We start from the raw sequence: 69,771 nt of genomic DNA, 5'->3' as shown, positions 1-69,771 counted from the left end.
ATTAATATTTTAAAGGTTGATTAAGAAAAATGACTTAGAGTAATTTTAATATTTTTAATAAGATTAAACTTAGGTTCTAATCAAATCAAACTTAGTTCTCAAATAAGGTTAGATTTAAAGAATTAGTTATTTACTTATTAATTACTTGATTAAGTTTAAAGTCAAAATTTTAGTTTTAAGTCTTATCTTAGGTATGAATTTAAAGTTTTAATTCTAAGTTATATTAAGTCTTAAATTTAAGTTTTAATATTCAGTTAGGTTAAATTAAGTTTAAATATAAATTTAAGAAAAATAATGTTAAAAAAAAAATTTAAAATCTAAATAATACTTTTTCAAGTTTAGGAAATTTTTTTTTAAAAAAAAAAATTACACTGGTTTAAAAGAAGTTTTAAATAGTTTTTAAACGAGTTTTTTAAAAGGATTTTTTTTAAAAAAAAAAGAGTTTTTTTTTTAAAAAAAAAGATTCTTAAAATAATTTTTAAAATAGTTTTTATTTTTAAAAGTATTTTTTTTTAAAAAAAATAATTTTTAAAAGAAAAAAAAATTAAAATAATTTTTAAATAGTTTTAGAAAGATTTTTAAAGTTAAAATGCTTTTTAAAAGAGTTTTTAAAATAATTTTTAAAAGAATTTTTTAAGTTTTTAAAATTATTTTTAAAAGAGTTTTTAAAAATAATTTTTAAATTGTTTTTAAAATGTTTTTTTTAAAATAATTTTTAAAAGAATTTTTAAAGTTTTTTTAAAATGATTTTTAAAAGAGTTTTTAAAATAATTTTTAAAATGTTTTTAAAAGAATTTTTAAAGTTTTTTAAAATGATTTTTAAAAGAGTTTTTTAAAATAATTTTTAAATTATTTTTAAAATGTTTTAAAATAATTTTTAAAAGAATTTTTAAAGTTTTTAAAATGATTTTTAAAAGAGTTTTTTAAAATAATTTTTAAATTGTTTTTAAAAGAATTTTGAAAGTTTTTAAAATGATTTTTAAAAGAGTTTTTAAAATGTTTTTAAAAGAATTTTTAAAGTTTTTTTAAAATGATTTTTAAAAGAGTTTTTAAAATAATTTTTAAAATGTTTTAAAATAATTTTTAAAAGAATTTTTAAAGTTTTTAAAATGATTTTTAAAAGAGTTTTTAAAATGTTTTTAAAAGAATTTTTAAAGTTTTTTAAAATAATTTTTAAAATGTTTTAAAATAATTTTTAAAGTTAATTTAATTTTCAAAAAATAATTTAGTTTTAATTCGAAATTTAATTTTTAATTAATTCGAAATTTAATTTTAATTTGAAATTCAAAATTTAATTTTAATTAATTTTAATTTTGAAATTTGAAATTTAATTTTAATTAATTTTAATTTTGAAATTTGAAATTTAATTTTAATTTGAAATTCAATTTGAAATTCGGAATTTAATTTTAATTAATTTTAATTTGATTTGAAAATTAATTAATTTAATCCTTATTCATCTCACCCGATCTAGATTATCAATCAGGGAATCCTATAATTTTATTAGATGAAGTAGATTTAATTACAGAGTTTGGTTTAACTTGTGTTAGATTCAGGTTTAGCTTTGGTCTCAACAAATAGGCATTTTTCGGATAAACTTCTAAGCTTGGTGAGTCACCTGGACATCATTAGAAGTAACCAACCCTTCGAGGTTTTCCGAATAGTCCTATCCACGGAGCTTAGTAGTAAACCTTGGTCTAACCGGTTAGGATTCATTAAGGGTAGCTTCGGTCAGTTCCACTTAGCCAGATGCACCAGGTCGAAGCCATATCTTCCTAGACATGCATAGACTAAGCTTCCCTAACGTACTATCATCCAAAACTTCACCAGTACCATTTTTCAAGTTAAACTTGAACCCTCTTTAACTAGTCCTAATTACCCTGTCAGGTAGGTTGGTTTGGGTTACCCTTTCGGGTAGATTAGTTTTGGAGGTGCCAGCTATTCTGGAGCCTCCCCCTGAATTATTAGCCATTAATTTAGTTTTTAGTTCTGGATTTATTATAGTTAAGTTTTGGTTAAAATTTAAATTTAAGTTTTTAATTTTGAATTAATTAAATTATTCAAATTATATTTCTTTAAGAGAGTGTATTTAATATTTGAATTTTCTTTCAATTTCAATTTTATTGGGTTAATTGAATTATCTTTCTTTAATAGCTTATTTTTAAATTTGAATTAACTAAACTGCTTGAATTATATTTTCTTAACGGTTTATCTTTTAGCTTTTTATTAATTGTTAATTTTGAAATTTCTAGATTATTTTTGTTTAATATGTTATCTTTAACATTTAATTTTAAGTTTGTTAAATTCCATTTTGATTTTATCAAAGTGTTTGATTTTATCCTTATATTTTCTTTGCCTTTTAAATTGATATGGTTAATTGAATTTATTAGATTAGTTTTATCTTTAAAGTTTAATTTTTTATTAATTAACTTATCTTGGTTTTGGATAGCATTTTCTAGACTGATTTAATCTTGATTATTAAATATTTTATCAAGGTATTTATTAATTTTATCCATTTTCTCATTTTTAGCATTTAAATTCAAATTTATTTTAATGTTTGACTTATTTATGTCTAAATGCTCACCTAATTTTAAGTTTTCTGAATTAATTAAATTATTTGAATTGATTTGGTCATTGTTCTGTTTGACCAAGTCAAGGTTGATGCCAAATTGATCAGAGTCTTGATTGACTTGATCAGAGTCTAGATTATTTTGTGATTTTGAATTTAAATCATTTAAATCTAGATTATCATGCACCATACTTGGACTAATTTCATACTTATCATCATGCTGATTATTTAAACTACTATTAGTAGGGGTATTTTGGTAAATATTACTCACCTTGAGTGCAACCCCTAATTCAGTAGGCTTCTCCGTTGGATTTGACTCGAGCCCATATTTGACTTTAACTTGATCTTCTAGCTCCATCGGCGTCTCGTGAAGCTTGATCAACTGGGTCCACAGCTCATATGCATTCTTGTACTTTTCTAATCTGCATAAAATATTGTTAGGTAAGACATTACAAATAATGTTACTTACCTTTTTGTTCAGTTCCGAGTTTTGAGAAGGTTCCCTCAAAATTAACATATAATCGATGTCTACGCTTCCTAAGAAGCATTCCATTAATTGCTTCCAGTAGTTGAAGTCTTCATGATCGTATTGTGGTGGTTCGCAGGGGTTTCGGCCTTCTTGAAAAGTCATTATTCTTGCACACAGAGAAACAGAAAAAAAATCCCAAGACTTGGTCTTGGATTAGCAGTGCTGGAAAAAAATAATATTTCACTATTTTCGAAAAAAAATAATAAAATATTAATAAAATATTTGAAAAAATATTATTACAAAATTTTGAAAATGTAATAATTTTTAAATACTAAATAATGGTGAAAAGATGGCGATGTATTTTTCAAAAACCGTTTTGGAGGGAAAAAACGAAAGGCGTAAGGTTTTATTTAAAAGACAAACAATATCTAAATTTTTTCCTTTAAAACGACCCCCCTTTGCTTGATTGGTGGTTGCACCAAATCAGAGTGATACCTGCTCTGATACCACTTGTAGGACCGTGATCGTTCGATAGAGGGGGGGTGAATATCGATTCGAAAATATCGAGTATAAGCGCAGCGGAAAAGTAAAGTAGACACAGTGTTTTTTACTTCGTTCGGAGCCTGTGACGACTCCTACTCGAAGGCCCGTACTCCTTGAGTACTTTCGTTGGGCAATTCACTAGCAATTCGAAATAATGATTACAAAAGAACCGTACAGTGAATGCTAATGAAAAATGAAAACAAATACTGACAAGAAAGGAGCGTAGTGTCGGAGCGTTGTTGGCGTCGCAGAAGCGCAGAGCAGTGGAAGACTTTTCTTTTTCCGTTGTTGTTCTGAAGCTCCCCTCTGACCCTTCTTTTATATGAAGCTCGGGGCGCCCTAGATGCCTTCCGGGCGCCCTGGTGAGACGTGGCAAGTCCAACCAGCGAGCTCCACGTGGCGACGCGCGATCAGGATGAAATTTCCCTCCCGGGTACCCGGACCCCTTCCGGGCGCCCGGACCTCCGGGCGCCCAGACCCTGTTTTCCCGCAGAATCCATCCTGCAAGACAAACGTTAGTCCGGAAGCAAATTTACCCTGCAACACAGATTGTTAGCAAAAGCAAAGTGAGTATGAATTAGCAAAAAAGAGTATGACTTAGATTCCGTCTTTCCGAGACCAGAATCTAGTCACGATCTCGACTTAGATATTCGAAATGGATCTAAGCCGGATCGACGCCTAATGTTCCCTTTCCGGGAACACGTCCTCGCAGTCACTCCCCTCCAGTGACTTACCTTACTTACCTGTCAGACGTCCGGTCAGCCCTTCGACCCGTCTGGACTTCTCGCCAGCTATCCGGTCAGCCCGTTGACCTAGCTGGACTTCTCGCCAAGCGTCCGGTCAGCCCGTCGACCCGCTTGGACTTCTCGCCAGCTATCCGGTCAGCCCGTCGACCTAGCTGGACTTCGTGCCAGACATCCGGTCAGCCCGTCGACCTGTCTGGACTTTTCCTGCACACTCGATCAGAGTGTTAGACAACAACAGACTAACTTAACCTGATTTGTCATTCATCAAAACCTGGGTTAAATCGTTGATGCTAACCGCACCAACACATACATACTCTTAAACTATGATGAGGTCAAACCACACATAAAGTAAGTTGACTTCTCTAATCAAATATTTATCTCATTATATTTGTTTGCTTGATATCCCAATTATCTTAAAATTACCTTCTTTCATAGTTTGTATGAACAACAATTATATCTACAAAATCCATTAATGGGTACAAGTGAGGTAGCTGAAAAGTTAGAGACTAAATTTGTATTATGGTTTCAAATATATATAAGTTAGAAAATTTTCATAATTCTTTATTAAATTAAGTTTGGTCCTAATTTATATCATAACTATTTGATAGGTGAAAGATCACAGAATATCAAATGTGCAAGATGATAAAATAATGAATCTTGCATCACGAACTCTCCGTCAAATAATGGTTTACTCTGGTTGCTATGTTAATGGTCTTAAATTCCATGTGCCACAACAAGATTCATGGAGATTAACTTGTAATTATGGTGTTTATGTTAAAGGATCTATCGACTATAATAACTCAGAGTTTGATTACTATGGTAGACTTGAGGAAATTATAGAGATTGAATATCCTACATTACCTATACAAGGATGTGTATTGTTCAAATGCTCATGGTATGATCTGACTCTAAGAACAGGTATCAGAATACATCCAAACTATAATTTAGTTGAGGTTACTATAAACAGAAGTTTCAACAAGTTTGAACCTTTAATTTTTGGGTATAAGCAGGTCAAGTTTTTTTTTTTTTATCTTGAATACCCTACGAACAGAAGAATATCTAGTGAATTGTTGTCTATTTGTCGAATGAAATCTCGTTAGACCATAGAAATGTCGAACACCATCACTACTCAAAACTATGATACATTTCAGAATGACAAAGTAGAGAGACATTCAGTTAATTTACAACTCCAATTTACATCGCAATTACTTATAAATGTTAATGTCACATACGAGGAGATAGATGATGGAGAGATATCCAGTAGTGAGGATCTTGTTAAATTAACACAGTCTAGCGATGACGACTTAAAAACTATCAATGTTGAGTAGAAATACTTCTAGAGTCTAGCATTGATTAAATATTAGCATTATTATCAATGTTGAGTAGAAATGCTTCTTGTTGAACTGTCAATGTCAAGTAAGTTATGCTTCCATCATGTTTTGTTGCTTAATTATCATGTTAGTAAACTTTATTATGATGTGTTGTAATATTATTTTGTAGATAATATATATCATGGCAAATCATTCCGCATCACTTCGTGATTCTACAATGCTTAAGGTTGTTGGAGAGTTGTAACTATTTTTTTATTATTAATAATTCAAGTTCTTTATTTATAATATATATATGTTGTCTTAATATTTTTTTTATGCAGGTTTACTCCAGATGGTTATCTAGTAGTGACATATATTAGCAGGAAATTTAAAGAAAAAGTTTGTATTTCTGGTACTACATGGAGGCATATAGACTAGGAGATGAAAGATCTTTATTATAATGAATTTGTGATAAGTAAATTGAATATGTACAATATATTTATCCTTTAATATACTAAACTTTCAATTTTTAACTGTAAAAAAATATACGTGGGGGATGGACACGAGGTAGAATTTGTAGAAACTTGGAATATTTATTGTGCCAAATTGTACAAAGACCTCTTATATTAGATTAGAATGAATGACACAAGACCAGCTTATGTATCCGACGAGAACTGGGGTGCATGGACAACCACTTGGTCTACAGAAAGATGGTAGGCAAAAGCTCTAAAAGCTTGAGAAAATAGGAATACAGAGTCAGGTGACCTAAGCACTGATCCGCTCGGTATACATCAGAATCTCAATCCATTATTGAGCACGCTATGGATCTGGTGAGTTTAATTTGAAGTTATATAAATAAAAGTTTATTTATTAATAAACTTGTATAATTTTGTCTCAACTTATTTGTGTATGCAAGAACATTCCTTAGAAAGATAACCCACTTGTTTGGAGATCTTTCTCAAGGCAAACCAGAGAAAGGATGACATATATGTTGATTTTTGATCCAAGAACATTGGGGTTTAAATTATTAACTTTATTATATTTATTCATTAATAATGATTAATTAACTTTAGAAATTGTGTACATGATATAAATCGTATATTTTTTCCCGCACGGGAGGAAATGACAAGTAGGGTGACTCAGACATCTCAACCACTAGTAGAGAGGGGGGGAGTCACGGGATCTATCCACCCAACAAATAAATGATATTTGTTTTGATATTGTGGGTGGAAGGACAAAGACACTTCCCTCTACGACCTTAGCTCCCAGACCAAGGTGGTATTTGATTGGTTGAGGACTCCTAGGGGTCATGCTAGTTCCTCTTCTTCTTCTTCTGAGGTAGAGTCATTAAGAAAACAAAATCAAGAATTGAAGACTCAATTGACTATGATGGATCAGAGGTGGGATGCTCAATCGGTGAGCAATGAGCAGGCATTGGCCTAGATTGGAACAGTCATTGCTGCATGGACCTAGTTACACCAACCCTAGTCACAACATGGTATTGAGTCACAGGAGACTTAAGACCCATTAGGCCCTACTAATGATTAGATTATTATAAGGTATGTTCAACTACAACTTGATTTTTTTATTTATCATACATAAATTAAGCAAAATATATTTAGTCTATTTCGATATTATTAGATATTTATCTTCAATTGTATTACATTTTTTTAGGAGTCCGTATTGATACATTCACCATCATCACCATCATTGAATATCCAAAATATAATTCAGATACTTTTTTTACATGTAAAATTAGTTATATATTACAATTTTTGAGTTATATATTACATTTACATCGATTTATTTTGATCATAATCTCTTATATTTGACTTCTACAGGATTGTATTTAGATATATATGTAGGAGATATATCATAGTAAGTATTTTGGATATTTTATTTTGGACATTAGATAATTATCCTTCACTTTTGGATAGTTATGATTCTGTGAGTATTTTGTCTTTGGATAGTTATGACTGTGTTTTGTACTAAATTTTGGATATTTGGATAGTTATGATTGTATTTTATATTGAATTTTGGATAGTTTGATTGTTTGTATGTTGTATTTGTGATTATATTTGTGAGTATGTTGTATGGATTGTGATTTATATGTGGATTGTATTTGTATTGTCATCGTTTGTGATGATTTTTATTAATATGAAAATTATATACATGATACGTTGTAAATATAAGTGGGGTTTTTTTTAAAAAAAATTATTTAATTTTACCGATGGAATAAGTATTTCGTCGGTGATTTCTGACGAAAACCACCATTCAGTCGAAAAATATTAAATTTGTATAATAAAATTTCGATACAATACTAATTAAATTATCGATTCAGTCTATATTTACTGACTGAATTCTTGGTTTAGCCGGTATTTATCAACTGAATTACCGATTCAATCAGTAGTTTACCGACTGAATTATGAATTCAGTTGATAAATTTCGTTACCCCATCATCTAGATATGCCGACAGGATAGTGATTCAGTCGTTATTCCATGGAAGAATACTGACTGAATATCATTTCCGTCGGTAAGTTACATTTTCAACCAATGGTTTCCGATATCACATATTTCGTCGATAAGGCAAAATACTGACGGAAAATTTAGTCATTATTTGTTGTTATTTTTGTAGTGATACCATTGACCTCACATATTATGGAATTCTAAATTATATCAAGTGAGGGCATCACATATTTCTTTCTTAAATGTTGCGACTGTGGTGTCATAAACATACACAATTTGAAAGAAAAAGCTCCCGCAAAAAAACATGGACATCAATAAACCTCAAAATTATAGCCATTTATTTTTTGTTAGATACATCTTTCGTTTCATCCATCAAAATACAAAACTTAGAATCTCCAATTTCATCACAGATTTTATTTTTGATTCTGTTACCGATAATGTGCAAGATTTCTTTTTGAATTTATAGTAAGGTATACTTTGCATTTCCCGGAGCTTTCTCTAAGATAACATTGCCAATATTAGCATTCCATTTACTCAAAAGTTTTAGTATCTCAATGAAGTTACCATAATTTTAGGAACCTGAAGATTAATCATGACCTCATAATCCACATACTTGCAAACTAAGTCAACGAAGGCTTTCAATTGTTGCTGCAAACGTTAATTGATTCTTTTAAATTTATTCAGAAAATTCTTGATTCATAACTTTTTCTATTTATCGAGTCACATTCATCACATCAATAATAGATTTTGTAGATTTATTATGCATTGAGTTAGAACTTCCCATGTGAGATAAAAAGACACACTTGACTTCATCATTAATGTGTTTCCAACTTTTAAACCCTTCAACTATAAATGTAGATTATTGTGTTTCACTTAATTAAAAAAGATAACATGGAAAACAAAATATTAAATCCTTTGAAGGAGAGTACTCTAACCATGAAAATTTTTTAAACCATGTATATTAAAATCGATGATATTGATTTCCTCATTCAGACCGTACTATGTGTACTCCTACAATTTAGATTGATATGATCCCATTTTAATCTAAACTTATCTAATTTCATCACGATAATTAACAAAATGTTATTACATTGAAATGCACAATCTATGATCTTGTTCAAGTGAAGTTTCATTAAACTCAACTTTTTGAGATTTAGAAGAAGGTTCAAACTCCTCATTAGGATTAGATACATTAGTCTCGATTCTCTTGGATGATGAAGGATTATCAATTCTTAACTTAACGAAAGATAGAATACTCTTTCCCTTTTTTCTCTCTTGATTTGACATTAAAATAACCCAACAAAAATAAATTTCAAAATGACCATCTTAGAATCTCATAAATATTAAAGAATAATTTCTACTACAATTTCTAGTATAAATGGCCTACATAGATTTAACAACAATAGTACTAGCTAAAAATTCAACATTATTTATTGAATAACAAGTACTAAAAATATTTATGATTGTGTTCTTCAATATTCCATATTAGAACTATTTATATTAGTAAAAGTTTAGAGGAGTAGAAATCATCTAGTTTAAATTCTACATAAGAACATTATTAGTAAAAAAATTATTAGAAATCTAAGATAGAAAATCTCCCCTCTCTTAGTATCAAAAAAAAAAAAAAAAATCCAAACCTAGATAGTTTGGTGCAGACAAAGAAACAATCTTAATGATCAAGGAAGTAATTGGTTGGTTCTCCCTTGTCAAGCTTGAATCCTCAGGTTGCGTTTGATAGGGGTGATAGGATAAGATTATGTTTTCAAAAAGTTGTCAATATGCTGTTTGGTAGGATTGATTAGGGATAGGATTAGGGTTGACTAAGAGTGGGATTCACAGTCCCTAGGCATGAAAAGTGATTAATAATCCTACCCCCAATCCTATCCTAATAACCCAATTTTAATCCTATCACTCCTAACAAACGCAGCCTCAGGGTATAGCTTCACAAAGAGTTGCTTGTTCTTTTCAACTACAAGGTATCTGTTTAATAAATTTAAAGAGATGCCTCGATGATTATGTTCGGTCTGGACTACAAAATCAAATCTGGTATCAATTTATGGAGAAAAAAAAAAGAAATTCTAAACTAGAATAAGAAAGAAAATATGCACTAAGTACAAAGCAACAACATAGAAAATACCTTAAAATGATAACAAAATTTGAATTTTTCCTCTAGAAAATTTCTACTTAGTCAATCAAGAGAGGAGTAGAAGCATAATGTTGTAGATAGAAAAGAAAAACAAGGATGGATCATCATGCGCCCGATGTTAGTTGCTCCAAGTATAAATAGTAGAAGTTGCTAGTGAAGAGATTGAAGAAATTGGGCGGCGAGCGGGTGAAGAGGAAGAAGAAATTGGCGAAATCAGCGGATGAGAAAAGAGGTGGGGTTAGGGATTTTACATTTTCTAAATTCCCTTCCCTTTCTGTGTCTGATTTGAATGCCTTGGGTTGAATATTAAAAAAAAACATTCGACCCACAGGCTATATTAAAAAGGGAATACAAATTTAATTCAAAATTAAAGAAAAGGATTTGTACGAATAAGGAATAACAATCTTCTTACAAAGGGATAACAATTTGAGTACAACGAATAAGGAAAAAAAAAAGTGGAATACAAGACATGGAAATGATAGTAGAGATGCTGGAATGAATTTCCTCAAAGCCTTTCTTCTCCTTAACCAATCTCCAAGGTCTTGTATTTGTACGCTCTTTAATTTTTGCAACTATTTTGTTTGTTCATGTAGTGATTTGTCAACTACTCTATCCATTAGAAAAAAATTAAAAAAATAATAATTTCAATTAGCCTCATTAATTATCTTTGGGATGATCGATCCGATCCCACGAAAATTTTACACCGACCATCAGAATAAATCGGGAGGCGCACACGGCGGCCAGTCCAGAAACCCAGCATCCTTTGGTTACGCCTCCCATTTGGAGAAAAAATTCCTACAAATATATCATAGTTAGGATTCAAACCGCGGGTGTCTGGGTGACAACCTAGATGTCCTACCACGACACCATGACCTCGGGGACAACTACTCTATCCATTAGAAAAATGATAATCCCAGTTAGTCTCATTGACTATTTCTGGGGGTGACTGGCCCAGTTCTATGGAATTTTTCCACCGGTCACCAGGATAAATCGGGAAGCGCATGCGACGGCCAGCCCAGAAGCCCAGCATCCTTTGGTTCTACTCTGTCCATTAGACAAAAAAATTGATTAAGCAGGTTGGGTAACGTCGAGCCTGAGGTGACCAGCCCGGCCCCACGAAAATTTTCCACCGGCCACCAGGGTAAATCGGGAAGCGCTCGCAGCGGGCAACCAAGGAGCCCAACATCCTTTAGTTGCATGCCCCATTTGGAAGAAAAATTCTTGCAAATTCACCATAGCTGGGGCTCGAACCGTGGGTGCCTAGGTGACAACCTAGATGTCCTGTCGCTGCACCATAGCCTTAGGGGCCTACTCTATCCATTAGGAAAAAAAATTTAACTAACCAAGTTGGGTAACGTCGAGCCTGGGGTGACCGGTCCAGTTCCACGGAAGTTTTCCACAGGCCACTAGGGTAAATCGGGAAGCGCTCGCAGTGGGCAGCCCAGAATTCCAGCATCCTTTAGTTGCATGCCTCATTTGGAGGAAAAATTCTTGCAAATTCGCCATAGCTGGGGATCGAACCGTGGGTGCTTGGGTGACAACCTGAATGTCCTGCCGCTGCACTATAACCCTGGGGCCATACTCTCCTCCTCTATCCATTAGATGATGGCAAAAGGCGAATACGCTCGCCCCTAGCGCCCTCCCAACCCGTCCCAGGTCAACATGGAGGAGGTAAATCACGGACGGCTACTAGCTTTTGGAATAGTGACTAGCACATAAGGGAGACATTTACCTCGGCTTTGCCGAGATTCGAACCCCATACCTCATGATGACAACACCTCATGCGCTAGCCACTAGACCCATCCGAGGGGACTCCTCCTCTATCCATTAGAGCATCTACAATAGAATGTTAAATGGATATTATAATATCCATTTAACACTCCTTCATTGTGAGTGGGTATTATAATGTCCACTCACATGAGAGAGAGAGGAGGCGTTCCAAGGGATGAATGGCTTTGAACGCCCCTCTCTCATTTTTTTTTTCTTTTTATTTTTTTAATAGTAAAAAATTTAATATTATTTTTTAAAAATAATAAATGTTGTTTTAAAGTAAGATTATTATTAAAAATAATAATAATAATTTAAATATTTTAAAATATATTTATTTAATATGAAATAATTTTAAGAGAATTAAATAGACGGCGGGACTTATAAATAATGAGTGTTAATGTTAAAAGGAATGTGAGTGAAAGAAATATATTATTATAATGAATATATGACAATGGACTCTATATTTTTGATGAGATAGTGAATATTATAATGATGATATATTATGAATAGTCTTAGTCGAATAGTGACTACTATTCATTGTAAATCTAAACATTGTAGCTCAAACTTATCTTCTCAATGATTCATTATAGGTTTCTTGTTCATTATAGTGAACACTATTCATTATAGCTAACTACCTTTCGAACATAGCACCGTATTGGATTATTTTTAATCTTTAGTTGACTCAGGCATCAATTGACTAATCAATGTATCAGTGCTCTTTTATACTGACTTTTGACATGGCATTAAACAAAAGCATTTTGTTCATTTGTATTTAATGCCATGTCAACTAGTCATAGTCATAGTCATAGTTATAGTCATAGTCAACCAATGAATGTATTGGTTGACTACTGGTCGACTAAACCCAAATAAAACATAAACAAAGCCATTTAATTTGTTGTCTCCCTAGTGTGAATTGATTGCCTAGTTGATTTAGCCATCGGTCAACATGATTCCATAGTGGTCAACTGAAGAAAAATATAACCCCAAATAGGCTTCAGTGTTTTGGGTTTATCAGTGGATTAATATTTCATTAGTTGACTCATCTCCTAATCAACTTGATCTAGTTCCAGTCAACTGGATTTCAACTATACGATGCATATGGGTCACTTAATTTTTTTCATAGCTAGAGCTTACCATCATGCCATCAAAATTTCATTATACTAACAAGCTTTCTTACTTCCTGGTCTTCCATGCCTAAGGACTACTTGACTCCAAGACTTCCTCACCTAGCATTTGGTCTCTATAGATTTTTAGGACTTCATGTTGCCAAAAAAAATCTAATTTTTAACTTTTTTACCTAGATCTTGTCTCCTAACTTATTAGGACTTCATCTTGCCAATAATTTGATCTCTCCACTAAACTTTCTTATTTAACATTTGGTCTCCCGACTTATTACAATTTTATTTTAGCAAATAGATTCTCGACCTATTTGGATTTTCATAATTTCACCTACAATTTATATCAAGTTCCCGCACCTATATAATTGACATACATATGAGATCACAATTACCTTCTAACATAAAATTAGTTCAAACATCAAAACCACATGCAAATGCTATATGTTATGAGGAATGATTGCGTCAATAATTTGTTCTTGTCATCATTGATTTTTTTTTTTCAGTTAAAATTGCTAAGAACATAATACAATTGAGGGCGGCATTGACATAGGCATTGACATTATGTCGGATAGATGAGCATACTTGCATTGGAGTAATTAATATTTAAGTCATATAACATAACAATCATTCTTGCAATATTTATATCTTATTTCTATTACAATTTTTTTCATAAAATATACTAAGTCATATGATATTTATAAATGTATTTTCTTATTGGCAGGCGATGATAAAAAAAGGGGCGCCCTATTTTTTGCGGGAACAATTAATTAAATAATGATATTCCTCCACCTTCCCTAACATAAAATGCTTCAAAAAAAAAAAAAAATCATTTTGCAGAGCTGATGACGTACATTGGAGACATGAGCAGAGCTGATGACGTACATTGGAGACATGCGATAGGAAGCATATGGGAGAGAGGGCCACCAACCTGTTAGGAGTCACGATCTTGCCATGTCAGCATGTATCTGCTGAGCAAGTCCGGCCCTGAGGTGAGAGGCCCAAGAGACACACGTTTCAGGCCCACTTTTTAGAAGGGCTCAACCATTTAAAATTTATTATACCATTTTATATTAAAATTTTAATATGAACAAAATAGAGTTAGCAAAGTACCGATCCTCATCATCCTAATTTCGTCATGAGCTCCTCCTCTTCAAAGGTGTTTCCGTGCTTATCTCCTACACGGCTGGCGATAGCAACCTCTCTGATTCATCTTATATTTTGATAAGTTCATTTGATCTGTCCAATTTTTATATTGGTATCGCTTCCTTTCAATTTTACCTAGAAATTAGAACTTTCTTTTTTCCCTCTTTGATGGATTGAATGATTGCCCATGAATGTTTCCTTGCTTCTAATTAGATATGCTTCTGATAGACCAGATCCCTCGCAAAGTTGCCTCTACCTCACACTATGATTTGAGCTTTTTCGATTTGGATGAATTCTTTTGTAAACGTTTATTGCCCTTATATTCTCTGAAACCTACAATGGAAGTGAAATGGACCAATTCAGTATAGTTGAGTATAGTTGAGGACGTAGAGTTCTTCCCAAATTATACATGACAATGAAAGTCCTCAAGTATTTCCCTTCTTTTTCTACCTTGAATGTGTTTTTTTTAATTTCTTATCTTTCTTTAGGTTTCTTTTGTTTTTTGCTTTTTATCCTTTAAATTGTTTCTCTTTTCTCTTTTTATTATTTATTTATTTCTTATAATATATTCTTATTTCTTAGTTCTAACACATTATTTTTAAAATATTTTTTGGGTATTATATATAATCATGCCTCTAAAATATTTATAAGAAAATAAAGAAATAGACACTTATTCAAAGTTAGACAAGAGATATTAATAAATATTTTAATATCAAAATAGAAGATTAAAAGCATGATGAATGTTAACTAAAAAAATTACAAATGACTTGAATGAAGAAGATAATAATAATATTTTTGACGTTGAACCTAAAACTATAGACCATTTGAATATTAATGATGTTGCAAAATGGAAAAAAAAAATCAAAATTTAAGAAATTATTTAGTGGAAAAGGGGTCCAACTAGAATTGATGGCATTTTGTTTTCTAAAAATAAAGGTACGAGACATTTTGATGTATTGCATTATGAACGAATACTACAAAATAGAGGGGAAAAGGATAGAAAATCATTATGAACAGATATTACAAAAAAAAATAGAGGGGAAAAGGAAAGAAAATCATTATGAACGGATATTACAAAATAGAGGGGAAAAGGATAGAAAATGACTAGTTTATTCATTTTCATTGGATAGAATATTTTGCTTTCGTTATAAGTTGGTCATAAATAGGGGTGTAAATGAACCAAGCCGCTCGCGAGCTATTCGAAGCTCGATTCGATAAAAGCTCGTTTGAGCTCGTTTAATGAGGCTCGTTAAGATAAATAAACCAAGCTCAAGCTTTGTAATATTCGGCTCGTTAGCTCGTGAACACGTTCGTTAAGCTTATTAAACAACTTTTAAATAAAAAAAATAATAGTTTTGATATTGAATTTATAAATTTTATACTCTACTTATGAAAAATATAGATAAATATATTAAATTTATTTATTAGAATAAAATGATAAATTTTAATAATAATATTATAATTTTCTCTCTATATATAATTTAATTTTTAATGAATATTTAAATTTATGATTTATATTTATTAAGCTCGTTTAGGCTTAGGGGTGTCAATTCGGGTGGGTTGGGTGGGTTCGGGTTGGGTTGAAAATCAATTTTTTAAAAAATTATCCAACCCGAACCCGACTCTAACCCGAAACCTATAAACCCGAACCCATTCCAACCCGGACAACCCGGCAACCCGATTTTATTTTTAATTATTCTTTTATTTTTTTTATCAGTCTCAAAAAAATAAAAGCATGAATCTCATTTGATGGTATCCAGGTAATGTTTAGTTCCACTAACTCTAATAAACTAAATAAGCTGTTGTTGTACCCTTCTCACACCCAATGCCATTGTTATTGCAGAAGAAGATATTTGATGTTCTCTACAGGATAGCGGACATTCCTTTCTTGAAACCATACCAGATAAAAATCATTGTATGTTCTATTATCTATAAGATTTTCCTATTTATATTCCTATCTTAAATCCATATTAGTCCTTTCACATTTGATGACTGGTTTTGGAGCAGAATGTTATTGAGAAGGCAGAGAAACAACCTACCGTCACCATTGGAGTTCTAGTGTCCACGGTAGTGGTATTTGCCACTGTCATAGTCAAGATTCTCTTTGGTAGCAAAAAGAAACCTCAGGTGAGTCATTGAGAGGCTTTCAATCTGGCTTGAATCTAACTAGTTGATGTTCTATCTTTAGATATATCTGGGTGTTGACTTCCTAAACCTTGCATTTTACAGAGACAAGTCTCGGCACCGTCTGCTTCCAAAATCAAGTCAGCCGAAACTGTTGGGAATGATTCTCCAGGCACTAATGAAGAGAAAGAAGAGAATGTAAAAGTTGATGATGCATCTGCTCCTCGAGCTCGGAAATCCAGAAGGGAGACCTGAGGTAGCAAGCTCTTCAAATTTTGTGAGATGTTCACAGTTCAGATATGCGTTGCGTTGTTAGGCTTTCTAGTGGCGGCTGAAGCGCACATTTGCCTCCTTCCAATTAAAAGTTAGCTTTACAATTTGTCCTTGAATTTGTGGACTATTAATCTGTGTCTTATATAATTTATTGTAATTTGTTTCTTTGAACAATTATTTTTAGAGTTAACATAGCTTCCTGTAATTTTATAGTTAGTATAACATAAATGATAGTTGAAGATAATAATTTGCAAGAGACCAGAACCATACTTTATCAGCATGAATCTCATTTGCATAATCAAAACCATCAAAGCCAACTAATTTCCTAAACAGCTAAACAACCTAAACTTGTACTCTCGATGCTTTGACTAGGAGCAAATGGAACACAAAATGACAAAATCTGAAAATCACCCATAAGCCATAACAACTCCATTGCAAAACCAAAACATTGAACCCATTTTCTAAGCTCGTCCTAAATACCAATGCTCGACTACTTGCAAATGGAAAAGAAACCACCGATTACAACATCATGAATCATAAGGCAAATCTAAATGCCATTGGTTTGCCATTGGCTAGGTTTGGAAATACCTCAATGTCTCACAAATTCTAAAGGTCCAGGAGGTCACCATCCTAACATCCTTCAAAACACACTCTTTCAAAAAAGGGCAAAACAAATACAATCTTACCACTCTGAACACCTGAAAGCATCAAATCAACAACAATTTTGGTAAACAAAATTTACAGGAAAGAAAGAAAGCTCCCAAGGGATCTTATAAGCTTGTACCTTCATTTTTGGAGCCAGACCAGCCATAAGAGCTGCAGCACAGCAGCAGCATTGCCAGCATTGTTTTCTTCAATGAAACTGATGGTGGAGTTTATCACGAGCAGCACTACAATACCGACAAAGTCTTACCAGTCTGGGGGGTTTCCACTGCCGTTGGCCAAGGCAATGGCCATGATGGCAACCATTTCCATCACCCATGAAAGGGGGTTCCACATGAAACCCAAAAATTAACTTTTAAGGCAATCCAAAAGGATTAAAGGTTAATACAACTATATTGTCTATACAAGTAAAAGATCCTATAGAGTCCAGAGTCTATACAAGAAAATTTATGATATCAATACAAAATAAAAAAGTTTTCAAGCTTCACAAAATAACTTTCAGTTTCAAGCTCCACTTCTCCATTGCTTTACTCCTCCTTTGTACCGAGTCAAACCTTGAAACAAGCCAACAAGGTATGAAATAAACAAATTAAAATCTAAAAGATTTTTAAAAACCTATACTTAATGAACTTAAATGGTTTAATCAACTTACTTTTCATTAGAATCATCAATCATGTGTTGCAGTAGGTTTTGATCCAGTATCCTCATTTGTGAATAAATTCATAATATTTTCAGTCAAATCATTCAACCCCACCTCAGTAGTTTCTACAAAAACAAATATTAGTAAAATAAATAACTTTAAAATGAAAATAAAAAAAAAAACTACTTACCTTTCCCTCCAGCTAACCAATCTCTACAACAAACTAATGCCTCAACAACATCAGGCTTCATTGCACTGCGATATTGGTCAAGTATCCTACCACCGGTGCTAAAAGCCGATTCAGAAGCAACTGTAGAAATTGGAACACTCAAGATATCTCTAGCTATTTGTGCAAGGTCAGGATACCTAAATTTGTGAGCTTTCCAAAACCCGAGAACATCTAATTTTGTTATTCTATCAATTGTTGGTTCTTCCAAATATAGCTCTAATTGACTCTTTTGAGCTCTGCCAATGAATTCTAAACTTTGAAAAGTGTCAAATTCCTATATCATAAATGAAATGTATTAGTAACAAGTAGTAAAAAATAGTGAGGAAATGCAAAAAAAAATTATCAACAGTACCTTCAAAACATCCATGCATCCGCTGCCTAAATTTAGAGCATGAGAAGCATTATCATCAATGACACTATGAGAGCTCGAAGATGCACTGCTAGTACTTACCTTGGAAGCAATACCCATGTGCATATATTCCTCAAACAAAGAAACCAATTTGGATCTTACAAGACTTAATTCATTACTACCATGTCCATATAACTTGTTGTAACAAAACTCAACAAATTGCATCTTGAACCTCGGATCAACTATCACGGCAATGGCAAACAAAATGTTATAATCTTTCCAGTACTTATCAAATTTATGAAAAATCCGATTGGCCATTGATCTCATGAAATCATCAGAGCTTTGCAAGGCTTGACTTATTGTCAACTGAACCGTAAAGATGCGAGGAAAGTAAAGGTTGTCAGTAGGATATTTCACTCCAGAAAACAAAGTTGTTGTCTCATAGAAAGCCTCATGGAATTTGAATATTTTTTCAACTTGTCCCGGACAATGTGTGAAATTAGTATAAGCCAATCTCAAATGATTAAAAGCACGCCGATAATACATGGCACTAGAAAGCATCAAATATGTAGAATTCCATCTAGTAGGAACATCTTACCTTAGTGATTTCTTAGAATCAAGTGAAGTTTGGGTAACCGATTCTATAAACTTTTGCTTTCTCACTTGACTGCCTTTCACATACTTTACACATTCAGGAATTTTATCAACAGAACTATCAATTCTTTTCAAACCTTCTTGCACAATTAAATTGAGAATGTGTGCACAACAACGAACATGCAAAAGCTCGCCGCCACTCACTAATGAACAATTTAAACCAAGTTGATCCCTTAAAAGGCCAACAAACACATCATTTGCAGCCGCATTGTCTAATGTAATTGTGAAAACCTTTCTCTGAATTCCCCGAACATTGAATAAACTATTAATTTTGTCACACAATGCAATACCAGAGTGAGGTGGAGGCATGTAAGAGAAGTTAATTATCCTTTTTTGTAAAACCCAATTAGAATCAATGAAATGTGCTGTCAAGCATATATAACCATCAGTGGCAATAGAAGTCCACAAATTAGAATTGAAACAAATTTTTCCAGGGCATGAATGCATTTCTTGAGCTATTCTATTGCATTCATTTTTATGCATCTTGAGAATATCAGTCCTTGCGGTGTTTCTAGTGAAATAATTTACTTGAGCTTCCAAATACGTAAAAATAGATCTAATTGCCTCATATTCCACAAACTGAAAAGGTAAATCATGCTTCACAATTGCTAAGATTAGCAACTCTCTAAATCTTTCTTGGTTAAACCGTTGTGACCTAATGACAAGACTTTTATCACCTTGTTCTAACAAAGATTGAGTAATATCACTAGTTTTCTGTTTAGGACACTGATTAAGGATATGACGTCGGAGATTACCTGTACCTATGCTACTTTCCGCTTTGTATGTAATCCCACAAGCTTTACATTTGCAACGCAAATCTTCTCCCTCTATTTTAGGAAGCATCTCAAAATATTGCCACCACTTTGATTTCAAGACTCTTTTCCGTTTGCCACTTCCGGAGGCCTTGCCTTGCGAAGACATTTCTTCATCTACATTTAAATCCCTCGTAGTCGTAGATACAGCTGGTGCACCCTCCGGTTCCTCCTCCTCACTATTCTCCTCTTGATCAAGATCAATAGGTTGAGAATTCATATTGTTGATGACGATGTTGGAGAAATAGAAGAGAATCATGAACCCCTTCCTTCGACAGCCCAACCCCTGTGAGGCTGTGATCCTGTCGATTGTCGCGGACTCGCGGTGTCGGTGTCGCACTGTCGCCTGCCTCCTAGCGCCTAAACTCCCGAGTTCCGATTCTCCCGAAGGCGGAAGGCCGAAGTCCCGAACCGAATATGCGTCTCTGCGACGTTCTGCGAACTGTGAAGTGCAAACTGTAGCCCTAAGCCCCTAATTAAAAGTTTAAAAGTTAAAACATTAAATACAAAAAAAAAATGGTTTGGTCTAGTGGGTTCGGGTTGGTTCGGGTGGGTTCAGGTTTATGGGTGACCTGATTCTTAATTCAGGTCAACCCAGGTTGACCTGAACCCAACCTAACATGGAAAAAAAATCGGGTCAAATTTCGGGTTCAACCCAATCTGACCCTAATCCAAAAACCCCAACCCTAACCCAATATTTTTCGTGTCGACTCGGGTCGGGTTATCGGGTCGAGTTCATTTTTGACACCCCTATTTAGGCTCGATAAAAGCTCGAATAAGCTCGTGAGCCATGAATATATTCGTTAAATAAAGCTCGAGCTCGGCTCGATTATAAACGAGTCAAGCTCAAATATTCAAGAGTTCGGCTCGGCTCGGCTCGATTACATTCCTAGTCATAAATCACAATAACATAAATACAATTAGATACCGAAGGCTATAAGGATTGACATAATTTGACTAAATGTCTTACAAAGGATTAGTTAACTGAAGGCAATTATTGACTACAATTAGTCAGTTACAGTGGCATATGTAGAAATGAGCTTTTTCAAGTTGGAGTTGATTTAAATATATTTTTGATCAGTCATACTATAAGAAAGATTAAATAGATTGATTGAAAAGAAAATAGATGAACATCTTGATTAGACAAGCTTAATTGATATTTTTATAGCAAAAACAATAAGAGATGTTATGTTCAAATGATTATTAGTAATATCTATATTTTTATAATATTAAATGTTATTTAACTTCATATTTTACTTTACATGTTATAGACTCACTAAAAAATAACAATGCATTATACTTTTATAATTAAAATTAAAGTAGGAAATGCTATATTAAATAATTATGGATAATATTTATTTATTTCAAAATATTCATGTTATTCAACTTTTATTTTACTGTACATTTTGTAGGCTTGTTAAAAAATTTTGATTGCACGTTGAAAAAATGGTCATATTTTGAAGCGCGGATGGTTTTTAAATTAAAATAACAATAAGATGTTGTAAGGAGTCCTTTTTTATTAAAGCTCAACTTAGACCATTAAAATCTCAGGTATGCCACCGCTGCTGAGGATACCTAAGCATCCTGAGTCACTGTATTGAGATATCGTCGATCTCGTGCCTGGAGGATGGGAGGGAGGGAGCCGAGATGCAGGAGTAGACATTCATCGGCTTAGTGGTGGTGGAGGCACTGGAGTCTGATCCCTTCAGCCACATGCAACTGTGTAGGAGGGTCGGAGATGGAGGATGCAGAGACGAGGCGAGATACTATTGCTCTGATGGAGGCGTACAAGCGAGAGGATCCCCTTCTTATATGCCACACCAAGGCGATACCTCATGGCTAGCTGGCAAGGAACTATATCAGGGGCAGGGCATCTTCCACTCCAGAGGCACACGGGTATTGTGACACCGCTTAACTTTACAACTACACTAGATCCTGGAGAAGGAGGAGACATATATGACAACAGATGACAACTTCAAACTGGTGACAGCCAAGGATGTAGTTAAAGATGCAAGAGGCGACTAAGAGCATCTGCATTGCTATTTTTTAAATAGAATGTCACGTACCTATTATATTAATTATTCTTTTCCGGTATCTCCGGGAGTATGCAAACTAATACAAGTGCGCCTATAAAGCGCCGGGTGGCGGGCTCACAGGTGCAAACACCTGCTCACCCCTGAGAAGAGAGCACCTGGTCTTTTTCTGAGTTAACTCCATTAACACAACATCATTAATAAACAAAGAATGCACATCGAAAATTTCCGATGTGAGACTATTCTCCCATGTATTTTCTTATATATATCATTAATGAATAATTAATGTTTATTTGGGCCGACTTTAAATAATTAATTTCTAATTCACCTTTAATCGGTTTTGAGCAAATTAATAGTCTAAATTTATCTACTCGAAACGTAAATTTCAATTTTGAAGTCAATTACGACTTTTATCTATTGATGACATTCCAATTTTTCCATATTGATCCATTAAAACCCCAATATCCAACAATAATATCCACATATTAATATCAATATGGATACTCTAACGGCATACGACAACCTCTGTCATTTATCACAGTGATTGACTGACAAATGGGCGTAGCATGTTTCAGCAGCACTTAGATGGAGAGTTGATACTCATGATATCGTATGTACACCTTATCTTAGATGTCTACTCCAATCTAATATCTTTTGAGATCGGACTTGAATAGGAATCTGGTTATTTGTGCATTTTGATAATATATATATTAAAAAAAAAAGTTACAATAAATTCTTTATAACACGTCTAGTAGACTTGGATAGGATATACTACACCGGCAAAACATTCAAGATTTCAATATTAATATTAATATTATATATTTATTTATAGATAAATTAATATTAATTATTATATAGGTAAATTAATATCAATATAATTAGTGACTATATTTTTAGATAAATGTCAACTAAAAAAATTAATTGGCCAGTATTTTTTTTTTACTAGTTTTCTCCAAATTAGTTGTCATTTTTTATAATAACAACAGATAAATTGAGAAAAATATTCATACTTTCTCTTTTAAATTAGTTGTCATTTGACTTATCACTTTTAAAAAAATTATTGACCATTTATTTAATTGGCAGTTTTTTTTTTAAATTACTGGATTGCTATTATTTCTGAATAGTAAACATTTATTGACCATGGGTTACAAACCAAACCGGCCGGCAAAAAAAAACAGAAGCTATAAATCCCTATTTATTAGTAAAAAAAGAAGGAATTATCGACCTTTTTTTACTGATAATTTATAAAGCGATAATATAAACAAAATTTTCACTAAAACAATTGCGTTTTGGTACAAAATGGTGAATGAACGATTTCTGCGTGGGTAATTCTCTTTTTCCAAATCATTCCGGAATATAATTAAAATGAGTAGGTGTGTATTTGAATTCAGAAAGAAAAAACAAATTAATGATATGAGTAAAATAATAAAAAAAAACTCTCGACGGATTTTCGACGGCTAAGCTCCTTCATCATTGACACCGAGCCATCAGCATCAGGCTCAACAACTTGACCAAGTCATGGGATGGAATATGTCGACAGCATTTCACTCTCGTTTCCTTGGAAGCGGATTAGTCAGGCGGGACAAAATTTGTCACTCCCCCTGGCTCCATCCACGGAGAGAATCTGTTTCAACTCGATTCCATTCCACGTCCCTTACCATCACTACCTACAATTGACATTGCCAATTCATTATTTTATTGCTGATTAACTCGGTTTCAACGGAGTGATCAAGCAAGATAATATATTTTTGCCGGAGGGTGATTCAACACAATCAGCTAGCTAGGACCCATGCCACGTTAACCGAGGTAACTAACTGTAAGAATGAACGGAGGAGGCATCAAAGGACAAACGAAACAGTGGGGTAGTGTAGCCGTGCCGGCCAGGGGAGCGGCATCCTCTAGGTGACGCCTCACTCGCTCTATTTTAACTCCCGATGCTCCCTCCATCTCCTCTTACATTCGACTAGCTACTCTTCCATTTCCTATGCTATTTTCCCATCGGTTGCTCCGATCCTTGTAGCCACTGGCCTGATCTTTTGCTACAGCTTTGCATTCGCAATGGCAGCAGTCGATGTGTGTATATATCAACTGCGTACCTCTCGAAGGCGCTAGCTAGCTGTTCATTGACGCTATTTAATTTCTCTGCTTGCTGCTGTATGCAGGAGAAGAGCATAGCGATGGAGGTAGACGAGGCCGGTGCCAGCGGCGAACACGCTCCTCCCCAATCATCGTGGCGGGTGAGGAAAGGCGGTTACAGAGCCACCATGTTCTTATTTGGTAAGAGTTGTATATATATATATATACACACACTATCTTTATTGAGATTACGATCTCTAATCTTGAGAATTAATTTAATTAATTAATGAATTATGGGGTACAGTGATGTCGGGATTGGACAGCGTAGGATTCGTTGCGAACATGGTGGGCTTGGTCATCTACTTCATTGTGGTGTTGCACTTCGACTTGGCGGAGGCTTCCACCACGCTCACCAACTTTATGGGTGCAACTTTCCTCATCTCCTTGCTGGGAGGTTTCATCTCTGATACCTACATGACCCGCCTCAATACGGTTCTCGTCTTCGGAATTTTTGAAATACTGGTAAGTATTACCTATTAGATTACATTTTTAGAGATATATATTGAAAAGTATATATATATAATCATTTATTTATTTATGAAAAGATTTTGCAGCTTGTATATAATATGATCCTCCGTAGCTAGATGTTTAACTATTTATTTATTCATGGATCGGGAACAATTTGAAGGGGTATGGGCTTTTAACCGTACAAGCCCACAAAAGCAGTTTGCGGCCGCCAGCCACGTGCTTTACGTGCCCGCTCAAGGACGGCAACTTGCGGCTGTTCGAGACGACGTTGTGCCTGCTCGCTGTGGGCTTCGGCGGCACGCGCGGGGCGTTGCCGGCGCTGGGCGCCGACCAGTTCGACAAGAGCAACCCCAAGGAAGCACGTCAACTCACCAGCTACTTCAATTGGCTCCTCCTCAGCGTCACTGTCGGTGCCAGCATCGGCGTCACGTTCATCGTCTGGCTCAGCACCGAGAAGAACCGCTGGGCCTTGGCGTTCTTCATTTGCATGGTCCTCGCCATCGCCGGTTTCATATGCCTCGCCGCAGGGAAGCCTTTCTACCGCGTCCGGGTACCCGGAGACAGCCCAATGCTGAAGCTTATTCAGGTTTATTGATCGATATCCAATATTTATTTATTTGATTTGCAGCGCACGGGTGACTAGCTAGCCTGCTTGATTACCCTTAAAATTATATTGTAGGTTGTCATCGTTTCCATTAGAAATCGGAAATTACCACTGCCGGACAATGCAGATGAACTATATGAGATGGATGAGAAAGACCATAGCAAGATTAAGCATGAAGAAGTTCTGGATCACACAAGTCAGTTGAGGTATATTAGATATATATTTGATCGAATTTTTTGATTTTTGGAAGCTCCGGAAATTAAGCACGTGCGCCGATGCATGCATGCAGGTTCTTCGACAAGGCAGCAGTGTTGGCTGCAGGGACTAACCCGGAGCCATGGAAGGTGTGCCCCGTTACCCAAGTCGAGGAGCTTAAGATCATCATCCGCATGCTCCCGATCCTAGCGAGCACGGTCGTGATGAACACCTGCCTGGCGCAATTGCAGACCTTCTCGGTGGCGCAGGGTCGAATAATGGACCTCAGCCTTGGCCATTCCTTCAAGGTCCCCCCTGCCTCCATCCCGGTCATCCCGCTCGTCTTCATGTCTTTCCTTCTCCCCCTCTACAACATGCTCTTTGTCCCCTTCGTCCGTCGCTTCACCGGCCGCCCCTCCGGCATCTCCCACCTCCAGCGCGTGGGAATCGGCCTCGTCCTCTCCGCCGTCTCCATGGCCATAGCCGCCGTCGTCGAGGTCAAGCGGCGTAACGCCTTCGTCCATCACAACGAGCAGATCAGCCTCTTCTGGCTCTCCTTCCAGTATGGTATTTTTGGTATCGCAGACATGTTCACGCTAGTCGGTCTCATGGAGTTCTTCTACAGCGAGGCGCCTACCGGGATGCGGTCCCTCTCCACCTCCCTCTCCTATCTCTCCCTCTCCCTCGGCTACTTCCTCAACACGGTGTTGGTGCACGCCATCAACGCCGTCACCGCCCGCCTCGCCCGCAGCCACCGTGGATGGATCGAGGGAACCGATCTTAATATCATAAACCTCGACTTGTTCTACTGGTTCCTCTCCATTCTCAGCTGCCTAAACTTTGGGGTATATCTCCTATGTGCCACGTGGTACAAGTACAGGCGAGATTACAAGATCAATGGTACTGATGATCAACTGAAACAACTGCAGCAATCCCACAATGATCCCGATGATCAACTGAAACAACTGCAGCAATCACAAAATGATCCTGATGATCAACCGCGGACCTGAGTTCGCGTTCCATGTGTCAGCCACATTCATATATGTATGGTTGCCTATATAGCTCGTTGCTTCTAGATTGCGTAGGAATTGTGGATCGCAATTGGTGTGTGACCCTCCCGTCCCGTGAGAAAGTCCTGTGGCAGAAGAGCATTGTAGTTCTGTTTTTTACCAGACATTATAAGTTGCTAATTAGCATCCGAAACATTATTGGTTTCGTAAGGACAAACAGTATTAGAAGGACCAATAAAGCTCGTTTTTATGCAAAATGATGTCATCTCTAGGCAAACGTGCAATGAAGGAGTTAATTTGACGCAGTCAGATCCCAACTTAATCCTATTAAAGAGATTACTAGTGCAGTGTTGGTGTAATTAGACCCTAACGTATCTTGTTGAAGTAATTGTTGCTGTAAAAAAATAATGATAAATTTAGCTCCACTGGAGTTCTTGTAAATCATGAAGTACTCAAAGCCCATAAATTTAATATCCTTTAATTATACATCTTATTTGGAGAAAAAATTCTTACAAATTAGTCATATCTAGAGATCGAACCATGGATACCTAGGTAATAACCTAAATATTTTATCACTGTACTATAACTCCAGAGACTAATTGTTACTGTAATCATGCTAAACCATGGTTCTATTAAATCAAAGATTGCATTTTGATATTTGAATAATGCAGTATCCATATCACTAAAAAAAACCTCAATACCTATCGATAGAATCATATTTCTGTTGGGATATACTACCGGAACCATATTTCGTTTGTATTTCCCAAGTTTTGTCGGGAATTGGGCAATACCATAGCTAAATTAGATAATTAATTGGACTTACCGATGGTATTTTTCTGACAGAATTACATTTCCATCGGGAAATATTGATGGAACTACATTCCGTTGGCAAGTTTGGTCGAAAAATTAAGACACAACCTCGATTTTTCTTACGCGTGTGACTTCTATCTCCTTCTTGAATCCACTTCCAACAACTTCGACGACATCTCCGGTAAGCTCTCTCTATCTTCTCTCCTTCTTGAATTCGCTAGCATGTGGTTGGTAGCTTTACTAGTCACTAGCACCTGGTTGGAGGGTTTGCCTGCCGCCAGTACATGGCTAGCGGCTTTGCTGACCACTAGAACACGGTCAACAACTTGGTTGACCGATAGGAACGCTAGAACATGCTATACTGGTTCTCTAAATCGTCTGAACATTTGCTCAGCGTCCGAGACTTCAAGACTTCATGCTGGACGTCCACTCCACGACCTGTCCAGTCTTTCACCTAGTGTCCGTGACTCCTAAGATTTTCGCCTAAAGTCCTTGACTCTAGAATTTCACCTAAAGTCCTCAACCCACAAAGACTTTGCCTAGTCCCCCTGACCAGGACTTCGTTGCCTAACTGTAGCTAGGAATTTCCACTTGCCTAATCGCAGCTAGGACTTTCCTTGGCGTAAGATCACTTAGGACTTTCCTGCACACTTAGTTCAACTTGTTAGACAACAAGACAACTTAACTTGAACCCATTTGCTATTATCAAAATATAAGTTTGATCGTCTAGTACTCTTTGTACCAACGATCTCCCATTTTTGATTATGATAACCTGGTTCAAAAGTTAAGTAAAAATATACAAAATAGTAAGACATAAAGAATAATTAACAAGTAAATTTTCAAGTAACAATTTTCAAGGTAAAAAATAAAATGTTACCCACTCCCCCTTAATAAAGTTTTTTTTACTTTACTTTTATTACCTTTTCTCATCCTTTGACATATAGCAAAAAAAGCTACTAAGTAGAGAGAAAAAAACTTTAAATTTGAAAAGTTAACTTTTTAATTTTTTTTTTCTTTAAGCCACCCTTAAGAATCTTAGCTAAATACTTAGCTTTAGAAAAAATATTTCAAAGGAAGTTTTTTTTTTTTATATATATTTAGCTTTAAAAAGAGTTAAAGAAACTTAGCTAAATACTTAGCTTTTGAAAATGATTTCTTTGTAAATACTTAGTGATTCTGTCTGAGTGCTAAGTCGATGGTCGCTAGGGATGTGACGCTCTCGTTGACTCCATGTGACCCTCTGAGTGACGCAGATCTCCGACGAGAACCTGCAAGCACAAAATCGAGCAGGGAAGGGAATCCCGACGGCGACCCTCCGATGCTCAAGCCAGCTCTCGGCGGCAAGAAATCGAAAGAGAGTGACGAGAACTATAGCTACAGTGGTGAATAGCGCATATCTCCGTTGGAGTCTGGGAGTTCTTATATAGGGCTCCCTGAAGGCGCGTGCACGCTTATCGAGACGTGCACGCTTCTCAAAGCATACTTGTAATGAGTGTGTCAGAAAAGCGTGTCTGATGCCATACCTCAATAGCACGAGCATATCCCTGACGTGACAGTGAAAACTTCTATCGTATGATTCTCTGTCTGATCCGGCCGCCTACCATGTTGTCTGTCGACGACACTTGTCTCGAGGAAGATAGAGTTACCTACCCCTTTTGTCTCACACCAAGCCGGACGGAAGAATCGCTCAGTTAACGTCGCGGTTGGCTGAGAGGGACATCTGCTCAGCCAATCATACGACGACCCTGGCGCTGCTCGTACGAACGGGAGAACTTTGGTGGCCATGGTTCCCGTTCGGTCGAGACGAAAATCGCTAAGCCTTCGTCTCGTGCTGTTAAGCCGTGCTAGTCACTCGCCGGGCGTCAGGAGCTCGAACTCAAGTCGAGCCGAGCTGTCGAGTGCCGGGTCGACTTTCCGCCGATGGGGGAGGTGATTCGCCCGGTTGGGCGCCTACAGGGTGTTGACCACCTGCCGGATGGGCCCCCCTTTACTACCGGATCACATGTCTTCCCTTCAAGTTTAGTGAAAGGAGGCTGAAAGTCCGACTGACTAGACAAGTAGCCTGGTGAGAAATTGGCTGGTTGGCCAGCAGATGAGCTGGATCCCGTCGGTTCCCGTAGGATCAGCCTTTTTCTCTCGGTCGGTGCTTCGTGCCTTTGTACTTGGTCATTTTTAGATACTTTTCCTCATCACTCTCGAGGGGGCGCGGGCCGGTCGGCTACTGCTGACGTCGTCCGAATCTCCTCGTGATACGTGGAGATCGCTTCCATTAAGGCCGAGCACGTGCCCATTAAATGCTGACCCGTGGGGGAACGCCACGTGTCGCTGGTGCAGTCGTCGCACGTCCGAGGTGACAGCTGCTGATGTGATGTTTGGCGGTTTGAATTCAATGGTTAGATGTGCACTTTGATCCTTGTGCCCTAGATCGGACGACTTAGCTCAGCCGTGCCCATCTTTATAAAGCTTTGGCGTTGCCGCTTCCTCGGCGCTTTGTTTCCGCTTCTCCCCCGTTTGCTCCGGCCACTTTGCTTGCTTCCAGTGCTCCGGTGACTCCCAGCTTTCTCCTCCGGTGCTTCATTTTCCTGTAAGCTCTAACTTCCGCTTCTTTTCTTTTGGCCTTCATCGTCCTTCAACATTCCTTTATTCTATTTAGTGAACCCCTTGTCGATCCTGCCTTATTCTTCCATCAACTCTCTTAGCAAATTCTTCCGCCTCTTTATTTTTCGACTATGGCTAGTTCCTCCCAGTCGGTCGACGCGACCCCTGGTCCCTGGTACACCACCATGGAGACCAGGTTTGATGCCGGCGACGCGACACATCTCATAAATGCCTTTGACCTCTCGTCCGACCACGAGCTTGTCCTGGCCGGACCAACCGATCGGCCACACAACCCGCCGACCGACACTATTTGTTTCTTTCGAGACCAGTTCGTGGCCAGTCTCTGGTCCCCTATCCATCCATTTATAACTAAAGTTTGCAATTTTTTCTGAATCCCGCTCGCCTAACTCATCCCTAATTCTTTTCGCCTGCTGTGCGACATGGTGGTGTTGTTCAGAGTGCACAACATCCCACTGACCCCTTGGGTCTTCCACTACTTTTACTATTCCAAACAATCCGAGCTGGGCACGTATCTCTTCCAATCCTGGATCGGCTTAGTGTTTTTCGATAGGATGTCTTCCTCCAACAAGCATTGGAAGGAGTATTTCTTCTACATCAGACTCCCCGAGCGGCCATACTTCCGCACTCGATGGCAGACCGCTCTGCCACCTCCGCCCGAACTGAAGAGGTACAAGACCTAGCCAGATTATCTCCACGCCGCTAACATGTTGGCCGGTATGAAGTTCAATATCCACAAATTGCTTCCAGAGGGAGTAATGTACATCTTCGGTTTGAGACCGAGCCGAGTGAAGCTTCCCAGCAGCCTAGGTAAAAAATTTCTTAAACCTTCTTCCTTTGAGTCTAACTGATTCTATTTTTCTTTTACAGCTGACATTATGATGTGAGCCCGAGCTGCCGATATAATGAAGGCCAAGCAGGCCGAGATCGAGCCAGCTGCAACCAAGGAGCTGGAACGGCTTGGCTTGACTCTTGTCGGCTTGCAGGAGGGCACAACTGGAGAAACTACAATTGCGGGCGAGGGGACCGCCGAACATACGCCAAGCGTCGGAGGGACTACTGACCCAGGAGTGACCCCAGAGGTGCCTCCCATCATTCCCGCTGAGGGATCAGGATCCTCAGGCGATGAAGTTCCGCTCTCCCGCAAGAGGCGCCAGGCCGACGTGCCCTCCCAGACCACGTCCGTTGTGCAAACTTCTGTGGGAGGCGTCCCATCTACAGCCCCCACAATAGTGGAGGCTACCTCCTCCGATCGGACCCCATCTGTGGCTGAGCTGTAGGATCCACTTCCCGTGCAACCACTTACCTCCCTTTCTCTAGCTGGGAGGAGGATAACTCGCTCAACCATTCATCCCATTCGTCCTACCCAGTCCTTCGGTTCGTCCGCCTCTGCCCAATCAATGCCGGGCAGGAGACGATTCGTCACCGCCACCCTTCGTCTGCCGACCATGGATCTTCGGTTGCCAGGCGATCAGGCCGAATCTCCCCAACATCAAGTCTATCCAGGGTTGGCTCGGCCGCGTATGGGAGGAGGCGAGGGCTCGAGCGGCCATGAAACCCCCCGGGCGTGCTGGCCGATAGTCACTTGGAGATGTCCACCGGGGTTAGTACTTTTGGTTATAACTTACCTCCGATTGGCACTAATATTCGTTTTGCAATACTGGGTGGAAAGCATTGCCATGTGCCAGCGGCTGGCATAGGTGGAGGATGAGCTGAAGAAGCTCAAACTTTCGGGAGAAGGCTCTTCCTCCCGGGGGCCGTCACCCGCTTGGCTGAAGGGAGAGCTGGAGAAGACCCAACAACTTCTGACGGAGGAGCAGCAGAAGTCGGCTGAATAGGCCAGTAGGCTGAGTCAGATTGAGGCTCAATTGAAGACCTACGATAGGAAGATGGAGTTGGCCTCCACGAGGAAGTAACTTTTGGACCCCATGGTAGTTTTGATGTGATCAACCAAGTTAGTTAGGTCTTGTTGTGTTTGATCCCTGTGTCTGAGTGTGCAGGAGCTTAGGAGCACAGGAAGTCGAGCGGAAGATGCAGCTAGCGAGAAGGACGGCACGGGAAGGGAGCCGACAGGCTCGGTGCGTCCGAAGGATGAGAGAGCTGCGGAAGAGTACTCCGGTGGGTGTGAAGAGCGTGCACAGCGTTCGAGGGACGTTAAGCCGGGACAGAAGGCTGCTCGAGGAGAAGGCCGGGAATTGGGTTCGGGTGAGCCCTATTCCGGTTGGCCGCAATCACCCAAAAGAACGGAGTTTCGGAAGCCAAAGCGAAGAAGAAAAGGAGTTAAAAGAGGATGAAAATTACTGTAGCAGAAAGTTACTGTAGCAGAAGTTACTGTAGCTTGAAGGCGCCTTAAACAAGCTTGAAGGCGCCCTTGAAGGCGCCTTCAAGCCTGTTCAAGGCGCCTTGAACAGTCTGTTTTGATCGTTTGCACTGTGGATAAAGTTTTATCCGCTGACCGAGCTGGAGGCGCCTTAAACCTTGTTGGAGGCGCCTTGGACCCTCGGGATAGACTTTCCAGGAGCTATAAAAAGGCCCCTGGAGCTAGGAATTCAATAACAACTCAAGCAATCAATCTGTAAGCAATTCCTAGCAGTAGTTCTGAGCAATTAGAGTGTAAAAGGCTTCTCCGCCTTCAGAGAAGGAGAATTTTCTTAGTGCGCTTTTCACTGCCCTGGATTAACAATCTCCTTGGTTGTAACCAGCAATTCACCCCCCTCTTGCCGGTCTCCGCTGCACCAACAAGTGGTATCAGAGCCTGATCGCCTCAGAAGGACTAACCGCCAACTGAAGCACTACGATCAAGACGATGGCCGGAGCGAACATCCATCCCCCGAAGTTCGACGGAGACTTCGCCACTTGGAAGCGCAAAATGGAGGTATTTTTTAAAACAAATTTTGATATTCTTATTACAATGAAATATGGTTTTGCAGCGCCGAAAGACAAAGAAGAAAACACATGGAGCAAGAAGGAGCAAGCTGATTTCGTCGCCAACGGAAAGGCAGAGTTCCACCTGCTCAGTGTGCTGCCGCCGCAGGAGGTATATCGGATCGGAAGCTACGACTCAGCGAAAGACCTCTGGGAGAAATTCCTGGAGCTTCACGAAGGTACTTCCGAAGCGAAGCTAGCGAAGCGCGACATCCTCCGGAACCAGTTAACGAACCTCCAGATGAACCAAGGCGAGAAGGTAGCGCAACTCCAGGCGAGAATCAAGGAGCTGATAACGCAACTAACGAACCTTGGAGAAGAGGTAACCAACCGAGATTCTATCCGATACGCGCTCAATGCCTTCCTGAGAACTCCAGAGTGGGCCTCCTTAGTAGATGCGTACTACATCTCTAAGGACCTCGAGGTAAGTACGTTAGAACAATTATTTTCAACTTTTGAACTTCACGAATCTCGAGTTTCAGAACCCAACGGAGCAGAGAAGACAAGTCAGAACATTGCCTTAAAGGCAAAGATGAACAGCCTGATTCAGAGCCTCGCTCGATGATGACAAAACAACACTGGTAAGACGCTTCAATAAGTTTTTTAGTACTAATAAATTTAAATCGCAGAGGCATCATCGAAAAAAGAGGACGGTTCGCTGCTACAACTGCAACGAAGAGGGACACATCAAAGATGACTGCCCAAAGCTAAAGAGAAAGGAGAAAGAAAGGGCAAAACCAAAATACAAGAAACCAGAACCCTCCAAGCACAAGAATCTGAAGGCTACTTGGTCAGATTCGTCAACCTCTGAGTCGGGCATCGAAGAATTCTCAGGGTTAGCGCTATTGGCGAACCATCAACCGAAAGAAGACTCAAGCTCAGAGATGAGCATCGATGAAGGGGGAGGAACATCAGAAGAAGAAAGCAGCAGTGAAGGGGGAGCGTCACCAGACCGGGTAAGTAAGGTACGCAATCTAACCCCAACTCAATCTTTCAAATTTATCAAGTCTCTTTCTAAAGAGTTAGATCAATTAGAAAAAGAGAATGCTGAACTAAAGTTGAACCTAGCAAGAGCATGCCCGTTAGAAATGTATGATCATCTAAAATCAGAAAATGAAAATTTAAAATTAGAAATTGAAAAATTGAAAAATGATGCATGTTTAAAGAAATTTCCAAAGTCAAAAATTAGAATTTATGGTAAATTAAATTGGTATATAAGGAAGCATCAAGGTCAACTTAGAAAAATACCAAGAAACTATGTACCCCCTAGATTTTTGAATAATCCTGTAGGAAGGAACCTCTATTGAGTTCCAAAATCTGTGCTTAATTAATTTTTCAAAAATTAAAAGCTTAAAGTGAGAAAATTAAACATTGAAATTCTCTATGGAAGCTTTGTCTAAGGAAGTGGTTGTTGCTCCAATAACCAAGAAGGCCTAGTGCCTCGCCACGACCTGGAAGCTAAAATATTGAAAGAAAATGTTTAATTAACTTTCTGAAAAAACATTAAATAAGAATTAAATAATTCTTTGAAAGTTTATCAAATATTTGTTAAATTAAACAAAAATTCCTTAGAATTTTTTTTTGGGTTAGAAATTTTTTTCTGGAAAATTCTAAAAACTCCCTTGACTTAGAATTTTTTTTTTTTTTGAACATTTACTTAAGATTATTTTTTCACTTAGAATTTTTTTTTTTTGGAAAATTTATTTTAACTTAGCATTTTTAACTTAGAAAATTTTCAAAAACTTCAATCTTACTTGAAAATTCTTAAGACCCCTTTTTTGCTGTGATCAAAGGGGGAGAGAAAAGTACAAGTTTAGGGGGAGTTAGATAAATTTAAAATTTCTTTTATTATAAATGTTTAGGGGGAGTTAGAAAATTTTAAAATTTCCTTTATTTTTATAAAAAGTGTTGCAATTTTACTAATTGCAAAAATTATGTTTAACTTGTTAGTTTAGTAATTTTTCTTTAAAATTACTTTTTATGTCTATTTTAACCCTAACTTGAACTTGGGTTGATGCACATCAAAAAGGGGGAGATTGTTGGACCCCATGGTAATTTTGATGTGATCAACCAAGTTAGTTAGGTCCTGTTGTGTTTGATCCCTATGTCTGAGTGTGCAGGAGCTTAGGAGCACAGGAAGTCGAGCGGAAGACGCAGCTAGCGAGAAGGACGGTACGGGAAGGGAGCCGACGGGCTCGGTGCGTCCGAAGGACGAGAGAGCTGCGGAAGAGTACTTCGGTGGGCGTGAAGAACGTGCACGACGTTCGAGGGACGTTAAGCCGGGACGGAAGGCTGCTCGAGGAGAAGGCCGGGAATTGGGTTCGGGTGAGCCCTATTCCGGTTGGCCGCAATCACCCAAAAGAACGGAGCTTCGGAAGCCAAAGCGAAGAAGAAAAGGAGTTAAAAGAGGATGAAAATTACTGTAGCAGAAAGTTACTGTAGCTTGAAGGCGCCTTAAACAAGCTTGAAGGCGCCCTTGAAGGAGCCTTCAAGCCTGTTCAAGCCGCCTTGAACAGTCTGTTTTGACCGTTTGCGCTGCGGATAAAGTTTTATCCGCTGACCGAGCTGGAGGCGCCTTAAACCTTGTTGGAGGCACCTTGGACCCTCGGGATAGACTTTCCAGGAGCTATAAAAAGGCCCCTGAAGCTAGGAATTCAATAACAACTCAAGCAATCAATCTATAAGCAATTCCTAGCAGTAGTTCTGAGCAATTAGAGTGTAAAAGGCTTCTCCGCCTTCATAGAAGGAGAATTTTCTTAGTGCGCTTTTCACTGCCCTGGATTAACAACCTCCTTGGTTGTAACCAACAATTCACCCCCCTCTTGCCGGTCTCCGCTGCACCAACAGTAACGGGCTGCCGCCGACTTAGAAGAAAAGAACAAGGAAGCCAGGCGACTGGCCGAGAAGCTGAAGGCAGCGGAGAACTCTCTGGTTGTTGAGCGGGAGAGCCGCTCGACCAAGAAGACTGAACTACAAGGCCACGTGAAGTGCCTTGAAGATGAGCTGCTGGCGTTGCGTGCTGCTTTGAAGACGGAGGCTGAGCCGGTTCGCTTTGCCGCCATGAAGCATCAATACCTCTGCTCGGAGCCCTTTCTGGAGAAGGCGACAGACTGTATTGTCCATTCATTTGAGCTGGCCATTACCGCCACGCTCGCCCAACTGAAGATGAACGACCACCTCTCAAGGTTTTTCCGGCCGAGATGTCAACCGAGTCCAGCTCCCGGAGGGTATCCCTAACGAGGCCTTTGAATATATCGAGTGAGCAAGGAGCCGCTATTTTGTAAAAGACTTGTTTTTTGTAAGCCTTAATGGCTTTCCTGCCATTCGACAATGTCTATAAATGAAATCTTGTCTCTTTCATATGCTGTCGGTTTGCTGTGTATGTGGCCGCGTAGTATCGATCGACAATGACACCCAGGATATTACTAAAAGATTCCCTTAGGATTATACCTCTGGGGTTTAAAATCGTTGCTTAACTTCAGCTTTAGTGTCTGTGTTAGGCGATTTTTCAAGGCCGAGGTTTAACGTTGCCGCTCGACGGTCTTCAAGGCGGAGTATTTATGGTCGCCGCTCCGACCCTGGGGTTTATAGTCGCCGCTCGACTCTTGGGTTTAACGTCGCCACTCGACAGTCTTCCGAGCGGGGTTTTTATAGTCACCGCATTGACTCTGGGGTTTAATGTCGCCGCTCGACGGTCTTCAAGGCGAAGTATTTATGGTCGCCGCTCCGACCCTGGGGTTTATAGTCGCCGCTCGACTCTTGGGTTTAACGTCACCGCTCGGCGGTCTTTCGAGCGGGGTTTTTATAGTCGTCGCGTCGACTCTGGGGTTTAACGTCACTGCTCGACGGTCTTCAAGGCGGAGTATTTATGGTCGTCGCTCCGACCCTGGGGTTTATAGTCGCCGATCGACTCTTGGGTTTAACGTCGCCGCTCGACGATCTTTCGAGCGGGGTTTTATAGTTGTTGCGTCGACTCTGGGGTTTAACGTCGCCGCTCGACGGTCTTCAAGACGGAGTATTTATGGTCGCTGATCTGACCCTGGGGTTTATAGTTGCTGCTCGACTCTTGGGTTTAATGTCGCCGCTCGACGGTCTGGTGAGGTCTTGAGGACTGGCCGTTCGGCGATAAATTCAGCGAACATTGCGCTTTTGGTTTTCAGCCTGTAATGAAAAGGCGAAGGCGAAGGGGAATGTAAAAGTACAGAATATTAGTTACATTATCTCACCTTTCATCCAACTCGGTATGACTGCAGGTGTTTGGCACTCCACGGGCGCTCCAATCGCATCCCGTTCTCGTCTTCCAGATAATATGCCCTCGAGCGGAGCTTTTCCACAACCTTGAATGGCCCAGCCCATGAGGCCTCTTGCTTGGTGATGTTGCTGACCAGCTTGACTTTCTTCCAAACGAAGTCACCGACCTGAAATGATTTGGGTACCACTCGCCTGTTGTAGTTCTGCTTCATTCTTTGTCGATACGCCATCAACAGGACGGCTGCCTTGGCTCACGTCTCACCCACCAGGTCTAGCTCCAATTGCCTCCGTTCGGCGTTGTCCTCGCTGTAGCGTCGGATCCGGTCGGACTCTATTCCGACATCGACCGGAATGACGACCTCTCCTCCGTATACCAAGTGGAACGGGGTGATCCCCGTCCCTTCCTTAGGCGTTGTGCGGATCGCCCACAATATACCTGGCAGCTCGTTCACCCAACTTCCCCCTTCATGATCGAGCCAAGCTCGAAGAATTCGTAAGATTTCCCGATTCGCTACCTCGGCTTGCCCGTTACTCTATGGGTATGCCACAGAGGTGAAGTCTTGTTGGATGTCGTACCCCTCGCACCATTCCTTCAGTTGCTAACCTGAGAACTTCCTCCCGTTGTCCGAAATGAGTCAACGGGGAATGCCGAACCGACAGATGATATGCTGCCAGATGAACTTCATGACCATCTGCTCCGTTATCTTTGCTAACGACTCAGCCTTGACCCACTTGGAGAAATAGACAACCGCCACCAGTAAGAATCTTCGCTACCCAGGTGCCATAGGAAACAACCCTACGATGTCCATGCCCCATTACTCGAACGTGCAGGACACGGTGGAGGACTTCATCTCTTCCGTCAGGCAATGTGAGAAGCTATGGTATTTTTGGCAGGACAGGCACATGCTGACTATCTGAGCGACATCTTCCTGGAGTGTCGGCCAAAAATACCCGGCTAAAAGGACCTTTCTTGGTAATGAGCGACCGCCCGGATGTCCTCCGCAGGACCCTTGATGCACCTCTTGTAGTATATAGTCTGTTGGTTAGTCCTAGGAAAATCATACCGGTTCCACTGTACAAAAATTTTGTACAAGTATCGAACCTTTCTTTAAATAACCTATTGTGTTCTTTAGAAGTTAAATTAAGAATCGCAGACGGAACTTAACATCATTGATTCCAAATTTAACTTATCTGTTCTTAATGATTTAGATTTGAATCGCAAGCAGAGCTTAACACTATTGATTCAAATCCACCTATGTTATTAATTCCATTAAATATTAATTTCCAAAATTGACTTCCAGGACTGCATGACGAGGCACATGGCCTTCTTGGATATGAGAGCAACCACCACCGTCTAGACAAAGCCTTTTAAGGAAAGCTAATATTTAATTTCCTTAAATAACTCTAGGTTTAACAAAAAGGAACAATCAAATCACAAATTCGAAAAATAAAAGAAAAGAAACACAACTTCAAAACAAATTCGAAAAACTCTAGAATCATATGCCTCTTGTGTTTGGTATTTCCAAAAATAACTATACAAAGAAAACTAGTATGATGCAAAAAATAATTACTAGTTATACCTTTCTTTGTAATCAAATAACCTCTTGATCTTCTACCGTATTCCTCTTCTTATCCCGGACGTTGTGTGGGCAACGATCTACCGCGATGAGAATCCACCTTCTTCTCCAAGCAAGATTCGGCCACCATAATTCTCCAAGAGAAGTAGAGGTCCTGTCACCACCACCAAGCTCCAAGTGATGCTAGAAACAAAGCCTCCTCCTTCTTCTTCTTCCTCAAGTAAAATCTGGCCACCAACCAAGCTCCTAGAGAAGTTGTCGTCGGCCACAAGAAGAAGAGAAGAGGGACAAGCTAGGGCCGGCCACCAAAGAGGAAAAGAGAGGAAGAATAAAACTAGAGTCGTTAGCCATGAAGACACCTCTATCCCCTCTTTTATAATCCTTGGTCTTGGCAAATAAGGAAATTTAAATAAAAACTTCCTTAATTCTTTTGCCATGAAAATACAAATTTATTTAATTAAAAATAATTTCCTCTTCTCACATTACATGGCCGACCACATCTATAAGCTATAAACAAGGAGAGTTTTAATTATAATAAGAATTAAAACTTCCTAATTTGTCTCCGAAAATTTATAAAAAATTTCTCCAATAATTTTTTCCTTCACGGTGGATTATAAAAAGGAAATTTTATAAATTAAAATCTTTCTTTTAAATATGTGGATAATTTCTAAAAAAAAGTTATCTTTAAAAATTAAAATCTCATTTCAATTTACAAATAAGGAAAGATATCAAATCTTTTCTTAATCTTTTGTAAAACTTATAAAAGGGAATATTTAATTTTTTAAACTCTCTTTTAAATCATGAACATGGTTAAAAAAGGTAAGTTTTTTCAAAATTAAAATCTACCTTTCAATCTACAAATAAGGAAAAATTTCAAATCTTTTCTTAATCTTTTGTAGAAAGTTATAAAAGGACATATTTAAATTTTAAACTCTCTTTTAAAAATATGATATCCACATAAGAAATAATTTTAATAAAAAACCATTTTTATTTTCTAGTGGCCAACCACCTAAGCTTGGGACCCAAGCTTTGGTCGGCCACCTAAAATTGGCTCCACCATTAGCTTTGGTCGGCCCTAGCTTGGGCTCCAAGCTAGCTTGACCGACCACCTTAAGGTTAGTAGAAAGGTGGGTATAGGTGGGTATAATTCTCTATATACAAGAGGCTACGATAGGGACCGAGAGGAGGAATTGGTTTTGGTCTCCCGATGAAATTAAGCTTCCCGTGTTCGCCCCAAACACACAACTTAACTTCATCAATAATAATTCATACCACTAAAGAATTATTATTGAACTACCGCACCAATCCCAAATTACATTTTGGGCTCCTACTTATCTCCCTGTGTTTAAGATAACAAATGTCCACTAATTAAATGAGTTACTGACAACTCACTTAATTAATATCTTAGTCCAAGAGTAGTACCACTCAACCTCATCGTCATGTCGGACTAAGTCCACCTGCAGGGTTTAACATAACAATCCTTATGAGCTCCTGTTGGGGTCATTCTCAACCTAGATTACTAGGACACAATTTCCTTCTATAATCAACAACACACACTATAAGTAATATCATTTTCCAACTTATCGGGCTTATTGATTTATCGAGCTAAATCTCACCCATTGATAAGTCAAAGAAATAAATACTAAATATATGTATTTGTTATTATATTAGGATTAAGAGCACACACTTCCATAATAACTAAGGTCTAGTTCTTTTATCAAGTCAGTATAAAAAGAACTTACCTAAAATGGTCCTACTCAATGCACTTAGAGTGTACTAGTGTAATTTATTAGTCAAGATAAACTAATACCTAATTACACTACGACTATTCCAATGGTTTGTTCCTTTCCATCTTAGTTGTGAGCAACTGTTTATAATTTATAAAGAACTGATAACATGATCTTCTATGTGTGACATCACACACCATGTTATCTACAATATAAATTAATTGAACAACCACAAACAAATATAGGTATTTGACCATTGTGATTCTTTATTTCTTAATAAATGTTTATACAAAAGCTTGGCTTTTAGTATACACTCTAACAATCTCCCACTTATACTAAAAGACTATGCTGCCATATTTGCTACCATACATCTAATTCTCATCCCCTTCACATGCCGATCAAAAGCTTTCGCCGAAAGGGCCTTAGTGAAAGGATTTCTCAGGCTATCATCTGATGCACTCTAGGCGGCAACAACTTCTCCTCGTTATACGATATCTCGTATTGGGTGGTACTTGCGCTCTATTGTGTTTACTTGCCTTATGGACTTATGGTTTCTTCGAGTTTGCTACTGCACCACTATTATTACAATAAATTGTAATAATTTTTTGGGAAAACCAGAAAACATGTCTAAGTCCATCATAAAGTATTTGAGCCATACAGCTTCTATGACTGCTTCAGAGGCTGCCACTTACTCAGCTTCTATGGTGGAGTCCGAAAAAACACTTTTGCTTATCACTCTTCCATAGTTATGACTTTACCTCCTAAAGTAAACACAAAACCCCGAGGTTGACTTACTATTGTCCCTATCCGATTGGAAGTTAAAATCCGTACAACCCACAGGGAGCAAATTATCTGCCTTGTAAGTTAGCATACAATCTCTAGTGCCTCTAAGGTACTTTTATATATGCTTTACAGCAGTCCAATGTCCTTGTCCAAGGTTACTTTGATGTCTGCTAACTATGCCCTTGGCAAAATAGATTTCTGATCTCGTGCATAACATACATTAGGCTTCCGACAACCGAAGCATAACGAACTGCCTTCATCTCCTTTATCTCCTTTGATATCTTCAGAGACATCTCTTTAGATAAAGCTACTCCATGCTGAAAAGGTAAGAAACCTTTCTTGGAGTTTTGCATGCTTAAAATGAGCAAGGATTGTTTCGATATATGAAGCTTGGGATAAGTAAAATATATTCTTTTCTTGCGATCCCTTTGATCCCAAGAATATATGCATTCTCTCAAGTCCTTCATATCGAATTGTTTGGACAACCATACCCACAACACTTTGATATTGTTTCCAACTACCAAAAATGTTATCTACGTATAGTACAAGAAATACCACCACGTTTCCATCACACTTCTTGTATACACAAAACTCATTCGGTTATAAAATAAATCCATAGGTCTGGATTACTTTATTAAACCGGATGTACCAAGAGCTTGAAGCTTTACTTTAGTCCATAGACTGATTGAGCTTACACACAAGATGCTCTTTGCTCTTTGCAATGAACCCTTCTGGTTACTTTATATGGATGTTTTCTTCAAGACTTCCATTAAGGAAAGATGTCTTGACATCCACTTGCTAAATCTCATAGATAAAAGAATCCGGATAGACTTAAGCATGGCTACCGGTAAAAAAGTTTCCTTTTCCAACAAGCCTTGTTTTGAAAGTTTCTACCTTCCTGTCTATCCCACTTTTCCTATTGTAGACTTATTTTCACCCAATGGCTTTTACACCATTTGGTGATTTTATAAGCTCCCATACTCTATTAGAATACATATATTCTAATTCCGTATTCTTTGCAAAGATGCTGCATCTTTATCTTGGAGTGCTTCGTCATATGTCCGGGGATCAGGTTCATGTCTACCAGGGATCAAGTCCAAAGACTCTTCCAAAACATGAATCTATTAGGTTGCCTAACAACCCTCCCACTACGACGAGACACTTTCTGCAATTGTGTATCATTTGTGATACGTGTTGCAGTTTCTTGTGATATTTCATCTTGTACAGTTGGTACTAGATTAGACATGTCCTTTAAGATTTCCTTAAGAACAAATTTACTTATGGGCTTATGGTTTATTACATAGTCCTCTTCTAAAAATCGTGCATTAGTGCCAACAATGACCTTATGATTTTTAGGACTATAAACCTCCTTTTGTTTTTCTAGGATAACCTACAAACAAGTGAACTCCTGTCCAACTTATCAGTGTCTCTCATGTGCTAGACCACCCAAATCCGAATATACTTCAGACTAGGCTTACGCCCATTCTGCAATTCTATGGGAGTAGAGAGTTCTGATTTAGAAGGTACTATGTTCACTTCCGTTTCCAGTGTATATCCTCAAAATGAATTTTGGTAATTCTGAATAAATTATCATTGATCTAACTAGTTCCATAAGAGTCCTATACCTTCTTTCTACTATACCATTCTGTTGGGGTATACCAGGTGTAGTTAGTTGAGATTGAATCCCGACTTCTGATAAGCGACTCCTAAACTCTCCTAAGAGGTGCTCGTCACTACGATCTCACCGTAGTGTCTTGATACTTTTACTTTGACATTTCTCCGCATCAGCCTCGTACTCTTTGAACTAATCAAAGCACTTAGACTTGCGACACATCAAGTAAATGTATCTGTATCTAGAATAGTTGTCTATGAAATAGATGAAATATTCGAAACTACCTCTTGTCTGGATAGTCATAGATCGACACAAACCAGAATGAACCAATTCTAACACATCTTTAGCTCTATACCCCTTATACTTAAAAGCTTCTTGGTTATTTTTCCTTCCAAGTAAGACTCGCAGGTTGGAAAGATTTCCACTACCAATGAACCCAAGAGTTCATTGGTTATTATCCTTTGAATCCTACTCAAGTTAATATAACCTAGCCTTAGACTACCAAAGATGTGATTGGTTCATTTCTGAAGGTTGCTTTCTCTTATTAAAGTTAGAAGATGTGTTATTAATTTCCATTTATTGCATCGTAGGAGTTATTGGATTTATAAATTGCCAATCAACGTACCAGAACAAATATCTTTTCTATTTTCTCGATAACAACTTTATTATCAAAATAGACACAATATCTATTCTTTAATAGTTTAGAATCTGAAATCAAGTTCTTTCTAAACTTAGTACATAAAGACAATTTCTGAAAATCCATATTTTATTCCTATCAAAGGATAAACATCTCCCACTGCAACAGCTGCTACTTTTACAGCAGTGCCAATGTGGATGGTGATTTATATAGTTGTCGGGTTTCCTGGAACCCCTGCAATGAATTGCAGACATGATCAGTGGTTCATGTATCTACACACTAGATACCGATAGATAACACCACTAAATATGTTTCAACAACTAATAAAATACACCATTATTGTTCTCAGTTCTAAGAGGACAGTCTACCTTAATGTCCAAGTTCAATCATTACAATTGGAACTACTAAGTCTATTCTGTAGTATAACAACTAGGGGATTGATTAACATTTGGAATCCTAAGAATCACAAAAATATTTGGTCAAGACAAACATCTCAAAATCCCTGTGAATTTTGTATGCCACGATAGTGTGGACGTATACAAATTCTAAACAGAAGATTTTATCCATTAATTTTATTATCTTGTCAACTTATGAAAAATAAAATTAATAGTTGGTCTATCTTTAATCAAATATTTGGTCAAGACTCTAAATTTAAAATAATATTGATTCCTCTAACAATACTATTTAAATTTACCAACACCTCAAAACACCGTGAATTTTGCATGCCACGTTAGTGTGGACGTATACAAAATCAACATTTGTAAGAGGAGGGTTTTACCCATTAATTATCTTGTCAACCTAACTTTATGACAAATAAAATTATCTCAAACACCGTTACTTTTGTATGCCACGTTCATGTGGACGTATATAAAATCAATCATTTGTAAGAGGGGGTTTAACCCATTAATTTTATTATCTTGTCAACCTAGTTTTATGATAAATTAATAGTTGATTTCCTTTTGGTCACACAAGTAATAGCAGTGACTCCGTTGGGGAGGATACTATTAGATGCATCTAAGTATATACCATTACTTTGATACTAAATCCATTAAATAGAATTGTACCCCTTCAGTTGGAGAATATCACACACATCCTAAATAATTTCCTATAACCATCCATTAAAGAAGTTTGATCTAGTGATCCGCAAACAAACTCATCCGTTGTGGAGGGAGGCACTCAGAGCCAACACGCAAGCTTGTTGCATCACTTACAAACCAGTAATGGAGACCGTGAGATTTATATACTAATCCCTCTCCCACTTAATTATTTAAAATGAGGAATTTTAACCTATGCTAGCATATAACACATGCACACACATAGTAAATAAAAGCAATAAATTTGGAAATTAATTTTCCAACTATTATGACATTTTCATCACTGTCCTCCATGTGCTCCAACCCTAGCTGCTGCCATCTTTAGTCACCGCCATCGGGTCGAGTTGTCGCATCCATCTTGCTTCTTATTCCGCTGCGCCTCTAGTCCTCCGATATCACCACGCCTCGCAAGGATACGATCCGTGACAAATATAGAATTTTACATGCATCGATCTTATATTCCATAAAGGAATGCACATGTATTCTAGATCAAACAAAAATAAAATTCTAAAAATAACACAGCTCCTATTGTATTTGATACATACAATCATGCACACAAAATAATGCCCTTGACATGTCCAAGGGTCCAATCACACACAATATCTATATGTCATAATAGTTGGAGTCTGCAACCAAAGAGTTAGCACATCCTACTATTATCCTGCCTAAATTATGTATGACATGTGCATAATCTATTTGAAAACCAAACACACAGAGGCAAACCCTAGCTCTGATACCAATTGTTGGTTAGTCCTAGGAAAATCATACCGGTTCCACTGTATAAAAATTTTGTATAAGTGTCGAACCTTTCCTTAAATAACCTATTGTGTTCTTTAGAAGTTAAATTAAGAATCGCAGACGGAACTTAACATCAATGATTCCAAATTTAACTTATCTGTTCTTAATGATTTAGATTTGAATCGCAAGCGAAACTTAACACTATTGATTCAAATCCACCTATGTTATTAATTTCATTAAATATTAATTTCTAAAATTGGCTTCCAGGACTACATGGCGAGGCACATGACCTTCTTGGATATGGGAGCAACCACCACCGCCTAGACAAAGCCTTTTAAGGAAAGCTAATATTTAATTTCCTTAAATAACTCTAGGTTTAACCAAAAGGAACAATCGAATCACAAATTTGAAAAATAAAAAAAAAGAAACACAACTTCGAAACAAATCCGAAAAACTCTAGAATCATATGCTTCTTGTGTTTGGTATTTCCAAAAATAACTATACAAAGAAAACTAGTATGATGCGGAAAACAATTACTAATTATACCTTTCTTTGTAAGCAAATAACCTCTTGATCTTCTACCGTATTCCTCTTCTTATCCCGGACGTTGTGTGGGCAACGATCTACCGCGATGAGAATCCACCTAAGCCACCTTCTTCTCCAAGCAAGATTCGGCCACCATAATTCTCCAAGAGAAGTAGAGGTCCGGCCACCACCACCAAGCACCAAGGGATGCTAGAAACAAAGCCTCCTCCTCCTTCTTCTTCCTCAAGTAAAATCTGGCCACCAACCAAGCTCCTAGAGAAGTTGTCGTCGGCCACAAGAAGAAGAGAAGAGGGACAAGCTAGGGCCGGCCACCAAAGAGGAAAAGAGAGGAAGAATAAAACTAGAGTCGTTAGCCATGAAGACACCTCTATCCCCTCTTTTATAATTCTTGGTCTTGGCAAATAAGGAAATTTAAATAAAATCTTCCTTAATTCTTTTGCCATGAAAATATAAATTTATTTAATTAAAAATAATTTCCTCTTCTCACATTACATGGCCGGCCACATCTATAAGCTATAAACAAGGAGAGTTTTAATTATAATAAGAATTAAAACTTCCTAATTTGTCTCCGAAAATTTATAAAAAATTTCTCCAATAATTTTTCCCTTCATGGTGGATTATAAAAAGGAAATTTTATAAATTAAAATCTTTCTTTTAAACATGTGGATAATTTCTAAAAAGGAAAGTTATCTTTAAAAATTAAAATCTCTTTTCAATCTACAAATAAGGAAAGATATCAAATCTTTTCTTAATCTTTTGTAGAAACTTATAAAAGGGAATATTTAATTTTTTAAACTCTCTTTTAAATCATGAACATGGTTAAAAAAGGTAAGTTTTTTTAAAATTAAAATCTATCTTTCAATCTACAAATAAGGAAAGATTTCAAATCTTTTCTTAATCTTTTGTAGAAAGTTATAAAAGGAAAGATTTAAATTTTAAACTCTATTTTAAAAACATGATATCTACATAAGAAATAATTTTAATAAAAAAACCCTTTTTATTTTCTAGTGGCCAGGCACCTAAGCTTGGGACCCAAGCTTTGGCCGACCACCTAAAATTGGCTCCACCATTAGCTTTGGTCGGCCCTAGCTTGGGCTCCAAGCTAGCTTGACCGGCCACCTTAAGGTGGATAGAAAGGTGGGTATAGGTGGGTATAATTCTTTATATACAAGAGGCTACGATAGGGACCGAGAGGAGGAATTGGTTTTGGTCTCCCAATGAAATTAAGCTTCCCGTGTTCGCCCCGAACACACAACTTAACTTCATCAATAATAATTCATATCACTAAAGAATTATTATTGAACTACCGCACCAATCCCAAATTATATTTTGGGCTCCTACTTATTATGAGTGTGTTAGTCTCCCTGTGTTTAAGATAATGAATGTCTACTAATTAAATGAGTTACTGACAACTCACTTAATTAATATCTTAGTCCAAGATTAGTACCACTCAACCTCATCGTCATATTGGACTAAGTCCACTTGCAGAGTTTAACATAATAATCCTTATGAGCTCCTGTTGGGGTCATTCTCAACCTAGATTACTAGGACACAATTTCCTTCTATAATCAACAACACACACTATAAGTAATATCATTTCCCAACTTATCGGGCTTATTGATTTATCGAGCTAAATCTCACCCATTGATAAGTCAAAGAAATAAATACTAAATATATGTGTTTATTATTATATTAGGATTAAGAGCACACACTTCCATAATAACTAAGGTCTAGTTCTTTTATCAAGTCAGTATAAAAAGAACTTACCTAAAATGGTCCTACTCAATACACTTAGAGTGTACTAGTGTAATTTATTAGTCAAGATAAACTAATACCTAATTACACTACGACTATTCCAATGGTTTGTTCCTTTCCATCTTAGTCGTGAGCAACTGTTTATAATTTATAAAGAACTGATAACATGATCTTCTGTGTGTGACACCACACACCATGTTATCTACAATATAAATTAATTGAACAACTACAAATAAATGTAGGTATTTGACCATTGTGATTCTTTATTTCTTAATAAATGTTTATACAAAAGTTAGGCTTTTAGTATACACTCTAACATAGTCGACGTCTTCCGGACCGACACACTTAAGTAAAGGCCTGGAGAATGCTTTCTTATAAAGTTGTTCTCCGATCAGGACGAAACGACCAACCCTTCTTCGAAGCAGATGCGCTTCCTCCCGATCGGAGGGTGTGGCCTCGGACTTCAAGAATTCTATTATGACCGTCCACCAGTTATGGGGAAAGTTGAGCCCTTCCATCCTGTCTACGTGAGCTACTAGGGCTACCTGTTTGACCGGTTGCTGAATGACGACTGGTGATATGGAACTGTTGAGCTTGGCTAAATCATCAGCAGCTTGATTTTCTGATCGGGGAATCTTCTGTATGATCACTTCCTCGAAATTTCCCTTTAGCCTCTCAAATGCCTCAGCATAGAGTCTGAGCCTTGGGTTACTTATCTCAAAGTTTCTAGCAAGTTGCTGAGCGGCTAGCTGAGAATCTGAGTGGATCAAAACCTTGATTGCTCCCACATGCCGAGCGGCCTGTAAGTCGGCTATGAGGGTCTCATACTCGACCTCATTATTGGTGGCCCGATAGTCTAACCGGACGACCAGATGCATCCGTTCGTCAAGAGGAGAAACTAGCAGTACACCAATTCCACTGTCACGCCCCAGAGGAGTCCTTGTCCGAAGAAATTTCGGCAGCATCTCCCCTGTACGGGTGACAATCTGAAGCATTTCTACAGGCATAATATACATCAGCCACATGCGGCTGGAATATATACACAACCACGTAGTTAATAATCTCAGCCTACACGGCTGGACAAGTATAACAACAACCACGCAGTTATATATATTTAAAACAGAACAATAATACTCTGACTTGAAAACAACCCTACTCAACTACACTCGTAAAGCTCAAAACATATTTCTACTCCACTACACTCGTAAAGCTCAAAACCGACGATAAAACCAACTTACCTCTTCTGCCATCTAGGCAGGCATGTAGTAAAAGCAAATCCAAATAAAAATCATCACAAGTAAACAATCCATACAAGATCCAAAGTATAACAATCCAAAACATAACATGTTCAAAACATAGTCTAGTAAAGAAGAAAACCTATAGATCCAAAAGTCCTCGTGGTCTGCAGGGGACTAGCAACTGGAACTCTCTCCCGACAGCATCAACCTGAAAAATAACAACAATGGAGGCGGGGTGAGTCCAACACTCAGCAGGTACAACTGATATATAAAGTAAGGAAATAACACCTAGCACTAATCATGCGTACAGTCTCCTGATGTAAGAAAGATAAAAATGCATCTGAAGTAAACAGGAGAGAAACTGTACTAACCAGGACCTGGGTATAAGAACAAATAGTCCGAGTGATATGGAAATCCTGTATGCATGTCAAACATAGGTATCCAAACAATATGCAGCATATAAATGCAACAAACACAAACACAAGCAATAAATGCATCATGCATATGATGCCAATGATGCGTCCTGGTCACCCCTGACGCCTGTCGATCATCTCACACAATAGAGAGGCCGAGTGGGTAGGGTGACAATGCACTGTCGTCACTACTCCCGATGAGTGACCGAGTGGACGGATGCTGTTTGAGTACACCTATCCTCCTACCCCAAATCATAAATGGGGAGCGAATGCTCTCATCTCCCAGACACGATGACGGGAGGAATCCCTGTAACACTTCAGTCACACTACCCATGAGCGGACCAACGATACCTGACAGAGTCCCTGCTGCAACACACTCTGCCTGAATCGACCACTAATCCATGAGTGGTGGTGTGTGCAGATCCATGTAACTGGCGATGTGCTCAACAATAATGGAGCGAACTATTGCACAGTATGCAATCATGCAAATGGTGCATGGCACTAACCACAAGATATCCTGACCTAATCCATATATATATATATAAGTGCATCATAGGTCAACGAATCAAATCAAATCAAAGGTACACAAGGTATAAAACCTAGGTCCTGAACATGGTGAAGCATGGTATATCACTACCCCTATAAGCATGTATCAACAGGTAAGGAATACATGAGATGCAAAACAAACAATCAATCAATCATGTAACAATTATCGGGTAGTGATTAACCGGAACAAATAAGAAACATAATTAATGCAACTTGTTATATTCACTACTATGTATATCAAATGACATAAGTCAAAAGTACCCGCCTCCAATAGAAAAGGTCCAATCCGAAATAGATCCCTCGTCGAGACACCGTCTCGAATCAAAGTCCTGTACCAATCAATATATATATTTTTATTTAACAAAAATTCATAAGAATTTAAATAGCTAAATAAAATCCACGAGACTAAATTAGGGAAAACCCTAATCCACATAATCATTTGCCTACCTAAATTAAATCTAACAATTGACTAGGGTTAATTGTCTTAACCCTAATCATTCCATTAGATTAATTTTAAACCAACCCAATCTACAACAGGGATCCATTACCCTACACTATACCTAATTCATCAACAACATGAAACAATTACCCTAATTCAAATCTACACATGATCATGTAATCAAATCCCTACACAATACCTCAATTCCTAGCTATTATTGATGCTGGAAGGAGTTGCTGCAGGAATAGGAGCACTGCTGGAAACCAAGATCACCTTCACAATACAACAACCTGTTGAATTCTAGTATACTATTTGGCTCAAGATAGGATCAAATAGTGGAGAACACAATATCAAGCAACAACCTAACTAACATCCTGATCTTACCTCAACTAGAATAGTTGCTGCTGAAACCTAGCAAACCACCAAACAATCAGAACCGTGGCACTTTCCTGATACCATCATTGTTGTTTTGTTCGGATCTGGCAGCAAGAGGGAACCTAGGGCATAGGAAGGAGCCGCGGCGGCGCTGGGAATCTCCACGGCAAAGGGACAACGGCACAGTGAGGTCCTTCGGTGATGTCGGCTCTAGCAGCACAGAGGGCAGAAGGGAGAGCGTCGGCGCTGTGCCGAGACGCGGTAGAGAGGGCTCGCGGTGTGCAGTGGGAAGGAGCGGCGGTGGTGGCTCACGGCTCGCTAGGGTCGAAGACGGCGGAGTCGGCAGGAGGAAGGCCGGCGGTGTCTCGCCGGACCAGAGGAAGGGAGGGGAAAATCCAGAGGCAGCGTCGGTGGTGACGCTAGGCACAGAGGCGATCGGCGCTAGGCGGGAGGGCTCGGCTTCACAGATAAGAGGAGAAGATGAAGAGGAGGGCTCGGCGGAGGGGTTGTACGCTCGAGGAGGAGTAACCGCCGCCGGCGGTTAGGGTAAGGAGGAGAAAAGAGCAAGGCGGCGTCGGGGAGAAGAGGGCTCGGGCGCAAGGCTTCGACGAGGAGAAAAGAAAATGTAAAACAAAGGAAAATAAAAGTAAAAAGGAAATGCAATTATAAACATTTTCTCGCTTAAATGGGGTAGCCTAAACAGGCTTTTCCGGGCCCCATTTTTATCTCCGTTAACTTGTCCGTACGAGCTCCGAAAAATTCCCGAAAAATTTCCAAAAATTCCAGAAAAATCCCTTATTAATATTCCCTATTTTTCCGGTATTTTACATCCACCTCCTCACCGAGTGGACGATCCGTCCACATATATCCGCCACATGACCTCAGGCTCGGGGTTTTGCACTTCGGTGACGAAATCTGGCAAAGACTGCACCTTAATAGCAGTTCGAGGTTGATACTGGATATCGAATTCGCTAAGCTCTGTTGTCCACTTGATCAACCATCCAGACACTTCCGGGTTGAGAAGGACTCGTCCCAGGGGACTGTTGGTCCTCACAATGATAGTGTGTGTGTGTGAGGAAGTATGGTCGAAGCCTCCGAGCGACCAATATTAACGTGAATGCGAGCTTTTCGAGACCGGTGTAGCGAGATTCAGTGGCTTTCAATATATGGCTCAAGAAGTATACAGGCTGCTCCTCGTCGTTCGGCCTTACAAGAGCCGAGCCGACCGCATGCTCGGTCGAGGATAGGTAGATCCTTAGGGGTTAACCAGCAACCGGCTTGGCGAGCACAGGCAAAGAATTGAGATAAGACTTGAGTTCTTCGAACGCCCGATCACATTCTTCGTCCCAATGAAACTTTGTGGCTCGGCGCAGGATTTTGAAAAAGGGCAAGCTCCGATCGACAGATTTTGAGATGAACCACGATAAAGCTGTTATCCATCCGGTAAGATGTTGGGCTTCTTTCAGATTTCTTGGAGGCAACATATCTTAGAGTGCCTTTACTTTGTTGGGGTTGGCCTCAATCCCCCGCTCTGTGACTATATATCTCAAGAAACACCCGCTCTTTATGCAGAACAGACACTTCTGGGGATTCAACTTGATTCCATACGTTCAGAGGGTCTGACAGGTCTCCCTGATATCTGCGCAAAGATCAGCAGCTCAGAGGGATTTAATTAGGATATTGTCAACGTATACCTCTATATTGCGGCCGATCTGCCTCCTGAACACCCTGTTCATGAGTCGTTGGTAGGTAGCTCCCACATTTTTCAGTCCGAACGACATTACGTTGTAGAAATAGGTGCCGCCCGCCGTGATGAAGCTCACCTTCTCCTGATCCTCCCGAGCGAGCGGCACCTGATGGTATCCTTGGTATGCATCCAGCATGCATATCAGCTCGCACCCATCGGTTGAGTCCACCATCTGATCGATTCTGGGCAGGGGATAGAAGTCCTTCGGGCACGCTTTGTTCAAGTCCTGAAAGTCGATGCAGACCCTCCACTTGTTGTTCGACTTGGAGACGAGTACTATGTTTGCTAATCAGCTCGGGAATTGGACCTCCCGTATGTGGCCGGCCTCCAGCAGCTTCTCGACCTCCGTCCGGATGATCTGATTCTGCTCGGCACTGAAATCTCTCTTTCTTTGCTTTACTGGCCGGGCATCTGAGCGGACATGAAGCTCATGCTGTGCGATGCTGGGGGAGATGCCAGGCAGCTCGTGTGTTGACCACGCGAAGATATCATGGTTCTGTTGGAGGCATCTGATCAGCTCGACTTTCTGATCGGCTCCCATATCAGATGCTATGAAAGTCGTCGCCTCTAGTCGGCAAGGATGTATCTGCACTTCCTCCTTTTCTTCATAAATAAAAGTAGGGGGCTTCTCAGTTATGACGTTTACCTCAATTCGCGGGGTCTTCCGGGCAGACCTAGCTTCTATCCTGACCATCTCGATGTAGCATCGCCGAGCCATCAGCTGGTCCCCCTTCACTTCTCCTACTCGATCCTCGACCGGGAATTTGATCTTCTGGAAAAAAGTTGAGACGACCACGCGGAACTAATTGAGGGTCGGTTGGCCCAAAATGACATTGTATGCTGAGAGAGCCTCCACTACGATGAAGTTAGTTACTCTTGTCCTCCGAAAGGGCTCTTCTCTGAGCGACACGACCAATTTGATCTGGCCGAGCGGCTGGACCTCGTTGCCCGTGAACCCGTATAGGGGGGTTGTCATTGGTAGCAACCCGGCGCAGTCGATCTGGAGTTGGTCGAACGCCTTCTTGAAGATGATGTTGATCGAACTCCCTGTGTCAATGAAGATGCGATGAATAGTGTAATTCTCTATTACCGCTCGGATGATGAGGGCATCATCGTGCGACACTTCGACTCCCTCGAGATCTATGGGGCCGAAACTGATCTCGGGCCCGCTCGCCTTCTCCTTGCTGCAACCGATGGCATGGATCTCCAGCCGCTGGGCGTGCGACTTGCGGGCTCGATTGGACCCCACCGGTCGGCCCTCCCGCTATGATGTTGATCTCCCCTCGAGCGGTGTTGCTCCTGTTTTCTTCTTCCCGAGCGGAGGGCCTAGCTCGCTCGTGCGAGGCTTGGGGTCGATCGCCACTCCTGGGCGAACGATGGTGCTTCCGATTGGGCGACCATCTAATCGATCGCTGCCTGGTATCTGGATGTCATTGTTCGGACGAGGGCGATTGACGACGATAGTTCCTCGGGGCTGGCTGGACGCCCGGGGCGAACCCCCAATAATCTCGTGTGTTGTGGCTGGCAAGCTGGTGGAAAGAACAAAATATGAGAGTCCATACCTTTCCCCTCGGCTTTGGTCGCTCGGAAGCCACATGCTGGATGGTGTGTGGCTTAGCTTCTTGATGGGGTCTTATCCCTTCGGTTCGGGGTCCTCTAGGTGGTTGATGATTAACTGGCGGTGTTCGCTCGGTCGGTGCAGCAGGCTCGGTTGGAACCTCCTTCCTTCGGGCTGCCTGGGCCTCCTCCACATTGATATACTCGCTCGCCTTCTTCAGCATATGATCATAATCGCTAGGTGGTTTCCAGATGAACGAGCGGAAGAAGTCACCATCGGTAAGCCCTTGGGTGAAGAGCATCATGGTTTCGGAGGAGACCGTGGGGATGCCCATTGCAACCTGGTTAAAGCGTTGAATGTAGGCTTGAAGGGTTTCTCTCGGCTCTTGCTTCATAGAAAACAGGCTGACAATTGTCTTCTAATAACGTCGGCTGCTAGCGAAGTGGTGGAGGAAGGTCGTTTGGAAGTCCTTGAAGCTTTTGATCGATCAGTCCGGCAGCCTCCGGAACCAGCGTTGTGTCGAGCCCGATAACGTTGTGAGGAAAACCCTACATTTGACTCCATCCGTGTATTGATGAAGAGTTACCGCATTGTCGAACTTGCCCAAGTGGTCGTCTGGGTCCGTTGATCCATTATACTCCCCGATCACCAGAGGAGCATAATGCCTGGGTAGCGGATCCTGCAAAATTACTTTAGAGAATTGGCGGTTGATCCGCTCGGGCGACAAGTCGGCTCGGGGAGTTTTCCCCTTCCTTGCATCCCGAGCTGGAGCTTCATCTGACGAAGATCCTTGGTCTTGATGAGCTTGTGCAATTTCTGAGGGCGTCTGGAACAGAGCCCTATGGAACGGTATCTGGGCGGGCGGCGCTTCTGCCTAAGTGCTGGTCAGCCCTTTGTTTTGTCCCCAAATGGAGAGTTGCTTTGGTCGGTCCTTGTGCGTCGCTCAGCCTCCCGACGTCGAAGTCGCTTACTGCGTCATTCATTCGGCTAATGCCTTTTGCTGCTGCTGCTCCATGATTTTTGCCGGCCGCGCCTGGATGAGCGCGTCAAGCTTTTCTTGAGAGAGCGTCACGGTGTCAGGTCTTCCAGCTTCCTCCATCTCCTACTAGACTCGGATTTAGGTGCGTTCCCACAGACCGCGCCGGGAGCTGACTTGAGCATCGGAGGGCCGCCGCCAGGATCCCCTTCCCGGCTCGGTTTTGTGCTTGCAGATTCTCGCTCAAGATCTGCGTCACTCAGAGGGCCACACGGAGTCAACGAGAGCGCCACGTCCCCAGCGACCATCGACTCAACACACAGACAGGATTTGTGATCCGGTGGTAAAGGGGAGGCCCGTCCGGAAGGAGGTCAAGGTGGTCAACACCCTGTAGGCGCCCGACCAGGTGAATCACCTCCCCGATCGGCTGAAAGCCGACTCGGCATCTCGACAGCTCGGCTTGACTCGGGTCTGAGCTCCTGACGCCCGGCGAGTGACTAGCACGGCTTAACAGCACCGGACGAAGGCTGAGCGGTTTTCGTCTCGACCGAACGGGAACCATGGCCACCGAGGTTCTCCCGCTTGTACGAGCAGCGCCAAGGTCGTCGTATGATTGGCTGAGCAGATGTCCCGCTCGGCCAACCGCGACGTTAGCCGAGCGGTTCTTTCATCTGGCTTGGTATGAGACAAAAGGGGTAGGTAACTCTATCTTCCTCGAGAAAAGTGTGGCCGACAGGTAGCATGGTAGGTGGCCTGATCAGATAGAGAATCCTATGACGGAAGTTTCCACTATCACGTTAGGGATATGCTTGCGCTATTGAGGTATGGCATCAGGCACGCTTTTCTGACACACTCATTATAGGTATGCTTTGAGAAGGGTGCACGTCTCAGTAAGCGTGCATGCGCCTTTAGGGAGCCCTATATAAGGACCCCCAGACTCCAACGGAGATATGCGTTATTCACCACTGTAGCTACAGTTCTTGTCACTCTCTTTCGATTTCTTGCCGTCGGAGCTGACTTGAGCGTCGGAGGGCCATCGCTGGGATCCCCTTCCAGGCTAGATTTTGTGTTTGCAGGTTCTCGCCGGAGATCTGCGTCACTCAAAGGGCCACACGGAGTCAACGAGAGTGCCACGTCCCCAACGACCATCGACTCAGCACTCAGATAGGATTTGTGATCCGGTGGTAAAGGGGGGGCCCGTCCGGCAGGTCAACACCCTATGGGCGCCCGACCGGGCGAATCACCTCCCCGATCGGTGGAAAGTCGACTTGGCATCTCGACAGCTCGGCTCGACTCGGATCCGAGCTCCTGACGCCCGACGAGTTACTAGCACGGCTTAACAGCATGAGACGAAGGCTGAGCGGTTTTCGTCTCGACCGAACGGGAACCATGGCCACCGAGGTTCTCCAGTTCGTACGAGCAGCGCTAGGGCCATCGTATGATTGGCTGAGCAGATGTCTCGCTCGGCCAACCGTGATGTTAGCCGAGCGGTTCTTTCGTCTGGCTTGGTATGAGACAAAAGGGGTAGGTAACTCTATCTTTCTCGAGAAAAGTGTCACCGACAGGCAGCATGGTAGGCGGCCGGATCAGACAGAGAATCCTATGACGGAAGTTTCCACTGTCACATTAGGGATATGCTTGCGCTATTGAGGTATGGCATCAGGCACGCTTTTCTGACACACTCATTATAGGTATGCTTTGAGAAGGGTGCACGTCTCAGTAAGCGTGCATACGCCTTCAGGGAGCCCTATATAAGGACCCCCAGACTTCAACGGAGATATGCGCTATTCACCACTGTAGCTACAGTTCTTGTCACTCTCTTTCGATTTCTTGCCGTCGGGAGCTGACTTGAGCGTCGGAGGGCCATCGCTGGGATCCCCTTCCCGGCTAGATTTTGTGCTTGCAGGTTCTCGCTGGAGATCTGCGTCACTCAGAGGGCCACACGGAGTCAACGAGAGTGTCACGTCCCCAACGACCATCGACTCAGCACTCAGATAGGATTTGTGATCCGGTGGTAAAGGGGGGGGGGGGCGTCCGGCAGGAGGTCAAGGTGGTCAACACCCTATAGGCGCCCGACCGTGCGAATCACCTCCCCGATCGGTGGAAAGCCGACTCGGCATCTTGACAGCTCGGCTCGACTCGGGTCCGAGCTCCTGACGCCCTGCGAGTGACTAGCACGGCTTAACAGCACGGGACGAAGGCTGAGCGGTTTTCGTCTTGATCGAACGGGAACCATGGCCACCGAGGTTCTCCAGTTCGTACGAGCAGCGCTAGGGCCATCGTATGATTGGCTGAGCAGATGTCCCGCTCGGCTAACCGCGACGTTAGCCGAGCGGTTCTTTCGTCTGGCTTGGTATGAGACAAAAGGGGTAGGTAACTCTATCTTCCTCGAGAAAAGTGTCACCAACAGGCAGCATGGTAGGCGACCGGATCAGACAGAGAATCTTATGACGGAAGTTTGCACTGTCACATTAGGGATATGCTTGCGCTATTGAGGTATGGCATCAGGCACGCTTTTCTGACACACTCATTATAGGTATGCTTTGAGAAGGGTGCACGTCTCAGTAAGCGTGCATGCGCCTTCAGGGAGCCCTATATAAGGACCCCCAGACTTCAACGGAGATATGCGCTATTCACCACTGTAGCTACAGTTCTTGTCACTCTCTTTCGATTTCTTGCCGTCGGGAGCTGACTTGAGCGTCGGAGGGTCATCGCTGGGATCCCCTTCCCGGCTAGATTTTGTGCTTGCAGGTTCTCGCTGGAGATCTGCGTCACTCAGAGGGCCACACGGAGTCAACGAGAGTGCCACGTCCCCAACGACCATCGACTCAGCACTCAGATAGGATTTGTGATCCGGTGGTAAAGGGGGGTGGGCCCGTCCTGCAGGAGGTCAAGGTGGTCAACACCCTGTAGGCGCCCGACCGGGCGAATCACCTCCCCGATCGGTGGAAAGCCGACTCGGCATCTCGACAGCTCGGCTCGACTCGGGTCCGAGCTCCTGACGCCCGGCGAGTGACTAACACGGCTTAACAGCACATGACGAAGGCTGAGCGGTTTTCTTCTCGACCGAACGGGAACCATGGCCACCGAGGTTCTCCCGTTCGTACGAGCAGCGCCAGGGCCATCGTATGATTGGCTGAGCAGATGTCCCGTTCGGCCAACCGTGACGTTAGCCGAGCGATTCTTTCATCTGGCTTGGTATGAGACAAAAGGGGTAGGTAACTCTATCTTCCTCGAGAAAAGTGTCGCCGACAGGCAGCATGATAGGTGGCCGGATCAGATAGAGAATCCTATGACGGAAGTTTCCACTGTCACATTAGGGATATGCTTGCGCTATTGAGGTATGGTGTCAGACACGCTTTTCTGACACACTCATTACAGGTATACTTTGAGAAGCGTGCACGTCTCAGTAAGCATGCACGCGCCTTCAAGGAGCCCTATATAAGGATCTCCAGACTCCAACGGAGGTATGCGCTATTCACCACTGTAGCTACAGTTCTCGTCACTCTCTTTCGATTTCTTGCCGCCGAGATCTGACTTGAGCGTCGGAGGGCCACCGCTGGGATCCCCTTCCCGGCTCAGTTTTGTGCTTGTAGGTTCTCGACGGAGATCTGCGTCACTCAGAGGACCACACAGAGTCAACAAGAGCGCCACGTCCCCAGCGACCATCGACTCAGCACTCGGACAAGATCACTTAGCTAAATACTTAACTTTTGAAAATAATTTCTTTGAAAATACTTAGCTAAATACTTAACTTTAAGAAAACTTTCAAAGGAAGTTTATTTTTTTAAAAAAAAATACTTAGCTAAATATTTACTTTAAAAAGAATTTTAAAAAAACTTAGCTAAATACTTAGCTTTAAAAAAAAGTTAAAAAAATTTAGCTAAACACTTAGATTTTGAAAATATATAATTTTTAAAACTTTGAAAAAGTAATTGATTTTGAAAAAGCTTAACTTATAAATCTTTTGAAATATCACCCCAAAATAAAACTTAATTTTTAAGTTAAAAAACTCCTTATTTCTCTCCTTCTCTTAAAAAGTTTAAGTAATTTGTAGGGGATAGTGAACTTAAATAATTTAATTAATGCTTTAATTAATGTCTGTGATCCTAGAATCCAAGCAAGAAAAAACTTAAGGTTAAAAGCATGGAAGCCATTATCTATTTTTTAATTTTCTATTTCACCCATTCTATGTTATCAAACATGGTCAAGTTATGAATTTGTGTGAAATGGAGTTAAGTTAATTTTGAAGTTGAGAATATTATCTCTAATTTTAAAAAATATTTAAATTTAAATTTTAAAAATATTGAGTTTGAATATTGAAAAATATTTAAGTTTAAATTTAGAACTTAAGATTTGAAAATAGTTAAGATAAATTAATTAAGATTTGAAAATTAAGATTTAAAAAATATTAAGAATTTGAAGTTTAAAATTTGAAAATTAATTATGATTTAAAAATTAATTAACATTTGAAACTAATTAATACTTTGAAATTTAAAAATTAATTATGATTTAAAAATTAATTAACATTTAAAACTAATCAAGATTTTAAAATTTAAAAATTAATTATAATTTAAAAATTAATTAACACTTGAAAATAATTATAATTTTGAAATTAATTAAAATTTTAAAATTATTAAGATTTTGATTCGGTTTAGTTAACCTTGATTAAATGTAGGTTAATTGAATTATAGGTTAAATTTGATTAATTTGAATTATATTTTCATTGATTAAGTTAGGTTTAAGCTTTAATTAATTAACTTTAAACCTAAATCCATCTCACTCTTTTTCTAAATTGTCAATCAGGGAACCTTATCTGTTTTATGAGATGGTTAATTTTATCTTCAATTTAGATTCAAATCTAAGGATTGATTTACACATGAGTTAAACTAAGGTTTAACAGTTAGTAAATTAAACATTTATTTCTATAATTGGCTTCTAGGCTGTGATGAGGTACTAGGTCTTCTTGGATATTAGAACAACAATCACTTCTAGACAAAGCCTTTTAAAGAAATTAAACATTTAATTTTCTTTCTGAGAATCCTTAGTCTACTAAATAAGTGTCGATCAAGCCTAAGTCTTTATCCATCCTAATCTAAGTATGTATAAGGAAAAAGCAGTAAATCAAGCATCAATCATGTTTATTTATAAAGATGGTCTTTCTATTGGCTCTCCCTGAATCATAACCTTGATAAGGTCTATCAAAGTAGTGTATTTGATTTTTGGGGATCTAATATTGATTAAGTCTAACTTGATTAGTTAGGTTAGACTTGGGGACCTATGCTTGAACTAGGTTCTTAGTTGATTGATTCACTAAAGACAAGTAAGATATGAATCAATTTCTAGCCTTGTACCCAAGTCCAATTCGGTTGTATATGATCCTTTGTTTTCCAAGAATCAGATCAAGGTTCTTAGAACCCAAGGTGAACCGTTCTAACGTGTCCTTAAGTTCCTTGACTTGACTATTCAAGTTAGAATTTTCTTCCTCAAGTTGTTTGACTTGAATTGAAGTTCTAGCTTGAATAAATTCAGTTAAGGAGCTTAGGCTAGTCACTTTCTTGAGGGCTTTGACCTAATCTTTGAGTGACTTGACCCGAAGGATGGATTTAACTAGTTTTCTAGATAAGTATGAAATTAAGTTATGCGATCTAATCAAAGAGATACTTACAGTGGATTTAGACCCTTCTGAACCAGATACAGATTCGTGGCTTCGCTCGAACTCAACTTCTAATTTTGTCTTGGACTCGGATTCAGTCTTGGCAACATGGGCTTGTGCGAGTAGAGTAAGGAAGATTGCTTGAATTTGTTCTTCTTCGTCTGACTCTTCCAATGACTCGAACCACATTGCCTTCAACGCCTTCCTTCTTCCATGCTTCTGGTTTGGACATTCAGGTTTATAGTGTCCCTTTTTGTTGCAGTCATAGCAAGAAACTTCAGACTTAGCCTTCATATTTGATTGAGTCACATTTTTGGTCTCTCGTTTGGTGAAGCCCTTCTTCTTCTTGTACAATTTTTGTACCCACGAGCTTGGTTGTGATTTCATTGTCGTCTTCTGAATCTGATTCATCTTTAGACTCAGGTTCGGTTCGGTTCTTGTTCCTAGACTCTTTTGTCTTGCTTTTACCTGCAACCAATGCAATACCTTTCTCGGCCATAAGTGCATTAGTCTATTTGTGTAATTCAAATTTTGAAAATAGCTCGTCTAGTCTAATCAAAGAAAGGTCCTTAGATATCTTGTAGGCATCTATCATTGATACCCACAAGATATTCCTCGAAAAAGTATTTAGTGTGTACTTGATGACGTAGCGATTCTCCACTTTTTGTCTGATATTGTAGAGGTCATTCAGAAGATCTTGGATGTGAGCATGTAATTGGCTTGCTGACTCACCTTCCTACATTTTAATGTTATATAATTTATTTAATATTAAGTCGCGTTTACTTACTTTTGCATCAGAGGTACCCTCATGTAGTTTAATCAATTTCACCCATAACTCCTTGGCATTGTTAAAGGGGCCAACCCGGTTCAATTCTTCTTTCGTTAGGCTGCATTGGAGGATGCATGTCGCTTTTGCATCCGCCTCGATCTTCCTCTTTGTTTGTGTGTCTCACTTGTCACAGGGGATGGGTACTCTGTCTTCTGTGGGAAGTATGAATCCAGTTTGGATTATGATCCATATTTCCATTTGGGTCTTGAGATGGTACTCCATCCGAATTTTCCAGTATCCGAAGTCTTCACTAGAGAAAAGAGGTGAATGAGCAATGTTGTAGCCTTCTTGGTGGACCATTTAGAAAAATCTTGCATACAATAAAAAAATGACAAATGTCCCAAGACTTGATCTTATATTAGTAGTGTTGGAGAAAAATAAAAGAAGGATGTTTCACTAATTTTGAGAAAAAAATAATAAATATTATAACAAATTTTGTTAAATGTGAGTAATTTTTAAACAAAAAAGATATATAATTTTCTTTTTCAAAAAGGAACCCCATGCTCGATTGGTGGTTTCACAAATTCAGAATGACCTTGCTCTAATACCAATTGTAGGATCTAGATGCGCTAGGAGGAGGGTGAATAGTACTCGTGACTTTCACGTTTGTTTTAAAATAATCGAAGAGAGTAAAGGCATGGAAATAAAGAAAGAGACAAAAGAACAATGCTAACTCGACCAAGATTTATTTGGTTCAGAGCCTGTGATGACACCTACTGCAAGGCCCACACGTGAGAGTCTTTCATTGGGTAAATACTATTCAATCGAAAAGTTATAATAGATTATTACAATTTGAACATAAGTAACTTGAATAAAAATAATACTGACGACTTGGAGGATTAGATCTTTAGCACAGTCATCGTCGGAGCAGTTTTCGGGCGTCGAGGAGGCGTTTTCTAAGCAGCACGAAGAAGCGAAAGTTGTTCGAAATATTATTGTTGAGCCACTAGTTGAAGCCTTTTATAGCCTATTCCGGGTGCCTGGATCCCCTCCCAGGTGCTTGGACTGTGCTGACATGTTGAACTCTCATCGAAACTTTATTCCTGAAGTTTATTGACATCTGGGCTCCCAGGCCCTTTCTGGGCGCTTGGACTGCTGACGTGGTCGACCAGTCGTTGCGCTCTAGCTCAGCAAGTCGATGAAATTTGGTCGTCTGAACCGCCAGGGCGCCTGACCAGGCACCCTGCCAGGGCACTCCTTCGCTGAGGCACCCCGGACACCTGGACCACCATGTTTCCAGCTTCCACTTTCTGTAAAACAAGGTTAGTCCATGCAGTAATATCTAAAGAAAGACAGTTTTGATAGCCTTCAGATTGTCAGGTCTTGACTTTGAGTTTCGTAGAAACTCTAGGTCGGACCGACGCCTACTATTCTTTTTCGGGGAGGGCGTCCTGACCTACTCCTCTCAGGAGAAATTACCTTTTGCCAGACTGGTCCTCTAGACTGTCTGGACTTTTGCTCAATGCTCGAGACTTCAGGACTTCATGTTGGACATCCACTCCATGCCCCGTCTAGTTTTTCACCTGGTGTCCTCAACCCCCAGAATTTTTACCTAGAGTCCTCGACTCTAGGATTTCGCCCAAAGTCCTCGACCTGCCAAGACTTCGCCTAGTCCCCCAGACCAAGACATCGTTGCCTAACCGCAGCTAGGACTTTCCACCTGCCTAACTACAACTAGGACTTTCCTCCTGCCTAACTATAGCTAGAACTTTCCTTTGCCTAATATCACTTAGGACTTTCTGCATACTTAGTTCAACTTGTTAGACAACAAGATAGCTTAACTTTGAATCCCTTTGCCATTATCAAAATATAGGTTCGATCATCTGGTTCTCTTTGCACCAACAACTTTGACTCATACTAAGCTAGGTGCAAACTAGACAGAAAAAGTATAAGTGACATTTGCCAACTTTTAGGTTAATATCTAGTTAATTAGTGCAGTAGGAAGCAACATTGTGTTGCCTTATCAATTACTGAAGCATAGTACATAACAATGGGGGAATGTGTAGCTCAACTATTATGGATAATGCATACACTAAAAGATTACCAATTAGACTACAAAAATATCAATGTTTTAATTGATAACATAAGTTCAATTATCTAACCAAAAATCTTATTCACCACTCAAGGACCAAATATATAGAAGTGAAATATCACTTTATAAAGGATCATGTAGTTAGGGGTGACATTGTACTTGACTATATTGAATCTAAATCAAACATAGTAGATATTTTCACTAAATCCTTATTTGAAACTGAGTCTAACACACTCAAAAGATAAATAGGAATATGTTCAGTAGAATAGGTTGTTTTCAAAACTTTTGTTTTTCAAAGCTTACATGTTTTTCAAATTTAGATATTTTTTCAAACCTATGTTTTTCAAAACCTTGTTTTTCAAAACCTTGTTTTTCAAAACTATATTCTTCAAAACCTATCTTTTTCAAAATCTATGTTTTCAAATTTATTTTTTCACTTATGAATGGACTTAAACTAGGTTTTTCCCTAGAAAGCGTGCACCTATAGTTTAGGCAGCCAACATCTCACAAGCACATTTATATTATCTTGCTTAAGTATTAAAACACTTAGCATAGTATGAGATGCTTAGGATAAGCCAGAATTTTAGGGCTGTCTAAATTTTAGATGCTTATATCAATGTATTATCATAAATCTATGCTAAATATACCAACTCAAATTAATCAAATTAAGTAATTCTTCATAGTAAATAACTAGCTATACATTTTACTTAACTTAACTGTTGGTGCGGGAAGCATCCGACGATCAAACCTGAGTTTTGATAATGACAAAGGATTCAAAGTTAAGGTGTGTTGTGATCTAACAAGTCTGTTGAGTGTTTCAGGAAAAGACCTAACTGTGGTTAGGCAAGGTAAAAACCCTAGGGGGTGGTAGCCCTAAGTCATAGGGGATGGTAACCCTATGCGGAAAGTCTTGGTGGGTCGAGTGCTTCAGGCAAAGGTCCTAGGGGGGGGGGGGGGTAACCCTAGGTGGAAAGTCCTGGTGTTGAGAACCAGGTGAAAGACTGGATCAGCCGGGAAGCGGAAGTCCAGCAGAAAGTCCGGAAGCATCGAGCACCGAGCAAAAGTCCAGTCGATCTGGAGGATCGCGCTGGCAACATGTAAATCTCCTGAGTGGAGTAGGTGAGGACGCGCTCTCCGTAGAGGGAACAGTAGGCGTCGGGTCGACCTAGGGTTTCCGGTTGGAAATCCGAAGTCAGACCCGGACAGTCCGATGACTGTCAAACTTCATATTTATGATATTATATGTGCTAACTTTTGTTTTGCAGGATATGTTTGTGTTTTGGAACTAACATGTCTTGCAGGTACGAAAGAACAAGGTTAAGCCTCGGATGAATAGTATCCGAGGCGCCTCCATGGAGCTTGGAGGCGCCTCGAGTGCAAAAGATGAGCTGGCTGCGAAGCAGGCTTGGAGGCTCCTTGAAGGAGGCTCAAGGCGTCTTGGACCGGTGGATGAAGGCACCTTGAGGAAGCATGAAGGTGCCTTGAACCTGATAAGGTTGGACCAGTTCAGCCCTTATCGCAGCGTGTGACTCGGCCAGTATGGAGGCACCTTGGATGGCTTTCAAGGTGCCTTGAACACCCTTTATAAGAGGGTTTCGACCAGCAGTTCAAAATAACACATTTTCAAGTGATCCTCTTGCTGCGTGCTGCTAAATCGACGACCCGGAAGTGCTGCAACTTGATACCGATGACCCGTAGCTTCGCTTTCACATCCATTGTTGTCGGTATAAGATTTATGGTTTAAATTAAGCTGTAAATTGTTATACTTGTAAACCTTATCGAGATTATAGTTGTTGCCCATGGAAAGCGATCAAGTATCGCGGGCCTTCGAGTAGGAGTCGATCTAGGCTCCGAACGAAGTAAATTCCCCTGTGTCTCTGTGTTTGTTCTTTATTCCGCTGCGTGTTTTAACTCCGATAGTTTTACGAATCGAACGAAATAGCCACGAGCGCTATTCACCCCCTCCTCCAGCGCTTCTCGATCCAAATTGGTATCAGAGCGGGGTCGTTTTGAATTGGTGCAACCACCATTCAAAATAATTTTTCGTGGTAGTTTCAGATTTTCGGAGTCAATTAGAATTTAGCTTTATAGCTATATTCTAATTCTTTTCTCGAATCGGTTTTTTCTCGAAGTTGGTGCAACACCACTCGAGATCGTTTTCTTTTAAATACTTCCCGCACTACTAATCCAGGACCAAGTCCTGGAATTTTTTTGTCGTTTATTTTCTTTATAGTTGATCTAAAATGACCCAACAAGAGGGTTATAGCACTGTCCGTCCCCCGCTCTTCACCGGAGAGGACTTTGGTTACTGGAAGGGCAGAATGGAGAACTTCCTGAAGATCCAGTTCGAGATGTGGATGATCGTCAAGACTGATTTGGATCTGCCAACGGATAAAGACGGCAATCCTACACCCTGCGAGGACTGGGAACCTGCATTAATCAAGAAGGTGGAGGCAAATGCCAGAGCAACTTGTACCCTCCAGTGTGGACTAACAAAGGAGGAGTTAAACCCCGTCGGCCCATTCTCAAGCGCCAAGGAGCTATGGGAGAAGCTGATCGAGCTTCACGAAGGACCTCCGATACCAAAGTAAGTAAGCGTGATTTACTATTCAATAAATTGTATAACTTAAAAATACAGGAAAATGAGACGGCAAGCCAGCTACACGCGCGCATTCAAGACATCCTCAATTCTCTCCACAGAATTGGGCAAAAGGTAGAGAATCGGGACGTCATAAGGTACACACTAAACTCGTTTCCGAGGAGCACATTGTGGGCATCAATGGTAGATGCCTACAAAGTCTCCAAAGATTTATCTTCAATAAAGTTAGATGAATTATTCTGTGAGTTTGAATTACATGAGCAGACTAATGCACAGCCAACTGAGAAGGGGGTTGCTTTGGTTGCAGGTACCAGTCGAACGCGCGAATCGAGATCACGACGAAGAACTGAACCATAGTTAGAAGAAGAACCCGACTCAGATGATGAAGATGAAGAACTAACAACCGAGCTCATGAACCTTGTAAAGAGACTCTACAAGAAGAAGAAAGGCTTCAACAAGAAGGACCTAAAGAAGGCAGTCCAATCCAAGGAGGCCCAACCAAGTTCTAAGTAAAGTTCGAAGTGATCTGCTACGGGTGCAACCAGAAGGGGCACATCAAGGCCAACTGCCCTAATCAAAAGGATGCAAAGAAGCAAAGAAGGAAGAAGGCCTTAAAGGAGACATGGGACGAATCTTCCTTAGAAGACGACGATGACAAACTCGATCAGACGAGTTTACTTGCGCTGATGGCCCGGGACCAGATCGACGAATTCGAAAGCGAGATCGAGTCGGAGGCCGAGTCCGAGCGAAGCCACGGATCCGTATCCGTTTTCGAAGGGCCCGATCTCTCTGTAAGTATCCCTCGACTCAATAATTTAGTCAATTATTTATTACGAAAATTAGCTAAGTCGAATCTTAGAATTAAGTCACTTCTAAAGGAAGTAGCTGTCCTTAAAGAAGTGACTGACTCCAAATCTTTGACTGAACCAGTTCATACTGGAAACTCAACTCAAGTTCAAAAACTTGAAGAAGAGAACTCCAGTATGAAAACTCAAGTCAAGGATCTGGAGAAAACACTAGAACGGTTTTCTTTAGATTCCAAGAATCTTGACCTAATTCTTGAAACACAAAGAGCCGTTTACAATAGAACTGGTCTAGGATTTAAACCAAAAAGAAAATATAAATCCTACTTATCTCTTGTAGAAAGAACAAATAGAAAAACAGTCCAAGCATGGGTCCCCAAGTCCAAATTGGTTAATCAAGTTGGACTTAGTCAATATTGGATCCCGAAGGATCAAATACACTACCTTGATAGACCATATCGAGGCTATGATCCAGGGGGAGCAAAAAGAAAAATGATATTAATAAAACGAACATAATTCATTCAAAATTCAAAATTAAATTAAAATTCAAAATTCAAAATTAATTAAAAATTCAATTAAAAATTCAAAATTCAATTTAAAATTCAGAATTAAATTAAACTCAAAATTCAAAATTCAATTCGAAATTAATTCAAAATTCAACTTAAATCAAATAAAAATTAGAAGGAGGATCCAGAATAGCTGGCACCCCTAACTAAACTACTCGACTGGGTAACCCAACTTAATCTACCCGAAATGGATAAACAAGAGTAGACTACCCGGCAGGGTAATTAAGGTTAGATAAAATGGGCTAGGTTTAACTTGACCCACGGTACTGGTGAAGTTTTTGGATGATAGTACGTTAGGGAAGCTTGGGCATCACATGTCTAGGAAGATATGACTTCGACCTGGTGCATTTGGCCAAGTGGAACTGACCGAAGCTACCCTTAAATGGATCCTAACTAGTTAGACCAAGGTTTAGTATTAAGTTCAATGGGTAGGACTATTTGGAAAACCTCGAAGGCATGGTTACTTTAATGAGTTCCTTGTGACTCACCATAGCCCAAAAGTTTATCCAAAGAATGCTTGTTGAACCCAAAGCTAAACCTGAATCTAACACAAAGTTAAACATAATCCTAAAATTGAACCTCAATTCATCTCACAAAAATTATAGCAGTCCCTGATTGAAAATTTAGATCGGGTGAGATGACTAAGGAATATAAATTCAAAATTAAATTCATAATTATAATTAATTGAAATTCAAAATTAATTCAAATTCGTAATTAATATTATTTTTTCAAATAAAACTTAATTTCAAAATTATTTGAAAAAGTATTTTAAAAATCATTTTAAAAATGTTCTAAAACTTAATTTCAAAATTATTTGAAAAATCTTTTAAAAATAATTTTAAAAATCTTTTAAAAACATAATTTCAAAATATTTAAAATTTTTTTTTTTTAAAAAAAAACTTAATTTCAAAAGTATTTGAAAAAACTTTTAAAAATCATTTTAAATATTTTAAAAACTTAATTTCAAAATTATTTGAAAAATCTTTGAAAAAGTCTTTTAAAAATAATTTTAAAAACTTAATTTCAAAATTATTTGAAAAATCTTTTCAAAACTTAATTTCAAAATTATTTAAAAAGTCTTTTAAAAATCATTTTAAAAATCTTTTAAAAAACTTAAGTTCAAAATTATTTGAAAAAGTCTTTTAAAAATCATTTTAAAAATGTTCTAAAACTTAATTTCAAAATTATTTGAAAAATATTTTAAAAATCATTTTAAAAATCTTTTAAAAACTTAATTTCAAAATTATTTGAAAAATCTTTTAAAAATCATTTTAAAAATCTTTTAAAAACTTAATTTCTAAATTATTTGAAAAATCTTTTAAAAATTTTAAAAATATTTTAAAAAAACTTAATTTCAAAAGTATTTGAAAAATCTTTTAAAAATAATTTTAAATCTTTTAAAAACTTAATTTCAAAATTATTTGAAAAATCTTTGAAAAAGTCTTTTAAAAATCATTTTAAAAATTTAATTTAAAAATTATTTAAAAAATCTTTTTAAAACTTAATTTCAAAATTATTTGAAAAGTCTTTTAAAAATCATTTTAAAAACTTAAGTTCAAAATTATTTGAAAAAGTCTTTTAAAAATCATTTTAAAAATGTTCTAAAACTTAATTTCAAAATTATTTGAAAAATCTTTTAAAAATCATTTTATAAATCTTTTAAAAACTTAATTTCAAAATTATTTGAAAAATCTTTTAAAAATCATTTTATAAATCTTTTAAAAACTTAATTTCAAAATTATTTGAAAAATGTTTTTAAAACTTATGTTCAAAATTATTTGAAAAGTCTTTTAAAAATATTTTAAAACTTAATTTCAAATTTTTTTGAAAAGTCTTTTTAAAATCATTTAAAAAATATTTTAAAACTTAATTTCAAAATTATTTAAAAAATCTTTTAAAAATCATTTTAAAACCTAATTTCAAAAGTATTTGAAAAATCTTTTAAAAATATTTTTAAAAATGTTTTAAAACTTAATTTTAAAATTATCTTTCAAATTAATTAACTTAAATTATTTACAAAATGTTTTAAAACTTGAGTCTCAAAATCAGTTAACTCAAAATTAAACTCATATCACAATTTAAATTAAATAAAAAAAAAATGAAATTTCAAAAGTATTAAAAATTAGTTATTAACTTAAAAATTATTTTAAAATTATTAACTTCAAAATAAACCTAAAGTTAGATCTTTGTTTCAACAAATACAAATTCAAACTTAATCACTTCACTTTCTTTCTTTAAATAGAGTCCAATTCAAACAATTTATGTGTAGGAACATAAAGAATTGGATCAGTGGATGTTAGATAGTGGATGCTCCAGACACATGACTGGAGATAAATTAAAGTTCACAAAGCTCAAACTAAAGAATTTAGGGTCTGTTGCATTCGGCAACGACGACAAACTTAAGGTAATCGGAAGAGGTAACATCGAACTTAGTTCCGATTTTATTATTCGAAAAG

At 39.1% G+C, this 69,771-nt stretch overlaps 3 protein-coding genes and 1 long non-coding RNA gene across 5 annotated transcripts; 2 read left to right on the top strand and 2 right to left on the bottom strand.

Annotated features, from left to right (window-relative positions):
- Positions 1-14,229: 14,229 nt before the first annotated feature.
- LOC122046876 (calnexin homolog) lies at positions 14,230-16,879 on the top strand. Of its 2 annotated transcripts, XR_006130410.1 has the most exons (4): positions 14,230-14,389; positions 16,121-16,192; positions 16,285-16,404; positions 16,507-16,879. XR_006130410.1 is itself a non-coding variant. In XM_042607790.1 (3 exons), exons 1-3 carry the CDS (start codon positions 16,103-16,105, stop codon positions 16,654-16,656), a joined length of 360 nt encoding a protein of 119 aa, XP_042463724.1. In that variant the 5' UTR covers positions 15,801-16,102; the 3' UTR covers positions 16,657-16,857. The 2 variants fall into 2 exon arrangements, 1 of the variants encoding a protein (XP_042463724.1); XM_042607790.1 differs by lacking the exon at positions 14,230-14,389 and having other exon boundaries at positions 15,801-16,192; positions 16,507-16,857.
- Positions 16,880-17,685: 806 nt separating this feature from the next.
- Positions 17,686-18,315, bottom strand: LOC122049454. Its single transcript, XR_006130955.1, has 3 exons — positions 18,168-18,315; positions 17,990-18,102; positions 17,686-17,891 (listed from the first exon to the last, which is right to left on the bottom strand). It is a non-coding gene; the product is annotated as an uncharacterized LOC122049454 (long non-coding RNA).
- Position 18,316: 1 nt separating this feature from the next.
- LOC122048594 (zinc finger BED domain-containing protein RICESLEEPER 1-like) lies at positions 18,317-19,860 on the bottom strand. The gene is made up of 3 exons (XM_042610143.1): positions 18,559-19,860; positions 18,368-18,480; positions 18,317-18,320 (listed from the first exon to the last, which is right to left on the bottom strand). The coding sequence occupies exons 1-3, from the start codon at positions 19,114-19,116 to the stop codon at positions 18,317-18,319; spliced, it is 675 nt and encodes a 224-aa protein (XP_042466077.1). The 5' UTR covers positions 19,117-19,860.
- A 4,167-nt stretch (positions 19,861-24,027) lies between these two features.
- LOC122049453 (protein NRT1/ PTR FAMILY 4.3-like) lies at positions 24,028-26,750 on the top strand. Its single transcript, XM_042610838.1, has 6 exons — positions 24,028-24,127; positions 24,217-24,331; positions 24,435-24,652; positions 24,819-25,244; positions 25,338-25,468; positions 25,552-26,750. The coding sequence occupies exons 1-6, from the start codon at positions 24,113-24,115 to the stop codon at positions 26,465-26,467; spliced, it is 1,821 nt and encodes a 606-aa protein (XP_042466772.1). The 5' UTR covers positions 24,028-24,112; the 3' UTR covers positions 26,468-26,750.
- The last annotated feature ends 43,021 nt before the right edge of the window (positions 26,751-69,771 follow it).

This window comes from Zingiber officinale, chromosome 2B, assembly GCF_018446385.1.
Source record: "Zingiber officinale cultivar Zhangliang chromosome 2B, Zo_v1.1, whole genome shotgun sequence".
In the NCBI taxonomy this organism is placed as follows: domain Eukaryota; kingdom Viridiplantae; phylum Streptophyta; class Magnoliopsida; order Zingiberales; family Zingiberaceae; genus Zingiber; species Zingiber officinale.
The sequence above is the reverse complement of the archived record's forward strand: the minus strand, read 5'-3'. Positions and strand labels throughout refer to the sequence as shown.

Coding starts and splice junctions, on each gene's coding strand:
- LOC122046876 (XM_042607790.1), top strand. CDS start 16,103: ATGCCATTGTTATTGCAGAAGAAGATATTTGATGTTCTCTACAGGATA. Junction 16,193..16,284: donor CATACCAGATAAAAATCATT/GTATGTTCTATT, acceptor GTTTTGGAGCAG/AATGTTATTGAGAAGGCAGA. Junction 16,405..16,506: donor GTAGCAAAAAGAAACCTCAG/GTGAGTCATTGA, acceptor TGCATTTTACAG/AGACAAGTCTCGGCACCGTC.
- LOC122048594 (XM_042610143.1), bottom strand. CDS start 19,116: ATGCTTTCTAGTGCCATGTATTATCGGCGTGCTTTTAATCATTTGAGA. Junction 18,481..18,558: donor GATGCATGGATGTTTTGAAG/GTACTGTTGATA, acceptor TTTATGATATAG/GAATTTGACACTTTTCAAAG.
- LOC122049453 (XM_042610838.1), top strand. Junction 24,653..24,818: donor TCGGAATTTTTGAAATACTG/GTAAGTATTACC, acceptor AACAATTTGAAG/GGGTATGGGCTTTTAACCGT. Junction 25,245..25,337: donor CAATGCTGAAGCTTATTCAG/GTTTATTGATCG, acceptor ATTATATTGTAG/GTTGTCATCGTTTCCATTAG.